At 38.6% G+C, this 72,089-nt stretch overlaps 2 protein-coding genes across 2 annotated transcripts; one reads left to right on the forward strand and one right to left on the reverse strand.

The window, feature by feature from the left end:
• Positions 1-2,995: 2,995 nt before the first annotated feature.
• On the forward strand, positions 2,996-55,250 carry AUG1 (HAUS augmin-like complex subunit). The gene is made up of 7 exons (XM_089795188.1): positions 2,996-3,790; positions 20,261-20,393; positions 20,475-20,609; positions 20,851-20,974; positions 21,521-21,658; positions 21,767-21,877; positions 54,841-55,250. The coding sequence occupies exons 1-6, from the start codon at positions 3,532-3,534 to the stop codon at positions 21,875-21,877; spliced, it is 900 nt and encodes a 299-aa protein (XP_089651314.1). The 5' UTR covers positions 2,996-3,531; the 3' UTR covers positions 54,841-55,250.
• On the reverse strand, positions 53,340-53,936 carry LOC149544558 (secreted RxLR effector protein 161-like). Its single transcript, XM_089795986.1, has one exon. The coding sequence runs from the start codon at positions 53,934-53,936 to the stop codon at positions 53,340-53,342; it is 597 nt and encodes a 198-aa protein (XP_089652112.1).
• Positions 55,251-72,089: the final 16,839 nt, after the last annotated feature.

Here is a 72,089-nt window from a genome sequence, read left to right on the forward strand (position 1 = left end):
ACATTTCCAGAATTATTTCAATTTCAAGGTTAATTCCTAAATTAGGGTTTGACCAAGGATAACCCCCCATCAACAAAACAAAACCATTTTTCTTGCAAGTTGTAGACCTTGGAAGGAAAAACAGAGTGCAAATTCAGATACCCTTTTCACAAATTTTTAGAGATTTGAAAAACTGGTTTAGGATCATAAATAGAAGGTCAGGGATGCAATGCAACCCTTACCTCTATCCATATCAACCCTAACCTTCCAAATCAACCCTGACCAAGAGCCAAAAGGTCTCTAGGTTTGAGAGACCTCATTATTTTAGGTTGGGAACTAGATTTGTTTGCTATTCAAGTTGCACAGAAGCCAGAAAACTAGATCCAATATACCACCTCACCTTTCAAGGTAAGTCATTTAATTGCTTTCTTCATTTCAACATATTCCATAGCTATAATCTTAATTGCATTTCATAGCTCTTTCTACATTAGGGTTTTAAGGATTATTGAATTCTTTCTCTAATTCTATAATCATTAGTCTTCATTTGCATTGGTGCTCCTTTATCATTTGGATTGTACTAGTCTTCCTAGATCTAATTACCTTAGAATTGGAAGTGAAAGGATCAATGGCCTTAAATTTTGTTTGAGGTATAAGTTCAAAACCCACCCCAAAATGTGAATTAATTAAGACCTTTTTAGATTGCTTCACATTTCACCTTATACAATATATATGCAAAGTATTTACCTCATATACAAAACAAGGTGTGTTAATATTATAGGTCACTCATAATAGTGTAGCCAACTTAAATTAGTATGCTTATTTTTACCCTCTATTATCCTTCTTACTTTACACCACTATCCAATATCCTTCAACCCCTAACACTCCCTTCCTTACTCCTCTCATCAAGTGGCTCATCTCTTATTACTAGAGGTGCCATTTACCCCCTAAAGGTTTTTTTTGTCTCTTATTTGAAACCATGGGTTTCTCCCTTTATATACATCCCCCCCCTTCCCTTGTTTTTTCCCATTGATGTCTTCAAACATTGTATGCCCACCCTCTGTTATACTCCACCCCTCATACTTGCCAAATGACTTAATGGGTGTCACTAAGGAGTGGGCTCACTTAGGTGGTGCTCCATTAGAAAAATGGTGATCCCCTGACAAGGGGTGGGAGGTAATTATATTGTAAGTTAATTTATTTAACAACTGAGTAGATATTTGGTATGTATAAGTTATTAATAATTGGATAACATCATAAATTATGAATTATTATTATTAAATATAAATATTAGCAAATATGTATATATGGGTGGTAATATTTATTAATTTTGGATTTTATTATCTTACATGTATTATTATTGTGCTTACTTAATGTCAACCCCTTTCTCCTACGATTACATATGACTTAGGATTGTTATAATTTTGTAACCTTAGGATGTTGCGATTATGATGACCATTTCAACTACTATGCCATTATATAATTGGTGAACCATTCTATGTTTATTGACTCAATATTGTTCAATGCTTACTTTAAATTGGGACTCTAATGTTTACAATAATGTATTAGGTTGGTATCAGTCACATATAGATAATAATATTTGATTATATCTTAATAGTATATCACACTATATTTATTTACTATTTAATTTTTGTATCATTTATAATTGCGAAGTCCCATTTGTGGAGGGGTCATGATAGTTGTTGAGAGTATTGAGTTTTCACTTAAAGTTTCTTTTTATCTAACCACAAAAATAACAACAACAACAACATCGGTTTGTGATTTGACTTCAAATCCTGTTATGCTCACCAATCACAACTTCCTTAGTTTTCTCATATAAATTATGCAAACAAATTCCATAGTCTACTATGTGTGCCCCCACTGTAAGTGTTGCAAATTAAAATGCCCGACTTTGACCATCCAACTACAATGTTACAAATTAATAGATTAAAAGTACCATATGAAAAAAGCAGTTTCCCCCTAAAGTGATTACAACTTTTAGTGTCTTTTGAAAGAAAGAAAGAAATTAGTTTTAGTGTCCATGAGGCTAAAGATATTCTATGGGACAGACTACTTCACACATTGATGTTTGCGTTCATGCCCTTTTCTTGTGTAACTTGATGACGAGTGCCCCCAACTACTCAACAATCCCCTTATTGAAAAAATCAATCTAAGAGTTCCTTGTTGACTTGAGTGTGCCACACTCAAAGATGAAATGCTTTTCTATATCCACTTTTTCTGAAAGTGAAAAAATACAATCTTTCTTCCCAAGAATCTTTTGGTTTTTTCCAATGCTCAATTTCACAACCAATTTGATGAGAGTTGGTCCTTAATTGAGTGATGAGAATTTTGGCTCTCCAAGAGATATTGACCCCAATGTTATATTTTTGATGATGGTTATGAGTGGGATTAAAGCTTGCAGTATAATACAATTTCTTGCTCGTTAAACCTTTATCCCAACAATGTTTGTGGAATTTATTCATAACAAAAGCCTTCATCTTTACTATTTTTGGGATACGAGTTCATAACAAAAGCCTTTTATCTCTTTATGCCATTTATTAAACCATTTGCTATTTTGACACATCTAAGTCTTCTTTCTTTCACATAAAACAATCTTAGACCATTTGCCCTCTTCCATTTGCTCAATTATTTTTAAATACCTTATAAGTCACACCATAGCAATTGCTTCAATAGACCACCTCACTCACATTTATAAACTCATTTGTAATCAAACATATTTAAATTTTTCAATTTCCTTTTATTATAAATTAGAAGTGCTGCTAACCTATAATTGACAACTATAGAAAACAACTAACAATACTAAATAAATACTTGCTGTAGGAATTATCTCCTACTTATCAATACTAAATAACTTATCAATACTAAATACTTGCTGTAGAAATTATCTCCTACTTATCAATACTAAATAAAATTCATAGTTTTCAAATTCCATAACTCTACCCCTAATCAGCATACATAACCGTTAGTACCATTCAATTCCATCACTCTACCCCTAATCAGCATACATTAACCGTTAGTACCATTCAAAATGGCCTACAGAGGCTCAAATCTAAGCTTATTTTGTCCATTGTTTGAGCGCTTTGTGACCATTACGTTTTCCCATGCGATCACTTGTCCACATCGTTTTGAAAATTCCAGCTGATCTTTTACGCATTTCGATGCGTAGAAACCTTGAAACAGAAGCATCCCGCGACGATCTAAGGCCTGCATTGAGGCGGGCTTGAAATACAGATTTGAGTAATCTTGTCGGATCTTCAGGGCTTTCGTTAAGGTTTATACCAGCTTAAAAGACCTCGCGAAAATGATTTGATACTTATGCTTCTAGCGAATAGGTCATCAATGGTGTTACATTAATTGGGTACTCAGTTTTCTGTCAATAAGAGCTGTAAGATCCCAGGATAAGATTTTATAAATGAATTATTGTTGTGGGTCTGGAACAGAAGTTGTGGGTTTAGAGCAGGCAAATTGGTGTTCTGTATCTCAGGAAAGCTGAAAGTCCCAGAGGGTTCCACTGAGGGTTCGAAGGTAACAAATATGGGGGACCTCATTACGGCGCTCGAATCCTCTGGAAACGAAGGAAAACTAAGCTTTGATACTGCTCATATTGCAGATGTTAAGGCCTGGCTTAATTCTGTGTTTGATGCTGCTGGTAGAGAAGTTCCAGAGTTTGAGTACACTCCTCGGACTGTGGCTCATCTTCACGCTGTCGCTACTGTCTCGCAGGCTCGCACTCAAGCTGCAGCAATTCTCGCTTCGGATCTGCGCCAGAAAGCTCAAGAATATCGTAGTCAAGGTAGGAGTGCACTAGGGATTACTATATTTTTTGCAGGGAAAGGGTGGGTATTTGTCATCCAAGGGTGAATTAGTAACCTGTTGAACATGACTGTAATTTATACGCGTTTGATAAAATGATGCCTACATTATTAATAAAGTTAAAGTTGGGAGCACCTTTCAGATTTAAAAAATGGCGTACTATCATATTGTAAGAAAGTATATGAAGAGTAAGATCTACAAAATGCCTTCCAATTATAGCCTCGTAATCCTCTGCCAAGGACACTCATAGCTCCTTTGACATGGCCACCACCATAGCTACAACGGTTCTTCCTACTTCATAAAGGACACGCATTGAGTTTCTGCTCCGGGCTGCCACCGCAAGCTTTGTCAGTGCCACACACCCACTAAAATACCAGTCCATAGCTCACATTCCAGGCCACTAGCCAGTCTGCTTCTTGAAGACATCCATTCTTATGTTCAGGTTGATTTCAGTGAGATGAAAAGTCTCCTATGTCTCTAATTTGGACCTTATTGGTTTAATAAGTAAGAGATATTATCACTGCAAGTCAAATTGTGATATTGATATCAGGATTCAACTGTATAGTTTTTGAGCCAAACACATTGACCCATGTTTCATGAGTAGTGGTTCACAAGAACCCATCTCTCATAATAATGAATGGAACACTTGACACTCATTGCATCTAGGCAATGTTCACAAGAATCCATCTCTCATAATAATGAATGGAACACTTGACACTCATTGCATCTAGGTAATGCACAAGGGTGAAGCATCAAGCCTTTCTGGGAGGTCTCCATCCCTGTATTGTTCCAATACAAGTCCACTTAGCATGGAGTTTTCTCCAAGGTTAAGCCCATTTAGCTTGCTACACTATTTACAAAATCTTCAAGTGAGTGTTGTGCCTTATGAACCATTCAACATAGAACCTCTTAGCTCATCAATTGATAAGTAAGAGATATTTTCCATGTTAAGTCAAACTGTTATAGTGCTATTAGTATTCAATCGTCTAATTTTTAAGTCAAATTCATTGACCCATGTTTCACGAGTTGTGGTTCAAAAGAACACATCCCTAATTAGAATTAATGGGACACTTAGCGCTCATTGTATATAGGTGTGATGCTTATAGAGGTGAAGCATTGACTTTCCTAGGAGCTCACCCATCCCAATACTGTTCCAACTCAAGTGTGCTTAACTATTGAGTTTCCTCCAAGGTTAAGCCCACTTAACTTGTTACCCCCTTTGCAAAACCTTCAGCAATGTTGTGCCTTATGAACCATTCATTATAGAGCCCCTTTAGCTAATCAATTGATAAGAAGGAGATAATTTCCGCTACAAGTCAAATTGTGATATTGCTATCAGAATTGAACTGTTATTCATGATGACACCGAGGATCATAATATCTTCTTCTCCAATTTTCTACTTTCCCATTTTCATATGAATTTTTCCTGAGCAACCAACCAGTTACCCAATTACCACTTCATCTCCTCTGAAATTCTTCCCCTTTGGAACTGAAATCTCAATGAAATGATAGTGGGACCTTGTTGATTAGAACAGGGCTCGCTGTCCATGATAACATTCAGTCCTTTCACACAGTCAACCTACCAAAGATAATGTTTCTATAGGGGCTTAAAAGTGGCCTGTGAATGAATAGATGAACTGCAGCAGGATGAAATCTCTTTTTTTATGCAGATATATGATAAGCATCTCTTGTCACGGGCCTTCCACCTAAATCTTGTAGATTTTTTTCTTTATTTAAACTCCCCATTTCCCAGCTCATAGGTTAACACCCATTCACACAGATATTCATTTTTAATAAGATCTAAATTCTTTTAGCTAAAGTCATCTTCCACCAAAAAGTTGATATGTTTCACCACTGCTGAATCATCCATCCCCTGTGGCCCAAACATGCTCCTGGTAATGAAGAGGCAGATAATGTTTCTACAGGGGCTTAAAAGTGACCTGAGAGTGAATAGATGAACTGCAGCAGGATAGAAATCTCCTTTTTATGTAGAAATATGATAGGCATCTTCTTGTCGTTTCCACATAAATCTTGTAGATTCCTTCCTTTATTTAAAGTCCTCATTGCACAGTTAGGCCAACGCTCATTCACACATATTCATTTACAATGAGATCTGAATTCTTTTAGATAAATTCATCTTCCACCAAAAAGCAAATTATTCATCCCTTGTGGCCCAAACATGCTCCTGATAATGAAGAAGGTGTTACCATTCTTAGAGCAGAAAACATTGCCCTATTTTTTGTCAGTTAAAGGCCCTCCAAAGGTTTATCTACCTCTTCTTTGGCTCATTATCCCTGCTTACAGCCTTCCTCTTCTGCTCTATAGACCCAACTTGAAGCAACACATATATGTCAAGGAAGAATTGGTAGCCTGGATAGTCCGAGATTAGAGACCAGACACTGGCATACATGTGGCCAACTTGCACATGCACATCCTCTTTACAATAATTAGACATTTCCCTTAAAAAAGTTTAATAGTTTTCAATTCTAAACATTTCAGGGCATGGGCACTATAACTATCTGGATCTATATCCAGTCAACTATAGTAGTGTTCCAGTTGTTGATTTTCCCCAGCTTTGAGTTGCTCTAGATCTACACAAACACATAAACTGTTCCAATTCTCAACCTTAGTGCTAAATAAGGAGCTAGGGGGACTTTCATTAGTTTATAGATCTGCTGGCTTGTTAGCTTCGCCATAGGAATTGTTTTCAATATTCCCTAATAAATTTTGGGAGATGGTTTCGGGCTTCTTTTGGTATGCTTTTGAGTCTCTAGCTTGGGAAGGAACTTTTCCTTATAGGTGTTGTTAATCGTCAGGTTCCCTTTGCTAGAAATTGCACCTAGAGAGAGAGAGAGAGAGAGAGAGAGAGAGAGAGAGAGAGATTTACAATATCTGGAAGTGACCATTAAAAATAGAAATAATCTAATATAGGTGATATTATTTTAATACCCTTCCTTAATGTTCAACTTATCACCGACACCAAGCTGCCCCCTAAATTTGACAAACTTCTGGAACTAGGGACTTGGTCAGAATATCAACAGTCTGGTCAGCTGTAGGAACAGACTGCAAATTCATGGACCCATCTTTAACCAATTGATGGATAAATTGACAATCATTGTCAATATGCTTAGTGTGCTCATGGAAAATTGGATTTTTGGCAAGTTTGAGAACCCCTTGATTGTCGCAAAAGAGGGGTGAAGGGCCTGCCTGAGACATATGGATGTTGCAAAGCATCCTATAATGCCAAACAACCTCACAACCTCCTTTGACTGTTCTCCAATATTCAGCTTTCGTTGTGGAAAGAGATACTTCTTGTTGCTTCTTATTGGTCCAAGTGATAGCACTGGTGGCCAAATTGAAGACATACTGGAAGTAGATTTTTTTTCATGAACATGGCCTCCCCAATCAATGAGCCTGTCATCTTTGGTTCGTCCATTGAGGATACCAAAATCAGGAGTGCCCTTGACATAACGCAAGATGCGCTTTGTTGTAACCCAATGATCCGAAGTGGGAGCTGTCATGAAGTGAGATATGTAATTACTACATAGCTGAGATTAGGTCTAGTGGCAGTGAGATATATCCAACAACTCACAAGTTGTCTAAATGTGGATTTGTTCTCAATAGGAGAACTAGAATTGGTTAATAATTTTAGACCAAACTCCATAGGTGTAGATGCAAATTTACAACCTTGCATTTTGAATTTGTCTAGTAGAGCTCGTGCATACTTAGGCTGAGATGAAATGCCATGTGGTTGTTGCCAAACCTTGACACCTAGGTAGTAGTAGAGAAGTCCAAGGTTGGTCATGTCAAAAGACTGATATAGATTCTATTTGATTCCCTAAATCAACGATTCAAAACTGCTAGTGATAAGTAAATCATCAAATTATATAACTAGATGATGATATCATTGCCAGTAGTCTTAACCCTAAAAAGTGAGGTACTTATCAAGTTTCATGTGCCATGCCCAAGAAGCCTGTTTGAAGCCATATAGTGCTTTCACTTGTTTGAGTACCTGGTGTTCTTTATTGGCAACCTTGTATCTAGGAGGTTGTGTCATGTACACATCTCCCTATAACTCACCTTCTCTTCACACTAGGCCGCTATGGCGAGGACTAATCTGATGGTGCTTATCTTTGTAGTGGGAGCAAAGGTCTCTTCGTAATCACTTCCTTCTTGCTAAGAAAAGTCTTTGACATCAAGATGAGCCTTGTACTTATCTTAAGTACCATCAACTTTGTATTTGACTTAGACTCATTTGCTAGCCGATGGGTTTTGCTTCTGTGTATGTTTGAGCTTCATACACATTGTGATTGTTAGTTGTGAGAGAAAAACTTGAGAAGTCAGAAGGTTTGCTATTCTTCCATGCAATTCTACTCTTGATGAGCTCATCATCATGGAGATTGCTAATTGTCTTAGCTCAACATTTAGGCTAGAGAGTAGAAGTGCTAACTTTAGAAGCAGGAGGTGTAATGGGATCATCATCATCAAACAAAAGATCAGATGAATCTTGAGCGAAATCAGGTGGTGTGGCAACATGTTTGGGTGAGTGTGTAGGAGAAAGAAGTGGTGGAGAGGCAGGAACAGGAACAACTGGAGCCCTCCCATCAAGTGGACCTAATGAGAGATATATGCCCAAGTCTTGAGAGATAGATCATCTGAAACCATAATTGGAGGAGAAAGCTGAAATCTCCCTCTTTCTTAGTCAAAGACCACATCACGAATGAAGATGAGATGACTAGTCTTGATGTCAAGCAAGTGGTAGGCTTTGTGATTATGATTATAGCTTGTTAGCACAAGTTTCCGGCTCTTGGCATGCAACTGTATCTATCATTAGGGATTCAGGCAAATGCAGTGGAGCCAAAAATATTTAGATGAGTGATTCTGGGCTTATAGCTTGACCAAGCTTCTTTTGAAGTCTTCTTCTTGACAACCATTGTAGGAGAGTGGTTGAGAAGATAGATGACAGTGTAGACAACTTTAGCCCAAAATTTCTTTGGAACACTTTTGTGCTTAAGCATGGACCTAGCCATTTCGTTGATTGTATGACATTGATGCTCAATGACACTATTTTGCTGACAAATGTAGGGTGTTGTTAATTGGCGCTCTATGCCATGTTGTTCACATAAATGAGAGAAGGCAGAGGACTAAAATTCTCCCCCATTGTCTGTTCCTAAGAGTAACAAAACATTGACTAGACTCTTTCTACAAAAGATTTGATTTTTTGAAACAAAGCAAATACCTTTGATTTTTGTCAAAGGAAATACACCCACATTTACGACTGGAATCATAAAAAAAATGTAAACAAATACCTAGACCTAGTAATAAGAGTAGCCATAGGTCCATAGATATTAGCATGGACTAGTTGTAACACCTTAGAAGCTCTCGAGGTTTTGCCATCTGAAAAAGGAGTGCGGTGTTGTTTCCCAGCCTGATATGCTTCGTAAACTCCAAGTTTTTGGGTTTAAATCTTTGGCAGTCCAATGCCAATTTCTTTTTGAAAAAGCTGAGAAAGATAGTACAAATTCAAGTGCCTATACTATTGATGCCAAAGTGTACTAATAGAGGAGCATTGGGCTACCATAGCAAGCTCTTGAGAGTCACTAGATTTAACAAGTCTTAAATGACGATCATCTTCAACACCTATGGCAACAGTGTACTGAGCTTCCTGATCAATGATGCTGCACTGATGCAAACTAAAGGTCATGTCTAGCTGAGGATAATGTCTTAGAATAAATGACTAAAAGAAGGTTGACATCTATTCCTGGAAGTACACATCAAGGAATATCATTTTCCTTCCCCTAAACTGAATTTGTATATTGCCTCTGCCTACCATAGTGTACTCTTCTCCTCCAAATAATAATCTAAGAATAGCTGGAAATCTGTGAACCAATCTCGATGATGAGTGAAGTGGTAGGAGTAAGCTAAACCAATATACCAAGTAGAGGATTTTACCTGTTCTGCAGGTTTTCCAGCCTTAGAGGTGTAAAAGGCAGATTCACCTAGCTCAGTGTGCTCTACAACATATGCTTGATGTAATGACCCTTACTATAAAGGCCAATGAAACCCTCAAATTGGACTTAGGAATTTTGTCAAACAGTTGGCATGTAACCGAATAAGGCTGCAATATTACTAATTGTTGTACAACGAAACCTCAATATATGATGCCAATAATGTATGAACAACAATTCCAGATTATAACACTACCAATCTAAGAGATAGATGACAATATGAAACTCAAATATGAAGTCCAATGCAATTCTGATTTTATGACAGCAAATAGAACTGATTACAATGAGAGATTGTCACAACTATGCACTTCTAATACATCAAGCTCTTGACAATGCAATGTTATGACATGAACAATAACCCAGTTCAGATTTGGAATGCAAATGACGAAACTTTTACAACAGTTATTAATGACTGGAAATAACTATTTATGCAATGACAGTGCTGACTGTTCTAATCCATAACATGCAATATTTTGGCAATCAAAACTTCAGTTTGTGCACCTGAAATAGCTCCAATTTTGCCGGATATGAATGCTGAATTAATGCCACACGAAGACCTCACAATCTACCCCAAACCGACTCACAAAATTGCAGCTGCTGCCCAACTGACAGGGCCGTACAGGTACGGCCTGGTACGGCTGCTAGATAAAAATATTGCAGCGTTTTTTGTCACTCCAAAAGCAATAAATCTGGGCGCCTAGGGTTGCTGAATAACCCCCTAAAATATGAAATTCATCCGTCAAGCCAATTAGGAGTTATGAGCAAAAACGTGGGTCCAAACCCTGGACTGGCAGTCTGAAAATAATGCACAACTGTGTCTTCAAACCCTGTTAATCAATCCACAAATGCTAGGGCACAACTGAAACCCTTATTCCAACCAAAGTAAACCCTTATAACTAAATCTCAATGAAGTCCAAATGAGATGGCTGAATTACCAACTCCTCAAATGCAACAATTCAGGTGATATTTCACACCCTCAAAGTCGCCAATCCAAGGGAGTGATTCGTTCCCAAAGATCAAATAATAATTTGCAGACCCAAGAGACTACAAATTTGCTCCACAATGGAAGAAGTAGAAGAAATCTCAAATCCAAGCATGTCCAAAATGAGAGGCCCAGCCCTCTATTTATTCACTTTTCTAAGAAGTTGCTAGAACTTCTAGAAACATCTTTTATAAAATCTCATTATAATGCACTTTTTCTAGAACTTCTAGAAACATCCTTTATAAAATCTCATTATAATGCACTTTTTATAATAAAGTAATTTTATAAAATAAAAAGTGCAACTCAACTTAAAATTATAACATGTAGGCCCCAATAACACATAATAATAAAATATAACCTCTTAACACTTCTTCAAGAGCAAGATATGACCATCTGATCTGCAGAATTGACTCTCTCTCCACACCATTTGCCTACGAGAGTCTGGAATAGGCAAAATCCATGATCAATGTCATGTCGAACTAAAGAGGGGACATTACAGTTCGCCCCTCCTGAAATTGCTTGGCCTCAAGCAATCTCAACGCCGGGTGCTGCAAAATAGCTTCCCCCTCCCAAGTAGCATCCTCAACAGGTAGATCTTTCCACTTAACCAAGTATTCTCTGATCACTCTTCTGCAAAGTTGCTTTTCTCTGCTCTCCAAGATGGATTCTGGCACTAAAATCAATTTTTCCTCATCGTCTAAAGGAGGTAATACTGCGGAAGGCACCACATTCTGACCCAACGCCTTCTTGAGGCGGGACACATGAAACACATTGTGCACCCTGCTGTCTGCCGGAAGCTCCAACTCATAAGCCACCTCACTAATTCGCCTGATAACCCTGAATGGTCCGTAATAGCGTGGCTTGAGTTTCTCTGCACCACTCTTCTTAAGAGTAGATTGCCTGTATGGCTGCAACATGAGGTAAACCATATCATCCACCTCAAAACTACGCTCAGTCCTCTTCTGGTCTGCATATTGCTTCTGCAGGTTCTGAGCTCTTGCAATATTATCTTTGAGAGTAGCAACTATATCCTTACTCTCCTGTAATAATTCTCCTGCACTGGGTACCCGGCTGTCGCCCAACAACAAATCCAAGAAACTAGGTGCTTCATAACCGTAAAGTGCCATGAAGGGTGTCATCTGTATAGTGATGTGATATGTAGTATTGTAACAATACTCGCAGAGATATATCCATCTGACCCAAGCTCGCTGCTGAGCTGCCACATAATTCCTTAAATACCCTTCCACCCATTTGTTCACAATCTCCGTCTGACCATCGGTTTGTGGGTGATAGCTAGTGCTGGGTGTAAGCTCCGTGCCACATAACCGGAATACCTCCTGCCAAAAATGACTCATGAAACGGCTATCCCTGTCACTCACAATGTTCCGAGGCAATCCGTGCAATTTGAAAACCTCCCGAAAGAAAACCTCTGCCACCTGAGCTGCTGAGTGGGTAGTGGTGATAGGAAAGAAATGAGCATATTTTGTTAATCTATCTACCACCACATAAATACAATCCCGTCCTTGTACCTTGGGCAAACCTGTGATAAAGTCCATGGAGATGCACTCCCACTTCCTGTCAGGGATCGAAAGTGGCTGTAGGAACCTTGCCGGATAGGTGTGTTCTTGTTTGTTTTGCTGGCAAACAAGACACTCTCGAACGTACTGCAAAACATCAGCTTTCAGCCCCTTCCAAGTGAACCGCTCACGAACTGACCTGTAAGTCTTGAAGTACCCGGGATGGCTTGCTGTCGGTGAGTCGTGAAATGCTCTCAAAATCAGTTGCTTAACCTTCGATCCTGGGACTAGGTAAATCCTGTTCTTGTAAATGATTAAATCATCTACAAGTGTGTATCTGGTATCAATCACTGTTCCCTCCACTATATCGGAGGCCCATGTATCCCTGGCATACTCTGCTATAATCAAGTGTCGCTAATCCTCTGATATCTGAACCATAAGAGTGAGGTGTGGCCTTCGAGAAAGAGCATCTGCAACAACATTCTGAGTTCCCTTGACATATGAGATGTCAAAATCATATGCCTGCAACTTACTAACCCACTTTTGCTGGCGATCATTCAGGTCCCGTTGTCCCAAGAAATGCCTCAAACTGTTATGATCAGTTTTAATACAAAACTTGCTACCCACAAGATATTGTCTGAATTTGGCCAATTCCTTATCATATATACTGAATGAACGCTCGGGGCCTCTGAGCTTCCTGCTCTCATAAGCTATGGGGTGCTTATTCTGCATAAGTACAACACCTACTCCCTCTCCAGATGCATCACATTGAAGCTCAAATGGCTTTGTGAAATCAGGTAATGCTAGAATTGGGCACGTAGTCATTATCTCCTTAAATCTCATAAAACAGTCCTGTGCCTTCTGAGTCCACACAAATTCCCCTTTTTTCAGTAGATCTGTCATGGGAGCTGCATGTCGTGAGTAGCCACTGACAAACTTGCGATAGAAACCACATAAACCAAGGAACCCCCTCAACTGTGTAAGGTTCTCTGGTGGAGGCCAATCAACAATAGCGCGAATCTTTTCAGGATCCATCCGCACTCCATCTGCACTAATAATGTGTCCCAAATATAACAGCTCGGTCATCCCTAAGTCACATTTGGACTCTTTTGCATGCAAGGACTCCTTCTGTAAAATGCTCAACACTGTCTCCAAATGCTCTAGATGCTCCTGCCATGATCGGCTATAGATCAAAATGTCATCAAAAAACACCAGCACGAATTTCCTCAACTGATGGTGGAAAACTCTGTTCATAGTGGACTGGAAAGTGGCAGGTGCATTGGTCAGGCCGAAAGGCATGACTACAAACTCAAAGTGCCCACAATGACATCTGAAAGCAGTTTTCTCAATATCCTGTTCACGGACTCTGATCTAGTGATATCCTGATCTCAAATCAATTTTCGTGAAATGACAAGCCCCATGCAATTCATCTATCAACTCATCAATGCGAGGAATTGGATACTTGGTCGGATGTGCCCCATAGCTAGCAACTCCTCGATGGTCCTTTCGATCTCATCCTTGAGTCGCTTTGGGTGTCGATATGGTGTGATCATGATAGGCTTAGCACCTTCCTCCAGCTCAATAACATGCTCAATGCCTCTGTCCGGTGGCCTGCTTGGTGGAATCTCACTGAATACCTTTTCGTACTTAATCCTCAATTTCTGAATATCAGGATGATATTCCGTCTTATGTTGCTCCTCCTGTGTAGGTGTCAAAGTACAAACTGCTGCCCACTCTATATCATTATGCCTAGTTAATCTCTCCAGCCGCCTAAATGAGATAGTCCTGATGTCTCCATTACGGATAGCCTTAAGCACATGAGTCCTACCATTCACTTCGAATTGTATCTCCATATCCTCTAGTCTCAGGGTAACCACCTTCAATGAATGTAGCCACTGCATTCCAAGTACTATATCCATGTCACCCATGTTGACCACATGATAGTCCGCCTTAAACTCATAGTTGTTCAGGCGCAAAGGTAGGTCTCGTACCATCCTGTTACAACGAAGAGTGTATCCATCAGCTACCTTGACTCTTAGTCCCACGAACTCCTCAGTAATGAGTCCACGCTTCTCTCCACGAATCGTGCATCAATGAAATTATGTGTGGCACCTGTGTCCAATAATGTAATAACCTTCTGCCCAGCCAAAACTCCCCGAAGTCTGAAAGATCCCTCTCTCTGGATACTAGACAGTCGTGCTTCCTATAAATGTAGCTCTGTTCCCTGCTGTTGCCCTGCATTGTCTATCTCCTGCTCTCCCTCTGCTTCATCAGGATCCTCATCATGATGTTCTGAACTATCTGAATCTGAGCCTTCGTAATAAGCCCACATTGCTCGATTGGTCTTCCCTTTTGGCCTCATAGGACAGTCATGGCCATACTCATACGGGCCTTGCAATAGAAGCATAGCTTCTTCCTACGCAAGTCATTAAGTGTCTCCTTGTCCAACCTCTTACTTTCCTCCTTAGGGAGCTGTGCCTCTCTATGAAAGGGTTTCCTGTCCCTATCTTTTCCTGAAGGGAAACTCTTTGCCTGGAATTTATTTTTAGAAGCTGAAGAGGAATCCATGTCACGAGCTTTCTTAATGGCTTCCTGCAAAGTGGGAGGGTTGAGAGCTTTAATCCACCCTCTCAACGGATCAACTAGCCCATCCATAAATAAAACCAATAGCCTCCGTTCAGATACATCTGTTACTAACATTGCAAGTTTCTGAAATTCTGAAATGTATGTTTCCAATATCCCCATTGTTTAAGCTGAGCTAACTCCTTGAAATGGAGTTCTGGATCCTTCTTATCAAAACGTTCAATCAGTCTCTCCGTAAACTCCACATATGAGGTAATGTGTGCATGACCCATAGTGATCATACCATGATGCCACCACTCGTGTGCTAACCCATCCAGGTGAATTGCTGCATACTTAATAGCTTCTTCCTTAGACATAGGGTTCAATTGAAAGTATGTGTCAAGTTTTTGAACCCAAGCTCTTGCTGTAGACTTCCCCGAGCCATCATAATATGGTAACTGAAGTTTCCCTACTTTCTTTCGTAGCTCATAGCTCTGAGTCCTGTCATGTCCACGGGGCATATGCTTCATCCGCACATCCATATACTCTCTAAAAGTGATTGCAGCTATAAAATTTGGACCTCCTGCTTCCCAATCTCTCCTCAACTGATCCTGTATGTCAGTGATCTGGGGTTCTGGTACTGGCTGCTCTGGAGCTCTAGGAAGGAACGTGGGAATCATAGGTCTCGAACTCACTGTCCTAGCTTGCTGGGGTGCATGACCGAAATTGTTCCCAATTTGTTCGCCTCCATTATGTATCCCATCCTGATTACTCCCATTCTGATTGTTACCATTCTGATTATTTCCTCCACCTATGTTAGCGTTCAACCCCATTTGACGAGCCATCATCTGCATCATAAGCTCCATTCTCTGATTCTGTTCCTGTGCTCTTTGTTCGGCTAATCGCTGTCCCTGTGCCAAGGTGTCTAATAACTGTAAAAACCTTTCCTCTCGCTGATTTGGACCGGCATTCCCACCTCTATCCATATTGTAGTCGTAGTCTTGATCAAAGAATACCTCCCCTGTGTTTGTATGACTGGATTCTATGTCCACCTGTACAGATGAGCTAGACTGTTCGCTCTGCAGGTCTGAAATCCTCTCTTGTCTTGCTTTGGTATTGCGGAAATTATAAAGCCTCTGTCGCATGCTCAAACATAAATGTTCTGATTTTAGTGTTTTGACATTTCGTCAAACACTTTCCCTTCTATCCAGCTGTTCCAAATTCCCTATAAGACCTCCACAGGATGGCAGGACTTATAGCTCTGATACCACTGTAAGTAACCGTTGCACCAAAAGCCCGGACTGTTAGTAAACGACACCTCCCCGCGTTAAGGGGGCAACCCCAGGATAGCCTCGCTAGTGAGGACCCCGGACACGTGGTAGCGACAAACCGCACGGACAGACCTACGTCACCTTCCGTTAGGGGCCCACTCTGGGGACATCACACTTGAGGTTGTGAACGTAATTTCTTGGCTTGAGCAGCTAAGCATTTCCGATCCTCTAACTTCATACGTCCAAACTTGTGGCACCAATTGAAGTCAACAATATTCTTCTTCAAGCCTTCTAATGACTAAGCAATTGGATTCTGTTGAGAAAATTGATAGTTGCTTGTATATTTAGTAGAGAAGGCTTGAGTGTTTGAAGATGAGCTGGTACCACTGATACATTGCAGTTTCCAATGATCTTGGTATGAAGCATTATACAAAGATTAAAAAATGAAACATCAAAATAAGTGGAAGCAATATTGAGAGTTTCAACAAAGTGCTCATCGGAAAATGGAAGACTCTTTTGGGTGATCACGACAACGACTTCTTCCTTTTTACCTCCAGTGGCTTTCAATTGATCACAAATATCCTTGAGATTATTGAGATAATCTTGTAGGGACACTTTCGATAATTGTTGACCCTTCATGATTGAGAAGAGCATGTTCTTCAGGAAGAATGCACAACTTTTATCCGGGGTTTCATGCAAACGTCTCATATGGCTTCAAATTTCTGTAGTTGTTTTACTGGAAGGAACTTGCGAGAGTTGATCACCAATGACATAAAGTTTGATTAGTATGACAACTTCTCAATTCTGTTCATCAAATTTATCCTGCTCTTTGCTTGCTTCCTCAGGACAATTAGTGGTGCCCAACACAATTTTGTCAAGACATCTGTACTCAAATCATCATCATACGTTGCTTTTAGGCATTGCAGTTCTTGCCATTGTATCTTTAACTGCATTCAACCAAAATGTTGGTCAAAGATGTTATTGCATGCTTTTCGAGGTGCAAAAAATGAGAAACCTAGATGGCTGCACAAATGTGAATGTGCTGATTATAGAGGTAGGTACAAGCACAAATTTTAATGTGAAGCTGCTAACACAAAATTAAAGGCACGAAAATCGACACCCAGAAAGATCCAAAGAGAACCCAGTTGAGATCTCAAAAATTCCATTAGGATTGTGTAAACAAAATAAGATTTCAATTGGCAAAAAAGTCAAGGCACCAAAAATGAGACACCTAGAAAAAATTGAAGGCAACCTAGTTGAAGTCTCAAAATACCCATCAAGAGTTTGGAATCTGATTAAGAATCCGGCAAAAAACTGAGGATTCTATAAAAAAATCCTAGTTGGTTGGCTTAAGAACTCAACAATGGCAGGAAAAAATAAAATCCTAAGGCATTTTATAGAAACCCTAAGGTGTTTTGAGAAAAAAGGGCCAAACGATGGCTGAAGTCAAAGTTTGAAGGTGGAAGCAATGCCTAAACAAAAGAAATATGACTGTAAATAAATCACATGAGAAAAAATGTGGCATAACATGCAAGAAATGACTGTTGAGTGCAGGCAAAATTACTTGAGAAAACCAATGGGAAGAAACAAATGACCAGGGATATGGTTGATCTTTATTGAAGCCTGCGCAAATGAGTAAAAACGAGGATGGAAAATGCGGCTAGTTGGAGGAAAAATGGTGGCTGAAGAAGAAAAACAACCATGAAAGACACCACAAAGTTGCAGAAAGGGCGCCAATAATGACGTGAAAAAACCTAGCCAGGTTTTGAGAAAACAGATTTCTGTAAAGAGCAACCAGAAGAACTTCAGAAAAAATTAAAAGATAACTTCAATTAAGAAATTATTAATTTTTTGAAAAAAAAAATCTAGCTCCAATACCTTATTACAAGAGGTAATTGGTAAATAATTGAATGATTATTTACTAAGAACAAATTGTCCTTATAGAGTTTACAAAGAGATATTTCTAATAGGAAACACAAAAATAATAGAAAGAATCTATTATGTAAGATATTTACAACATCTAGAAGTGACCATTAAAATAGAAATAATCTGACTTTGGGGATATTTTAATAGGGGAGATTGGGGGGGGGGAAGGGTAATGTCAACTGAGTTGCAATATGTCTATTATGCAATTACAAATTTTAGGCATGGTTTACATTTAGCGAGATCCGTGTTATGCAGGGTAAGAGAAATAGGAACTACATCAGATATTTAATATTTGTATCTATTTATTATTTAGTTATAATTTCTTATATTTGTAAAGACTATATTATGATTATTGTTATTATATAATCATTATTTAAATTTTGTAGATAGGCTAATAGCAGCTATGGGGCTGCGCCCTTTGTGTTCAACTATATATATTTAGTTTAAAGAGCTAGCACATCATATAGACTGTATTAAACCAGAGTTCAGTATTCAAAAGCAACAACTGAAGTATTAGTTCTAACTATATCCAGTCCTAGGACTGCTATCAGCTGTGCCTACCATATGTACTTGATCAATTAAAAAGAGGCTGTGCCTTTGGCCAGTTAATATATTACATTGCTTTGCTTTAAACACTTAGAGATAATAGATCAAAAAAAGAAAAGAAATGCTGGAGCAAACATTAAGACCCCCATGGGCCTATGATATTGTTGCTGCATTCAGCTTGATCACACTCAAAAGCACCCAGCAGGGGTTCAACTGCAGAAAGGATGTTGGCAGCATCTTCCGAGCTCGGAGCATTAGGTTTCTTTGTTTTGTTAACTTTAACATTTTCCTGTTCAACATTAATATTGTTATCTTTGATAAACTGATTCAGAATTTCTAGCTCTTTTGGATCCAGCATATCCTTGTATGTATTAAAATAGTGAGCAGACTGAATGTCAGCCTTGTAGATCATATATATATAAAAGTTATTACATTTTTAAACCGTTGCTTGAGTACATCAGTGGATGAGAGTATGCAAGCAACCCAACCAAAATAACCCTTTTCCCCAAATGCCATCCATTAGCAGATGGAGCACATATATTTGGAGCTCCCAGTGACAAAATTTAATTTAATAGGAAGAGAACAGGGCTTGTGAGTCAGTTTTGGAACAGAACAGAAACCCAGCAACGAATGTGCACATAACAGAAATGGTAACCTACTCATATTGTTGGAGCTCCCAGTGACAACATTTAGTTTAATAGGTAGAGAGCAGGGCTTGTGAGAGTCAGTTTCAGAACTGAGTGTTGGTTTTAAAATAATAATTATATTTATAATTTCAGGGAAAGTACAATGGAGCCATTGGCCTTAATAGTACTTTAGTGACTAGCCCTTCATTCTCTTCCCCTGATATGTCTGAAGTAACATTTTCTTATAATTATAAAGAATGAAGTCCAGGCTAACGTCTTAAAATAGGGAGGAAGAAAGCTCAAGCCTATGGTAGTCAATTAGGATAGGCTTATCATAACATATTAGGATGGTTTTTGAAGTCTTAAGTTTGGAACTTTTTAAAAGCCATTGTTGTACAAAGAAATGTTGCTGTTGTAAGGAGAGTTCCCACTGGATAATGAAGGTTCCAGTACTGTAGCTGATCATGCTCCTTGTATGGTTCAAGAACACCGTTTTGATAAAATTGAACTCTCTCAAATTGATTGAATCTTTAGTTTGCACCCTTCATATGAGACTACTTCCTTTAGAGGGGAAATGACTTCATTGCTATGAATAGACTGTATTATTTTCCTGATAATGAACTTTAGAATTATTGTAAGAAAAATAGCATTTGTCTTGTATATAGAGAAAGGTGTTTCATGATTAATATTATATTTTTGGAGCAAGGTTATATATTGAATAAGGTCTTCAAGCGTATTGCCAATTGAAGACTGATTCTTGAAGTGACAAACTCATGTCAAAGAAAATTTTATCTTTCAAAAGCATTCATATAAATTAAGTTCAATAAAGAAGACTTTTTTTCTCAAGATCAATGCAGGCATGCGTTTTAGAATGTAAAGATTCACCGTAAGAGATTATGCCTATAGATAATTGAATACAAAGCTATGTGAATAGATGCATAGATTTTGATAACCTGTCAAAGAAATTTAATGCTATTATGGCTGATTCAAGCATTATTGTTACCTGCTGACAGCTGCAAGATTAAGGGAGATTTTGGATAGTGCAGGATTGGCCCATGAAAACCTCTCTCCAAATGCTGTGACATCTGCCCAGATGCTTGCAAGTGTTTCAAACTTGTTGAACATCAAAGACACTGAAATGAGCAGGTAAGTGTTGTAGATACTTAATTATGCTCTAAACATTTTTCATGTTTTTCTTACTGTCAATTTCTGGGGAAAAAATTGTAGTTTTCTTGTTGCAATGGGAGACATCTCTTTGAGAAAAACTGATGTGGAAGAAAAGAGGGCCAAGGCACAAAAGGAATCAAGGACTCTTCTTGAGAATACTCGTAAGGCAATAGCCAGGCTGACTTACTTGAAGAGGTATTGACTATGTACCTCTGCTTTGATATATATTCCAGAAGCTGTATGAAAGCCTTAAAGAAATGCCATGAAAGTCTTGATTTGAATCCTCAAATAACTATATCATGTCACTTTTTTTTATATTGACAACAATAAGACCACCTTCAAATACACAAAGTTAGGATGTTTAGTTTTCTGCTCAGTTTTTCAGTGGCTGGAAAATGGAATTGATTTGGGGCTAACATATATACTTTTCTTTAAGAACACTAGCACAGTTGGAAGAAGAAATAGCTAGCCGTGAGGGTCCAATGATGCAGTGGCAAACAAATCTGAAGATAATGGTTTCCAAAGAGCGCCAATACTTACAGCAACTGTCAAACTACAAGGTAGGAAAAAGAATGACATTATTTTTCTTTTCCAAAATAATTTAATTGAATGATGTCAACTACAAGGTAGGAAAGATCATGACATTATTTCATTTTCTAAAACAATTTTATTGAATTAAAAGGTCACTACTATGCATAAGTGCAATTAAGGCATTTCTTACATATTGTGGGCAATAGCAAAAATGACATCTTAAGGTTCATCTTCTCTTAGTGAAAACCTGAATTTCCATAGTGAATAGTAGACGTCTTTGTTGCCTTTCCATTATTTTGTCTAATGTCAACTACAAGGTAGGAATTTTTTTGACATTATTTTTGTTTTCTAAAACAATATATCAAATTAAAAGGTCACTATATAAGTAAAATTAAGGCATTTCTTACATATTGTGGGAAATAGCAAAAAAGATATCTTAAGTTTCGTCTTCTTTAGTGAAAACCTGAATTTCCATAGTGAATAGTAGATGTCTGGCTTCTTTCCATTATTTTGTCTAAGCTGATATCAAGATATTTTTCATTAATTTGAAATGGATTTCTATGTTTCTTGAACAGGCATTGCTTAACCGAGTTGGATATACTCCAGAAATCAGTCATGGTGTGTTGATGGAAATGGTTGAACATCGGAATGAATTAGAGAGAAAGACCAAACCCATTCTGGATACCTTAAGAAGTTACCAAGATTTGCCACCTGTGAGACTCCTCTTCCTCCTTCCTATGTATCACATCTCTGATAATATCTTCAGCATGCACTACCATTGACCGTATTTAGAATGATTATATGTTGTTATTGTTGAACAGGACAAAGCACTTGCTGCTTTAGCCATTGAGGACAAGAGGAGGGAATATGCAGCAGCAGAGAAGTACCTTGAGGAGGCGTTGCATTCTGCTCTGAATACTCCAAATGAATGAGTGAGTGATTATAAGATTGGATGATGACTGGTTGATAGTTTCTAAATATGATTAATTCACGATTGTTTATGTACATGCTATATTCTCTTGCTCCATTCAAAGGATAGACTGCAAAAGTATTGTTCAAATCAATGTTACTGTGATTATTTTTTAATACTGTTCTACTCTAACGATATTTCAAATTTAATTTTTTACTATGTTCTAAGTTAATCATAATTTTCAATTCTGTTTTCATACAGGTTTTGTCATATATCTAGTTTAGAAGTCATTTCAAATAATAGAGGAATGTGAATACTCTTGTTTATATTCTTTTCAATTGAAATGTCAATTTATATGGGCTAAAGGATTTTTTGTCCACTTAGAAGGTCCAGCTGCACATGGGTTGGTATGGCTTGATTAGTGGTGGGTTATATGTTATTGAAATTCTGTTTGTCCAGTTCTACGTCAAGAGTTGGGGGAGTGAGGAGGGTTGTGGCTGACTATTGTGACTGCTTGTCACCCTACAGTTGACTTATATAGGTTACATGAACAATTGCACTGCAAAAAATTCAGTGAATGTCAAAGGGCAATTGATAGGATCACCAAGGGCATTCTTACAATTGAGAATGGTGGTTGTGCATTCAACAACAAGGGACTTGCAGCAAATGAGTGGTCACTCAATTCAAATTGTCATTAGCAATCTTGCAACATAAGCAAATTGGTGTTTATTGAATTGTCATTGGTGGTTGTAACACTTACTTTAGTTAAATAAGCCCGTGTGAGCCAAATCCATATAATCCCAGATAAGTAGATTATAAATAAATAAATTTTATAATTGGAGCAATGAATTAGGGAGTCATTATTAGGCTATTAGATAGTTTCTATTTACTTTCTTCCGTCTTTTTCTAATGGTCACTCTTTTTATAATGTTTCCATAGACTCCCGTTTGTTATGGAAACTTTCTTTTTTACTCTACAAGAATGTTTCTATTTCCTCTCTCTTGTTCATAATAGAAACATTCTCTTTGTATCTTGTATATATATATATATATATATATATATATCATTCATGATCTTTGTTTAATAATACATTCATTATTTTACCATAATGTGGTATCAGAACAAATTCCTGACCTCTTCAAAAATTTTTAGTTTCTTTTTTGAAATTATTAGTTCAATTTTTCAAAATATTTGTCCGAGCGTGTTCAAAATTTGCATCTTTTTTTCCCTTCAAACTCGATTAGGGATTCAACATCCAATTCTTTTTGCAATTTTCTTTGTGCAAAATCATAGGTCATTAAAATCACATTTTTTTCCTTAAGATTGTGGGCATCTTCCTCCTGTTGCACATGCGTCTCCAACTTCTGGTCGCATCTCTCTTGTTTCTTATCAATGGCTTAGGCTTTTTTTGGTCTTCTACAACCTTTTTATTCACCCACGATCTTTTTTTCTATAAAATGTGGGAGTTTCATTGCCATTTTTAGTGTTTTTCTGCTACATTTTTGCTCAAATGCAATGCTTCTATGACCTTTTTCACCATTTCTTCTTCATCTTCTGCATTCTTCAGCTAACATGACCCCCTGCATGGATTAAAATCTGCCTTTTTTCCGAATCCACCCTCTGTTCAAGAACTTTTCAATTTTCTTCAAGTTTTTTAGTCCATCTAAGATGTTTTTGAAAACCCTCGATTCCTGTGTTGGTTTAGCAAAGTTTTGCCTATTCCTGGTAGGGTTTTGCAGATCTCAACTGGGTTAGCCTTGCTTTTTTCTAGGTGCATCATTTTTTGTACCTCAATTTTCGAGTTAGCGGAATCAAAATCTGACAATAGATTCTATCTGGGTTTTTGAGCTCTTATTTGAGTATCTCTTTAGATTTTCTAGATCTTTTATCAACCTGCCTTGAAGTTTGTGCCATCTTAGTTTTTTCATGCATTTTCATTGAAAAATGTGTAATGGCATCTCTCACCAGCCTTATGCTAGAAGGTAGTTAGCGATTCAATTGAAAGAACTACAACACCAGGAAGTAGAGAATGATGACGATTTTGAGTACTGTCGCCTTGAGGCGCTTGTCGTGGGTACTAAGACTCGTCCTATCATAGTTAATGTTAATCAAGAGAAGTTTGATGAGTGTAAGCATGAAGCAATTATGCTTATTAAACTTTCAGTTACTAATGGTCAACTACCTCAAGTGTCATCTGACAAGGTAGTTGCAGAGATCTGGAAAACACTGAAGGATCTCCACGAGACATCAGATAAAAGTAGAGCTTTCTTTCTGAAGAATCAACTATTCTTTATTGTTATGGATGACCAAATGTCCTTACAAGATCATCTTCTAAAGATTTTAGGACATCAAAGATCAACTTGAGGCCATTGGCCATACAATGGAGGAAGAGGATATGGTGGTCATTACTCTGAAAAGTCTACCATCATCCTATGAATACTTTATTGAGACGCTTTTAACATTGCTGCAACTAATGTTGATCTTGAATTTCCAGAGTTGTGTACTAAACTTCTAAAGCAGGACCATTGAGAACAACAGTTTGATAGTAGTGCTCCTTCATCCTCCTTTGAACAAGCATTTTCAGCCCAATCCTTTCACAAGGATAGAGCCCCATCTCAGTCATCTGCCCAGTCTCATAATAGTTCCAAGAAGAAGCAAATCCGGTACAACTCTTGCCACAAACTTGATCATGTGATCCAAGAATGCAGGAGTTGCATTGCTTCTGACCAGCGGAAGTAGGGAGGGTCTCAATTGCAGGCCAACATTGCAAAACATGCAGACCTCTTTGATCAACCCATTTATTCTTTTTAAGGACATGCAAATTTCTGTTTTTTGAAGATAAGATTGACCATTAAGAGGGGGTATTAAGATATTAGATAGTTTCTATTTACTCTCTCTTTCGTCATTTTCTAACTGTCACTCTTTTTGTAATGTTTCCATAAACTCCTTTTGTTCGTAATGGGAACTTTCTTTTCCACTCTACAAGAATGTTTCTATTTCCTCTCTCCTGTTCATTATAGAAACATTCTCTTGTATCTTGTATATATAGATCATTCATGATCTTTGTTTAATAACACATTCATTATTTTACCATAATAGTCATGTGGAACAATCAATGCTTTATAATAAAATAATATTTGGTACCAACATAAGGAGTCATCACATTCCATAAAGGATTGGTCATTTTTGAGAATTTACAAGTTCAATTCCATGACATTGTGGGAGCTATTTGAGGAGAATAATGCTCGAATGAATAAACATTTTTTTATGGGGCTATGGGGCATTGAGTTTTGGGCGCCCAAGTGGGCACTCCTGCTGCTATACTATTACGAAGTAATTGGTAGATGCTTGATACTAACAGAGACCGAAAGGTCAATATATACAAAAGAATGAGATGATGTTTCCTTAGGAAATGATCGTAAAGAGTAGAAACATTCTATTCTAGAGAAAGCAAAAAACGAAAGAAAATTAAAGCTTAAGATATTTACAATAGATAACCATTAACTAATAATAGACGACTTATCTATTATTGTAATACCCTCCCTTAATAGTTAATCTATCCACAACACTAAGCTGTCCTTTGAATTTGACAAACTTATGAGGACCAAGAGGCTTGGTGAGAATTTCTGTAGTCTGATTTGTGGCAGGAACATACTGCAACTCTATAGTCCCGTCTTCAACCAGCTGTTGTATGTAATGACAGTGAACATCCACATGCTTGGTTCGTTAATGGAAGATTGGATTTCGTGCTAACTTGATAATGACTTTGTTATCAACAAACAGAGTAGTTGGTCCTGCTGGTGACATCTGCATATCCCCAAGCATCCGATGAAGCCAAACAACTTCACATCCTACCTTAATAGTCCCTTTGTATTCAGTCTTTGTAGAAGAGAGAGAAACTGCTTGTTGCTTCTTGCTGGTCCATGTGACTGCATCGGATCCCAAACTGAACACATACCCAGATGTTGACTTTTTATCATCAACAGAACCTGCCCAATTTGAATATGTGAACCCACTGAGTTTAGGATTGGAACTTCGAGAGTACAGAAGTCCATAATCTGAAATGCCCTTCACATAACGAAGCACACGCTTTGCTGCCATCTAACGATCAGCCTTAGGAGCTGTCATAAAGCGTGAAATATAGTTGACTGTGAAGCTGATATTAGGCCTAGTAGCAGAGAGGTCAATGAGGCTGCCTACTAGTTGCTTGTATGTATTATCATCAATGGAAGGAGAACCAGATTTTGCTGATAACTTGAGACCTTTCTCCATAGGTGTAGATGCAAGTTTGCAATCCTGCATTTGGAATTTGTCTAACAGGGCCTTGGCATATTTGGATTGAGAGATGAATATACCAAAAGACTGTTGCCAAACTTCAAACACCTAAGCAATAGTGCATGAGCCCAAGGTTAGTCATATCAAAAGACCGACATAAGTTCTGTTTGATTTCCTGAATCAAAGATGCCAAATTGCCAGTGATGATTAGATCATCCACATAGATAACTAGAAGGATGATGTCACTGTCAGTAGTCTTGATGTATAGATTTGAGTTTGAAGAACTCCTTTTGAAGCCTTGATCACTAGGTACTTATCAATCTTGATGTACCATGCCTAAGGGGCCTCCTTCAAACCATAGAGAGCTTTGACCAATCTGAGAACTTGATGGTCTTTACCAGCACAACCTTGAAATCAGGATGTTGCGTCATGTGGACCTCTTCATGGAGATCACCATTCAGGAAAGCACTCTTAATGTCCATCTGATGGACCTTCCAACCAAACTGTGCTGCCATGGCTAGGACTAATCTGATAGTGCTCATCTTTGAGGTAGGAGCAAAGGTCTCCTCATAATCAATGCCCTGACGCTGAGAAAAGCCCTTCGCCACTAAACGAGCTTTGTACTTATCCAAAGTACCATCTGATTTGTATTTGATTTTATAGACTCATTTGCAGCCAATGGGTTTCTTCCCTGGTGGAAGATCAGAAAGGACTCAAGTGTTATTTTTCAGTAGGCTCTGGTGTTAAGATGTCATGGCCTATTCCCACTCTAGAATTCCTTTAGCCTCGGAATATGTTTGAGGTTCAAACACACTGTGAATGTTGGCCATAAGAGCAAAGTTAACAGAATCTGTAGTTTTGCTCTTTTCTGAGCAGTTCTCCCATCAATGAGCTCATCATCACGAAGATCAGCAAGTGTCTTAGCCCACCACTTAGGCCGGATAGGAGAATGTCCAACAGTAGTACTAGGAGATGCTTGATCAACAGGATCCTCATTAGAAGAAGTTGGATCAAAGTTAGGTGAAGCCTCTACAAAGCGAGGTGATTCTGCAGGAGAAGTCGAAGGTGTCTATACAGGTATCACTGGAATAACTTTAGCTGCAAGAGCTATTGGAGCCCTCCCATCAGGTGGACCTAATGGAAGCCGAACTCCCAAATCATGAGCCATCATAGGCCTGCTCTACTGGATCAGGAACAGGAGAAACAAGCATGAATGGTCCTCGCTGCTCATCAAAGACTACATCGCGACTGTAGATGAGACGAGATGTCTCAACATCAATCAGGCGGTAGGCTTTGTGAAGATTGCTATATCCAGCAAGCATTAGTTTCTGACTCTTGGCATCGAACTTGGTGCATGAAGCATTAGGGATCCAAACAAAAGCAAGAGAACCAAAAACCTTCAAGTGACTGATTCTAGGCTTGTGACCTGACCAGGCCTCTTCCAGAGTTTTACCTTTGACCGCCACTGTGGGTGACCGGTTCAATAGATAAATTTCAACGTTAACTGCTTCTGCCCAAAATTGCTTCGAAACATGTCTGTGTTCAAGCATGGAACAAGCCATCTTGGTGATTGTCTTGTTCTGACATTCAACTACACTGTTTTGTTGTGGCGTGTGGGGTGTGGTTAACTGGCATTTGATGCCATGTGTATCCAAGAAGTTGGAGAAAGCATTAGAACAAAATTCCCCCCCATTGTCTGATCTAAAAGTAATAATGGATTTCCTAGACTCTTTTTCAACTAAGGGTTTAAACTTCTGAAATACAGTAAATGCATCTGATTTCTTTTTAAGGAAATACACCAAAATTTTTGTACTGAAATCATCTACAAACAACAGAAAATACTTTGACTCAAGAACAGAAGGAGTGGCCATAGGGCCACAAATATCGGCATGAACAAGCTGAAGTACCCGAGAAACTCGCCAAGAATCGTCACTGGTGAAAGGTGTGCGATGTTGCTTCCCAGCTTGGCATGCGTCACAAACTCCAAGGTGTTGGGTCTGAATCTCTGGCAAGCCAAGAACAAGCTCATCCTGAGCAAGCTGTGAGAGATAATGTACATTTAAGTGCTCATATCACTGATGCCAAAGTGTACTGACAAAAGATCGTCGAGCAGCTATAGCTAAGTCCTGAGAATCACCAGAATCAGTAAGTTTGAAAAGACTATGATCCTCAAGGCCTATTACAATAATAGACTTAGTCGCTTGATCAGTGATGGTGCATTGATGTGAACTGAAGTTGACTTCCAAGTGTGGAGAATGTTACAACAACTAACTGATTGAGAGTAGATTTAGTTCATCCTTGGAACGTAGTACACATCAAGGAATATGAGCTTCCTCCCAATGGATTGAATCTGAATGTTGCCTTTACTGACAACCATATACTCTTCTCTGCCACCAAAAATAATGGAGTCTGAATAAGGTTGGTAGTCAGTAAACCAGTCTTGGCGGTGAGTGAAATGTCGAGAGGCACCTTAATCAATGTACCAGGTAGATGACTTCACATGATCTGCAGGTCTTTTAGCCATGAAGGCGTAAAAGGCAGATTCCACCTGCTCAGTGTGCTCTGCATTCTTCACTTTGGGCTGTGAACCTGACCGCTTAGACTGTGCAGCTAAGCATTTTCGACATTCAACCTTCATGTGACTAAACTTGTGGCAGTAGTTGCATTGAATGTTCTTCTTTCTGGAACCATCTGAAGTTGGAGTAGAAGACTTCTGCTAAGATGGTTGCTGAAACTTGCCCTTATCCTTCTAAAAGGATTTTGTAGCAAAGGCTTGCTCTGTGGAGGTGGAACTGGAGCTGCTACTGAACTGTTGTTTCCACCGATCTTGCTGAAGTAGCAGTGTGCAGAGATTAGTGAACTTCAGATCAACACCAGTAGACGTGATGTTGAGAGTCTCGATAAAATGCTCATAGGATTTTGGTAAACTCTGAAGAGTGATAACCACAATATCCTCTTCCTCCATCTTGCGACCAATGGCAAGTAATTGATCACGAATTTCTTGAATCCAGTTCAGATAATTGATCACGAATTTCCTGAATCTAGTTCAGGTGTGCTTGGAGCGAGGTCCGCTCATCCAAGACAATAGAAAACAAAGTGTTTTTTAGAAAGGAGGCTTTGCTCTTGTTAGACGTCTCATGAAGACCTCTGAAATGTGTTCAGATTTTGGCAGCTGTCTTGCTGGATGGAATCTAAGAAAGTAGATAATCAGCCACAGAGAATTTGAGAAGCATCGTTGCCTCTCAATTATTTAGATCTCATGTATCTTAATTAGGACCCGGAGAAGTCGGACGCTTCATAACATCCAAAACAAGTTGATTGGTGTTCCGAAATTCAAAAATTGTGATGATGTGCTACTTTCAAGTTCCATAATTGTGACAATTGAATTTGGAATTATGGTCGAGTAGAATATTTGTCAGAGATACCATGGCACATTTTTTAGTGAAAAATTGTGAAAAATTGTGAAGTCATGTTTTTCAAAGCAAAAATATGGAAGACCCAAAAGAATCAGAGAGTGACCCAGAAGAGAGCTCAAAAAACTTAAAAGAAATCTTCTATCGTTTTCTGGATCCGCTGGTTCAAAAATTGAGGCACAAAAATCGAGACAAAACAGATGACAACCTAGTGGAGCTCTCGAAAAAACCACCAAGAATCTGAAAACAAATTTTTTTTCCGACCCCAAAAATTAGTGTTTCGTGCAAAACCCTAGCCGCAAAAAAATGGCAGATTTAGGCAAAAAAATTGCAAAATTTGAGCCAAAGAAATTGCGATTTGCAGAGATTTGAGGTTGCAACAGGAGCAAAAGGTTGTCCAGATGTCCAAACATTTTGTAGACACGATTTGCAAATCAAAATATACCAGACACGAGCTCCTTCAGACGTGAGTTTTAGACATGCGATTTGTAGAAAAAATCGCGAGCTTTCCCAAGGATATCAAACACGATTTTGCAGACCTGTAGATTATGAGCAGCAATTGAGATACAATCGCAATTTTCCCAAAAAATTAACAAAAAAAACCAATTGCGATTTGTAGATATTCGTTTTTGAAACCCTTGCCGAAACTAGGTATTAGGAAGCAGGTAAAACAAGGAAAAGACTAATTTCGAAAATAAAGATCCAAAAATTTCAGTAAGAAATTTTTATTTTCAAAAAAAATTCAACCATGCTCTCATACTATATTATGAAGTAATTGGTAAATACTTGCTTGATATTAATAGAGACCGAAAGGTCAATATATTCAAAAGAATGAGACGATGTTTCCTTAGGAAACGATCGTAAAGAACAGAAACATTCTATTCTAGAGAAAGCAAAAAACGAAAGCAAACTAAAGCTTAAGATATTTACAATAGATAACCATTAACTAATAATAGACAACTTATCTATTATTGTAATATATACAAGTGCTCAGTTGCTTTTTAAATTACTACCAGTTGTTAAGGAGTGAAGTCCACACACAATTGGGGGGGAGATCAATTGTGAGCAAATATAATTAAATCCAAACTTATAAAATTGATTACCAACAATTAGAAAAATGATGCATAACAATAAGAAACCATACACCATAACACAATGATATTGTTGACTAGGGAAACCCTTGATCAGATGGAAAACCCTGATGCGGATGTCATCCACAAGATAGTGTATTAATATATGAGTCCCTTGTGAAAGGATGTGACCCTATTAGGAGTGAAATACAACTCATTTAGTGTAACAGTGTTAAAGGAAAAATCTCTGTTAAGAGACCTTGAAGGTTCTAACCTTGTTAAAGGTTGATAAGAACAAGTAGACCCACTGTGCAAATGCTCTAATAAAAGTGAAAGATAGATCTTTTAGGATAACATATCCAATAAGCATGAATTGGCTGATTTGCTACTTGCCAAAACAGTTCCTTTGAAGTCCACTAATATACAAATAACTTCGTTGCTCTTCTCAGATAATCTAGCATTAAGGCTCACATCATTCCATCACACTTCATGTTGTTCATACATCCCAAACAAGGAAAACAACTTTACTTTAAACCCAACACAAATAATTAATTAGGTTGGCCTATTAGAGCTTCCCCAATGTACAATTAACTACATAAGACCATGCTAAGGCACAATTACAATCATTACATAAAGTGTCCCACATGTTACAATAGGAATATAACATTTGCCAATGATAATTCACTCTACACCAACACAATTGGCTACCAATAAAGTGTATTATAGGTTACACACCACCAACCTTTCCAGAATAAGCCAAATGACTCACAAATCTGAACATACGTGCACAAACAAGTCTTCTACCATATAGCATGCTCACTAGCATTAATTCTTGCTCGCCATTAAGATATAGCAAAAACTCTGGAACTACCTCTATCACATTTTCCTACATACCTGTCTATTGCTAGTCTTCTCAAAACAAACTATAAGTTATCCAGATTATCACATAAAGTACAATGAGCATAGACATGATGTCTATTCATATTCTCCTACACAAATGTAAGCTCGCATATCCAAATTTGTCAATCATTGTCTATGCTGAACTGATAAGTAGCTTGCAATAAACTGAATTTGAGTTTGTCATGAACCAAAGAATATATATTGACATCAATGACAAAACCTATCATCAATACATCTCTGCAACACTCCCAAATGCCAACAATATCTTCAATTTCTAATAATCTCCCCTTTTGGCATTGATGACAACATATGATGAAAAACCATCAATCCAAAAGTGATCATCAGAATTTCAATTTTCTGAATATCCTCAACATGTATAGTCTTCAAACTTCTTATGCATGCACCTTCCTAGATGAATGTTTTTTCATAGATTCTCTCCCCCTTTGACAACGACATAGGAGCCAATATTTCATATATCAATCTCATAAGCAATCTCTCCCTCTCAAGGAAGTTCTGTCATAAACAATTCTCTCCCCCTTTGATGATTAAATCTTCAAAGTACTTGTATTTGATCAAACCAATCTACAACAAAATAATGTCAAGTGCCAAAAAACACTGTTATATAAAAGTCATTCCATAAGAGCTCTAGGACTAGCTTTGCACCATGCGACCTCTCACCCTAAGGAGCAATGCCAAGCATCACGTCCAGGTTAAGGAACATGCTTTGAATATATTGGACTGATGCATCCTTGCATCGGTTTTTCTTCATAAGGAGGGGCCATCACCCCAAGCATGCCTTTGAGATATCCAAAGGTGTCTTTAGCCAAAGGTCTAGTAAAGATATCTACTACTTGCTCTTTTGTGCTCACATATTCCAATCGGATTTCCTTCTTAGTGACTTTCTTTCTCAGAAAGTGATATTTTATAGCAGTATGTTTAGTCTTTGAATGTAATACTGGATTTTTTGACATGTTAATTATGCTTGTATTATCACAATGAATGATGATAGGTTCAAAGAAAGTTATACCAATATCTTCTAGCGTTTGTTTCATCCACATCAACTTGTTATTTACTGCTGCTAGGTATTCTGATTCTGCAGTAGATTGTGACATACAATCTCACTTCTTCCTTAACCATGAAACTAATCTTCCTCCAAGGACAAATACACCCCCTCTAGCACTTTTCCCATCATCAACATTTTCTGCCCAATCTACATCAATATAAGCATATAATGTGAAATCATTTGATCTATTATACCATAAACCAGATTCCAAAGTTCCTTTCAAATATCTGAAAATTCTTTTTTATTCTTGTCAAGTGTGATTCTTTAGGTTCTGTTTGATATCTTGCCACGATACTGATTGTACTTGTTTATGTTAGGTCTAGTTTGAGTTAAGTATTATAAACCTCCAATCATAGATCTATACCTTGTTTGAATAGTGTTAGGGGATTCATCTGTAGTAGTCAATTTGCAACCTGTAACCACAAGTGTTCCAACTGGTTTGCAATTTTCAATACCAAACTTTAGTAGCAATTCTTTAAGATGCCTAGTTTGAGATATAAAGATGCCATCTTCAGTCTGAGTTATTTGCAAGTTATTTGCAATCCAAGAAAGTATTTCATCTCTCCTATCATAGATATTTCACATTAATCTTTTATTTTATTAGAAAATTTGTTAGTTATCTCGTCATTTCCTCCACAAAAGCTTCAATGATCAACAATCCATTTGAATTAATTCTTAGATACAAATTACTATCTGTACACCCCTTTTTGAATCCCAAATGAAAGAAGTGTTAATTTAACCTCGCATACCAAGCACTTGAGACATGCTTCAATCCACAAATGACTTTCGTTAGCTTACATACCATGTCTTCTTGCTTTGTTGATGGAAATCCATTTAGAAGCTCAATGTATACCTCTTTCTCTAATTCTTCATTCAAGAAAGTTGATTTAACATCCATTTGATGACCTTTGAATTTCTTAATAGCTGCATATGCTAAAAGTAGTGTAACAACTTCAAATCTAGTTGCAGGAACAAAGGTTTCTTCAAAATCAATACCCTCTTGTTGTGAGTAACCTCTACATACTAGTCTTGTTTTATTTCTTACCACTTCTCCTTGCTCATTTATCTTGTTTCTAAATACCTAGTTTGTTCCTATAACATTTTTGTGTCAAACCAATTCCCATGTGTTCTTTTTAATTGGTTCCAATTCTTCCTTCATATCATTATTCTATGATTCATTTTTGCATGCTTCATCAGTATTTTTAGGTTCAAATTGTGAAATTAAACATATTTCATTTCTCTTTCTTCCTTTTGTCTTTACTCCACTACTTGCATTTCCAATAATCTGTTCATCAGGATGATTTAAAGCAACATATCTTGATGTTCTTTGTTTTTCTCTAGGTTCGTCAATTTGAACATGAATTCCATTGTTAATCTTAAAGAATAGTTGCTGTTCGGCATTTTGATTTTGTAGTGTATTTGACTTGTGCTCGCTTGATTAGTATCCTCATTTGAATCATACTCAAAAGTTCTTTCTTGTACCTAAAATTTTTCATCAATTCTTACATTTGCGCTGTCAACAATTTACTTTAGCCTTAAGTTATAGCATCTGTAAGCCTTACGTTTTGTAGAATAACCAAGAAATATGCCTTCATCACTTCCAGGATCAAACTTTCCTATTTCATCTTCTCTCTTGATATAGCATTTGCTTTCAAACATTCAAAAGTGCCTTATTGTAGCTGTATGACCAAACCAAAGTTCAAAAGGTGTTTTACTTGTTCCTTGTCTTATCTGAACTCTATTCTGAAGAGCACACAATTATATTGAGAGGTGGGGTGAATTAGTATAATAACTAATTTGCCAACTTGAAACTTTAATCCAAACAATTAACTTTAAATGCTGAATTGAACAATTATGCACATGAACACAATGACACAAAGATTTACGTGGAAACCTGATGCAAGAGAAAACCACGACAATTTAATTGCCTTTATATAACTTTGAATCTTTTACAATATGTTTGTAGGCTCTGATCTACAAGAGGCCCCAACCTCATTATGCAAACACCTACCTGCTGGAGGCTACAACTCCCACAATTCGCAGTCTCCGACCCACTAGAAACACCTACTCCCACTTTTGATATTAAATCTAAACTTCCATTTTTTATATGGTTACTTGCCCATCTTGCAGATGGATATAAATTTCTTTTAACTTTGAATATATGCTTTCCTTTTTATGCCAGCCTTCAACTCTGCAAAAATATATATTCTTTTATATCCTTCTTACTTATTTAATATTTTGATATATATATATAGCTTTTATCTCACACTTATTCTTTTCAACCTGCTGACTTCTTTCCTCTAAAATAAAATAACTCTCATATATACCTGTTGACACAAAAGTCTATACCCTTGCCCAATGTGTTATCCTCGGGCGACCTTGTGTAACATGGAAACAATCTCAAAAGTGTGAGACTTTGCAATTAGAGATTGAATCTCTGGAGAAGGCCGACTTCCTCACAATCTGGATGCACCTAAGTCTGGGAAGGAAAAGGGGAGGAGGAAACTGAAATTAAAAATGCTGAAGGGGAAATGCGGTGATGCACCAAATAGATTGTTGATCTACTTCTTTCCAATAACTGCACTAAAATCCAATAGAATTCACAAGACATATCACTATTTGCATTTTTCCAATCTTAACACCATAGAAAAGCCAAGAAATAACATAACCATGTAAGGAATACACAGATTCACTAAACGGATTAGTTAATTATGATGGACATATACATAAGGTGCTGCAATTGTCAAAATACATCTAGGAAAATGAAGCATCCAGGGTTGCACAAATTTAATTGGCTGAGAATGGATGAGACATCAACTATTTCTATTGAATAGGAGGCAAAAGCATTTACAGGAGATAAATTTGCAAAAGATTAGAAAAAGCGAGATCCTGAGAACAACAAAACTTGCCTTTATAAGGTGCAGGCATAACCCAGCTACATCCTTGAGTTCAAACTCCATCAGCAATAGAGTTGAGGTTATAGAGTACAATAAATGAAAAATCAGAAAAAAATAGATTACCCTTACCACTTGATTCATGAAAGTGACACGAAGGGCCAAAGAAAGCATTCGGCGGCTGAAAGGACCATCATTCCTTGCAAAAATCCTTGAATAGGCATGGAGGGGCATCAACATCGACATTACAAAGCTCAAGGAGCCATTCTGCATTAAATGAGTAGTCTTGGTAACATGGCAAGGCCACAACAAATGAATTTGCGCCGCTGTAAAAAAATGCGGGATGGGATAACATGTAATGTTAACCCGTCGTGAAGATTACAGAGTTGATCCGCGTGGAATAAATTTGATTTGCCCACAAAAGGTGTGAACTGTCAATGTAGATCTTCATTTTGAAATAAATGGCCCAGATGCCTCTGAAAATATTCAAAGATGCTCCAAAATCTAACGACCATCGTATCTTTGCAAGAGCAAAGGGCAGCAACACGAAAATACGAGAACCATCTGATCAAAGGCAACTCAACATGATAAGAATTTGCCACGTGAAAGAAATTAGTTGGTTGGTACATTCCCAAATGCATGGTAGAGGAGACAGCGGAAGCAAAAAGGCAAGCCTTTCGAAATAGTGAATTTTGCTATTTTGGAAAGAGCAACAAAGTCATTCTCTGAAATAGCGAAAATGGTTAACGCAAAATGTTAGCCCCGACAAAAAATGCGTGTTAACCTCCAACTCGGCAAATGAAGGAAAACGAGTCAACTCGGTTAACGAAGGAAACAAACTAGCTTAGTCAATGAAGGAACCTAGCCAACTCGGTTGATGAAGAAACCAAGTTAACACGAAATGTTAACCCCAACCAAAAGTGTGTTAACCCACATCAAAGAATCTAGCCCATTAAAGATCTCTCTGATTGGTTATTGATGATGGGCTGAATGGGGGCAAAAATGGCTAACATCCTTGGTGACTTAAAGGGGATGCTTGCCTGCTAAGCATGGATCAGTGGCCTCAAGCAATCCATTGGGCATAGAGTCACTACCAAGAATTGATGCGTTATACCCCCTGCAACTTCACAAAAATCTGTAACCAGCAAAAAACAAAAGCTCCGATGAGCTCTGGAATGCTCGAGAAAGTTCTAAATGAGAAAACTGGGCTCGTGCACTTATTGGAAAGCAAGAAAACTATTCTAATATGTACCAAAAACCTTTAACCTCCTCTAAAAGCAAGGTTCAAGGTGAATCCCATTGACTGGGATTGGGAGAACTTCACCATTAGGCTTGGACAGTTGAAAAGCATTGGCCTCTTTCCAAGGCCACTCCACATAGCATCAAATTTGGAGTGCCTACCTAGCTTGGCTCTATCAGAATGCCACTTTGAGGAAAAGGTCTCCCTCCTTGAAGATTCTATCCGTAGCCTTCTTGTCAAAGCTCCTTTTGACCTGTTGCTGATGTGCCTCAAGTGTATGCATAGCTTGCTATCTTTTTTCCTCCAATTCCATTATTTCGGCCAGCCTGATTGTCATAGCATCATTCTCAACTAGCTCCAATTGATGAGCTAGTTTAAGAGAGGGGAACTCAAGTGAAATAGGAAGGCTTTCCATATACTAGCATGAAGGGTGAGTTCCCAGTTGCTCTCTTGGGTGTGATTCTGTTAGCCCAAAGGGCAGTCTTCAACTTAGCATGGCAACACCTTTGATTGTCTTCAATTGTCCTTTTTATTATTCTGATGAGGTCTTTGTTAGAGGATTATGCCAAGCCATTCCCTTGGGGATAATAATTTGAGGAAGTGCTCAAATATATTCCATGTTCTAGAGCCCAAGAGCATATATGATTTCTAAGAAAAGATTTGGCATTATCTTATATGATAGTTGAAGGAACACCAAATCTGGTTACCATCCCATCAAGGAACTCAACCACTGAAGCTTCTGTTGCATCTCTCAAAGCTACTGCTTTTGTCCACCTCGTGAAATAATCTGTGGTTGCCAAGATTCATTTGTGATCGGAACTAGAAGGTGGATTTATTGGACCAATGAAATCCAAACCCCATTGAGCAGAGGGTTGGTCTACTTGAATAGGATGAAGAGGGAGGGCAGCCAATCTTTGTTTTCCTGAGAAAATGTACATTTCTCACATTTCCTCACATGTTTGTGGCAGTCATTGAGAAGAGTTGGCCTACAATAACCAGCGCTCATTATCTTCATTGCTATAATCCTGTGTGAGAAATGACCACCAACAGGGCCATCGTGGAATTCTTTTAATAACCTGCTGATCTGATTGGTTTGGATACACCTCAATAGGACTCCATTAGAATCCTTTCTAAACAATACTCCATCCACCAAGACATAAGGAATAGATTGTAATCTAAATTGTCTTCTCTTGGCTTTGTCTAGGCCTTGGGGATATCTTCCTTCCATCAAGAAGGTAGTCATGTCATGCAACCAATCATCCTGATTTTCATTCTCTGCTGGTTGCTTATCCTTTATTAAGAGGGCAGATTCTTTGGGTCTCTCAAAAGATGAGACCATTTGCTCACACAATCCTTTGCCTCTCACAAGCTTGGTGATCTTAATATCAATGTCGTACTCCATGACTTTGGTAATTAATCCAACTCTCTTTTCATTGATATCCTTGCTCAAGAGGAATTCCTTTACACCTATATGTGGAACTAAGAGCTGGACCTTGTTATGGGATAGCAGATGTCTGAATTTTTGGAGAGCCCTTACAGTAGCAAGAACTTGCTTCTCTACATAGCTATATCTGCTCTCATAGTCCTTAAGCTCTTCACTAAAGAAAGCAATGGGCTGCTCCAAATTTTCTTCATTTAGTTGTGTTAGAACAATTGATATACTTGTCTCTCCTCCAAGAGAGTAAAGGATGAAATCTCTGTCAAATTTGGGTTTGACAAGAGTGGGAGCTGATGCAATCGATTTCTTAATCTCCTCAAAACTAGCCTTCCCTTTGTTTGTCTAGGTGAACATTATATTCTTCTTCAGCATGGCTGTGAGAGGCTTCACCATAGAAGCAAGATCAGGGATGAACTTGCTTACGAAAATGATCCCACCAAGAAAACTTTGCAATCCTTTTTTGTGGCTGGGAAGTGGGAGAGAGAGAATTGCTTCTATGCTCTCTGGAGCTATTGCTAGTCCATCTTGTGATATAATATGTCCTAGGAGCTTTCTTTGATCAGTGGCAAACACACACTTTTTTGGGTTCAGAGACACCATACTCTTTGTATCTAATGAACACTTGCCTCAAATGATCAAGTTGATTTGCTACATGTTTTGAAAAGACAATTATATCATCAAGATATACCAGCACAAAATTTTCCAGTGCACCCTTGAAGGCCATCTCCATTGCCTTTTGAAATGTGGCACTTGCATTGGTTAGTCCAAATGGCATTTTACAATAGGCATAGGTACCTCATTTGGTAGTGAAGGCTGTTCTATATCGGTCTTACTCTTGGACTAACACCTGATTATAGCCTGAAAAACCATCTGAGAAGGAAAACCTCTTTGAGCCACTAATCTTGGACAAAATTTGTTCCATAGAAGGAAGGGGATGGTGATCTTTAAGAGAAGCCTTATTAAGGTCCCTAAAATCTACACAACCTAATTTCTCCATTCTTCTTTCTAATAGGAACAAGATTAGCCACCCATGAGGAGTGTTTAATAGGGAAAATGATATTAGCCTCTATGAGCTTAGACAGTTCTTTTCTCATTAGAGATTCAATCTTAGTGTTAACCGGCCTTTGCTTTTGTCTAATAGGCTTGCATCATGATTTAAATCTATAGTATGCTGGAATAAACTTGGGTCAAAACCCTTTTAGTCTTCATATGGTCCAAGCAATAACATCATTGAATTCTTGACATAAATTAATGAAAACTTCTTGTTCAGCATCAGTGCATACCTTTTCCAAGTTGCGAGTCTTTCCATCAACAATGGTGACAGATGTGTAGTCATCCCTCCTTGTAGTCCAGTTTGAACCTTTGCTCCTTGCTTGATCATCAGAATTAAATATGCCCTCTAAAGTGACCAGACCTTTACGCAATTTTTTGGAATTAAGATTCATAATCTGATCCCATACTGGCTCTGCAGCTTAGACTGTTTTTTAGCAGAGAACTTTGCTTCATTTTGCAGGAAATTAACAATTTGCAAATCAGAGTCAAAAACTTGCCAATTTGTGCAATTATTTGGGACACTAGGCCTTACAACAAGTCTGATCTGTTGTTCCTTTGCATCAGCAACATGTTTTGGTATATCATAATGAGCACCAATTGCTGCAAGTCTATCAGCATGTTTGTTTTTATTCCTAGACACACTATGAATGTTGAATGCTTGGAATCCCTCAAGTAGATCCCAAACTCTGTTTATATGATTTGAGAAGGTTGTTCTTCGTGACATTCTGATTTCTAATCTGACTGACAACCAGCTTGCTGTCCCCAAATACTTTTAAGAGATTTATGCCTCTTCTTTGTGCAAGTTGGAGACCTTGGATTATGGCTTCATATTCTGCCACATTATTGGTGCAACTGAATTGGAGTCTATATGAAAAGTAGTATTTCTCCAAATTAGGTGAAACTAGCATTACACCAGCACCTGAACCATTTTTGTTTCTTGAGCCATCAAAGAACATACTCCACAATCTATTTGTACCTTCTTCTGTTTTCACGGGATTGGGAATAGGAGCACCCTCCTCAAATATACAATAAGTTCCAAGACCTGTCTCCACAACTTCCTACATTTGATCAAACTGATAAGCAGCGGCCCACTCATCCAAAAGATAATCAGGCACCTCTGCTAAGGAAGTAGCATGTTCATGAGTTATGCATTCCTCATCTTCTTCCCGGATTGTGCAATTCATGTTTTTGGGGCTGGGAGTATAAGTTTCTATATGATTAAGGGCTAAAGGCTCTGCTCTTAGGGAGGCTTTTGTCTCATATCTTGTCCTAAAGAATATATAGAACCAATCTAAGGCAATATAACCACCTATCTGTGCAGTGAAGTCCCTAGAAGGACAGATGGCAAAATATGGGTCAACTTCAACTATTGATATGTCTAGTGTGATAGTACAACCAGGACATGCATGCAATGCCATTTCCACATTTTTTAGGATTCTTACTGTCTTAACAGAGCTACCATCCAACTGAAGTGCATCCCTAATCATTGGCTCATATTTAATACCCAGGAGCTCAGCTATGCATTTAGGCATCACAGAACTACTAGCTCCAGAATCTATCATACAATTGTGAACTAGTTTGTCCTCTATAATCAAAGAGACATAAAAGGGAGGAGGTTTATTTTTCTTACTTATATCTCCTTCCTTCGTTGGCTGCACCAAACTTGTTGCATTATTCAAGGTGGCGGACTGATTTTCCACCCCAATGCTCTCTAACTCTTGCTGCAGTAGTTTCTTCTGTGATAGAATAGTAGCAACGTCCCACAAGGAGATATTAACAGTAGTCTTTTTCATATGATCTACTATATTGGGGGGGGGGCAGGTGGGGGACGGGCGGGCGCACCAACTGCTTTCACTGTGGTTTTGGGGGCAATAGGAGTTGCTGATTGAATTTGAGCAGTTTGAGATTTCGCAGATCTTTTGTTGCTTGTGTTTTGCTTTGGTTGGGAAGTAACCTCTGGTTGTGCGCTTGCAAATGGAACATGAGGAGCAGCGCCTGAAGTTGAGGCCTAACTTGATGGAGGGGATGTGGCATCCTCAACAGCTTTTCTTTTGCTTCTGGTATTCTGAGCTATAGCATCATGGTTGTCATGACAATGTTCCTTTGGTTGATGGTTCATAAAAGAGACAATCACCCTGCTGCTGTAGATGAGAAGCATCAGTAGATTGATGCGCATTATATTGCTGTCCAGTTGTTTGCTCTTGTGTAGTCAAGGCCTCAGATGGTTCTGCCTTATAGCACATACAAACAATATTGATGTGAATAATGGCAGGAAGGACAAAAATCTTGCTAATGAGCAAGGTTATTTTGAGGAACTAATTCCTTGTTAGGATTTGTGCTTGTATTTGCAGCAGAGGCATTACCCATAGGTTTATTTTGGTTGTGTGAAACATGACCTTGACACTGATTTGGTGGTCTATTATATGTGGGGCCTTGATAATGAGGCTGAAACCCCTAGCATTTTGAGCTTGTTGCCTCTCCAAGGTCACCACCTTGTTGCTCATCTTTTGCACTACTGAGAAGTTGTCATACATCTTCCTTTCCAGATTGGAACTTTGATCTTGCGACCTTTTTTCTATTTTGGAACCTTGATCCTGCAACCTTTGGTTACTTAAAATTAGGGCCTGCACCATGTCTTTTAACTCTCCTAACTCACTGGAGGATGTAGAGGCTATTGGAGCTATGGCAAGAGGTTGGCATGTAGATGTGGTAGGAATAGGGGCTAGTGTAGGCTGACAATTAGGCATGTCGGGAAGGAAAGGCATTGGAGGCATTGGAGCTAACATCCCACCTTGAATCAAGATATTTTTTTCTTTTATGGCAATTTCATATGCAACTGGTAAAGCATCCTCTCCCATGGAGTGTAAGGTGGTAGCAATATCACTATTAAAGGCTCAAGGTAATGCAAGAAAGCATTACTAAGGGAAGGTTTTACTGCAGCAGGTATTCTATTCCATGTTTTTTGGAATCTATAATTAAAATCTGTCATACATTCATGGGGTGCCCTTTTAATGGTAGTTAGCTGCTCTAGAAGTGATAGGTGATCACTTTTATCCTTGAAATGCTTGCATAATCTTTCTCCTAACTCATCCCAGTTAGTGATAGAATTATGTGGTAATCCCCTACCTATGCCATTGTAAGGCTTTTCCCTTCAGAGATGAAGCTAGAAGTCTAACAACAATATCATCCTCTGTAATACCATGTATATTGCAGATTTTTGAAATCTCTTGAATGTGCTCTATAGGAGAGATGAAAGTTTCGTCAGTAAAATCAGGTATACTTTTAAGAGCAGCTACTGGATATCATGTCTTTGAGCTAAAGAAAGAGGACTTCACCATTGAAGGTGGCAAAAACATGCATCCTAGGGAGGGCCATATGAAATTATGATCTATTCAGATGAAAAGATGGTATTCTAGGTTGTGATCTATCAACAAGAGGAGTAGAAAGAGAAATAACAGGTGTATGTGCTACTTCTGAACTCCTAACTAGTGATAGAGAGAGTCTACTTCTTTTTCTTCTAGGATTTGAAAATGAAAGTTCAGTATACTGAAGATTACCTCTAGAAGATGCCCTTGTGTGAGCCTTGGGCATGAATTACAACAGTTTTGGTCTGAAAACCAAGATGTAGAGATGGAGTCGCCAAGTGCTTGAATGTGAGCCTCTTGAAGGCTGAAATGGTAAGAGCAACACTATCTTTTCAGCATATGTAATGTCCCCTTTTTTAGCATTCATAGCATGATGTTGTCGTTAGCCTATTTCCCCACGGTCCCGTAGGCTAATTAGGACATTAAAGGGACTTAGAGGCCATTTGGCCTAGATAGTTTCAGTTGCAGGTCTTTCTGAGGGGTTTTGAGGCAACCTTGGGCATACTTACTATTTATAGTAAGTCATCTTGGGCATGGGTGGACATCCAGTGGCAGCGGTATGTCGATGGTAATTGTTTAAAATCGGCAAGAAGACCTGTTTATCATTGATAAAATTTGTTTTGCATTGATAAATCTATTTTATAAAGTTAAATTTAAATATTTAACTTTATTAATGCATAGACTATAGTTTGTGGGAAATATTTAAATTAAAAGAGTCCCCTTTATTTTATAACATTGGAGACATAAGTTACATAAAGGGAGTGATGTTTTATCCCACATTGAGAAAACGAAAGATTGAGCTCTTGCGAGAACACTATAAAAGAAAGGGAAGAGCTTCTTTTAAGCAGGCTTGGAAATATCAAAGAAATTGAGAAATTTTCTGGAGATTATGTCTCAATAGTTTGGAGGACGAAATCCCTTCAAGCTGGAAATCTTGACGCCATTGAAATATATGGTCTTGATATTCAACATAGCAGCAGTCCGAAAAAGAGGAACCGAAAAAGTAGGCTGAAAAAGTGGGTACGAAAAAAGCTGTCCGAAAAAAGTGAAACCGAAAAAGCAGGCTGGAAAAGTGGGTACGAAAAGGCAGTTCGAAAAAAGCAAAGTAGAAGGGGCAGCATAGAAGGAAATTATTTCAGCCATCTACAACCAGGTTCTTTTGTTGGTATTGTTTTTTAGGGTGTTATGAACTTTCAGCTGTAGTGTGCATTATACCAGCATTATCATTTTGTAATCCATGTAAATGCCAAAGTCTTGGCCATATTTCATGAGCATTCTATTTTTCATTGCAATTAAGAAGATAATAATTGCTGGTGTCATTTAAGAAATTTAATATCATTATTTATCAGCTAGTTAGTTTGCATACCAACTGTTTGTAAAAATTCTAGTTGGCTGTAGATTTCTCATGCTTAGATCATATATATACATTGAAAATTGTCAAGAATAAGTTGCACATTCATGTTAGGTCATTATGTAGTCCATTCTGAGTCTTCTAGCACAAGATTCTCATTGATGCAAATTGAAGAAAGAGTCATTTAAAGCAAGCTGAAATACTATATCAGTCATATGTCCCTTGCATGTGAATTGTTTGACAAAATTCTTTGAGCCTTCAATCAGCATTTTTGAGAGCAGATTTGACGAGGGTTATTACAGTGGTATCAGAGCTTGCTTGCAAAGTGTTTGACGAAATGTCAAACATCTGAAGTATAAAGATTTTTGGTGTTTGAAGAAGTTATAACCTATTGGGGTTATTACAGCATAGGAGTTGAAGTCCTTATTTCGACACCAACAAACCAGTCGATTTCATAGTAAGCTTGAATGTAGTCCCATCGGGCATGCCAAAAACTGTTGACATAAAAGTTTGCACCCCTGCCCAACGTGTTAACTCCGGGTGACGTTTTGTAATATGGAAACAATTTCAAAAGTGTGGGACTTTGCAATTAGAGATTGAATCTTTGGAGAAGGCCAGCTTCCTCACAATCTGGATGCACCTAAGTCTAGGAATGAAAATGGGAGGAGGAAACTAAAATTAAAAATGCTGAAGGGGAAATGTGGTGATGCACCAAATAGATTGTTGATCTACTTCTTTCCAATAACTACACTAAAATCCAATAGAATTCACAAGACATACCACTATCTGTATTCTTTCAATTTTAACACCAGAGAAAAGCCAAGAAATAACATAACAATGAAAGGAATACACATATTCACTTAACAGATTAGTTAATTATAATGAACCTATACATAAGGTGCTGCAATTGTCAAAATACATCTAGGAAAATGAGGCATCTAGGGTTGCACAAATTTAACCGACTGAGAATGGATGAGACAGCAACAATTTCTATTGAATAGGAGGCAAAAGCATTTACAAGAGATAAATCTGCAAAAGATTAGAAAAAGAGAGATCCGAAGAACAACAACAAAACTTGCCTTTATAAGGTGCAGGCATAACCCGGCTACATCCCTGAGTTTGAACTCCAATAGCAATAGAGTTGAGGTTACAGAGTGCAATAAATGAAAAATCGGAAAAAATCTGATTTCCGTTACCACTTGATTCATGAAAGTGACAGGAAGGGCCAAAGAAAGCATTCAGCGGCTGAAAGGACCATCATTCCTTGCAAAAATCCTTGAATAGGCATGGAGGGGAATCAACATCAGCGTTACAAAGCTCAAGGAGCCGTTCTGCATTAAATGAGTAGTCCTGGTAACGTGGCAAGGCCGCAACAAATGAATTCATGTTGCTGTCAAAAAACGTGGGATGGGATAACGCACAATGTTAACCCGCTGCAAGAATTACAGAGTTGAACTGTGTGGAATAAATTTGATTTGTCTAGAAAAGGTGTGAACTGTTGATGTAGATCTTCATTTTGAAATAAACAGCCTAGATGCTACAAAAATCCCCTCAACAAGTGGATAAAACCCAATTGTAGATCAAGATCCTCTTTAAACCAAATGAACAATTGAGATGCATCCAGAAATATTGAAAGATGCTCCAAAATCTAATAGCCATTGTATCTTTGCAAGAGCAAAGGGCAGCAACACGAAAATACGAGAACTGTTCGATAAAAAGTAACTCAACTCAACATGATAAGAACCCGCCACGTGGAAGAAATTGGTTGGTTGGCACATTCCCAAATGCACGGTAGAAGAGATAGTAGCAAATTTCGTGATTTCGCGGAAGCAAAAAGGTAAGCCTTTTGAAATATTGAATTTTGCTATTTTGGAAAGAGCAGCAAAGTCATTCTCCAAAATGGCGAAAATGGTTAATGCGAAATGTTAACCTTAGCAGAAAATGCTTGTTAACCTGCAACTTGGCAAATGAAGGAAAATGGGCCAACTCGTCAATGAAGGAAAGGAACTAGCTTGGTCAATGAAGGAAACGAATTAGTTCAGTCAATGAAGGAACCGAGCCAACTAGGCTCATGAAGAGACCAAGTTAACATGAAATGTTAACCCCAACCAAAAGTGTGTTAACCCACATCAACAAATTCAGCCCATTAAAGATCTCATCTCTCTGATTGGTTATTAATGATGGGCTGAATGGGGGGCAAAAATGGCCAGCAATACCTTTGTTTACCGTATTGGTAAAGAAATCAACGCATATAGACAATGGAACCGAATAGTAGAATTATATCTGCATATGCCAGACATACATTATGCTTCATAATATCAGTAATAGTAGATGATAATAATTTACAATGATCCCAGATGGGATATAAATACTATCCGCCGAACCTTCCTGGAGGAGTCCGTCGGCCACAAACATTATGTCTGCTACAAACTATTTACCCATCGGCTACAAAATACAAAACACTGACGACAATCATTCTGTCGGCTACAGAAACATCGCCGGAACCATCCAGTCGGCTGACACCATCCCCCCCAAAAAGAAAAGTCGTCTTCAGACGACAATTACAAAATATCTGAAACAAATTAACAAACAAAATACATTAACAGAGTGACTACAACAAAAAATCTTCTTCTGTCACATCACTTCCACATTCATCTCGTTACATTTGTAGCCTCTACTAACACAATACTGTCTCCTCAAGCTGACCTTGATAGCCACTCGTGCTATTCTCTCTATTTTCAATTCCTCAGTACCTTGAGCCAAGTGACGCTGCACTGCCTCCAACTGGATGATCAGCTCCTCCCGAGCTCTCTACGCATCCACCAAGATAGCCTCTCGGCCAACACCTACTCCCAGTGCCTCTGGTACACAGACAGTCCATGCCTGTAGCAACTTCAACTCTTCTCAACTGGTCAGACTCCCACGACTGATATCCGCTATGACTAGGGGTCCAGGGGGCAACGCCCTCGACGGGGTCTGGGGGCAGCGCCCCTGCGGGGTCCTGGGGCACTTCGCAACCCACACAGAAATGCACGGAACACACCATTTCTTTCATTTTCTACCGATTTTGCACTCTTTCTGGGAACCACGGATGCGTCCCCTTTCTTTTGGCATCATCTGTAACTCATTCTAAACAATTTGATTCTGTTTTTTTTTTTTTTTTTGTTTGTTTAGAAAACTCTGCACACCCATCTTCTACACAAACTAAACAATCTCTCCTCCGCAAATGAGAAACAAAATTCCAACAATCTTTCACTGAAACCACTCCTCCGGCAATGAGAAGCTCAACAATTCTTCCGGCAATGAAAATAGACAGATAGATCACGTTGCGGAAGACCTCCCGCGGGACAGTGCGCAGACATCTGCCGCGGGACAGTCCGCGGGCCTCTGCCGCGGGACAGTCCGTGGGAGCCACCCGCGGGAGCCACTTGCGGTCCGCGGACCTCTGCTGCGGGACATGTCCGTGGACACCTGCATCTGCCCGCGGGACTATTATATTACTAACTTCTTTTTTTTTTTTCTTTTTTTTCTTTTTCATTTTTTTTTTTTAAAAAAAAATATATATATATATATATATCTTTTCAAAAAATATACAAAGCACCTCAACATTGCCTCTGACCGTTGCCATTCAGCAACGACGAGGGAGTCCCCTTCTGTGACAACGACAGAGTCTTCCTGGCACCATATATTTTGAATTTGGATCCGTTGATTGCCGGAGGTACCTTCTGCCCGTCCAAAGTTGATAATCTGATTGCTCTATTGTCGCCAACCTTTCGAATTTGATATGGTCCAACCCATCTGGCCTTAAACTTTTCCACTTTGATTTCATTCCGACCGTTGTACGCCTTACGTCTGTTCTGTGCCACCTTCGTCGCCCATTGTGCTTGCGGTCGTTGCGCAACTGGATTATTTCCTTGCTGTTGGTGCCCTTCCACTAATTTTATGCTGCGGTGTAACCTTTTCTTTCCTCGCGGTCCATTCACTATGTACCGGACAGTGGGATCTTTCGTTTTTCTGTGTTTAGACTGTATGTTCTTCCCCTCAGCTTCAGCCATGGCAGCTTTTCCTTCTTCCGCTTCCCTGCATTCCTCCGGACATTCATTTTCCTGTGTTTTTTCACGTTCGTCGACTGTTAACATATTGCAACTCGAAAACAGTTCGTAGTCTTCTATTTGCCAGTGGAACGGCCATTCATCGAGTCCAGGTCGTCATCATTCGATCCTCTGTCAACTCTCAATACTCCTTCGTCTGGTTCCATTCTCCTCTTTGCTTCGTCGTCACTTTCGTCGTCACTTTCTGAATCTGACGTTGCTGCCTCCTCACCGACCATTTGTGTATGTAGGTCAATTGTGAATCTTTTGCCTCCGCGCTCTATTGATAGGGTATTTCGTTTTCAATCATGTTTTACTTTTGCTTGCACCAACCAATCCCGTCCCAAAATAGCATCATATCCTTTTCTTTTTAATGGAATGACCACAAAATCCAATAAAAATGGTTGCGTACCAATTGTTATCGGTTGCGCTTTCAAGATTCCCAACGGTTTGATTCCATGTTGATCTGCCGTGAGCAACTGAAATGCAGGTGGCCACAATGTCGGCTTTCCCAACTTCTTCCAAGTATCCTCCGGCAACACATTCACATCGGACCCTCCGTCGACAATTGTGTCTGCCAAAACATTTCCCAAAATCCCCATCTCGACGACCGCCGGGTGCCGTCCAGATGTGAGTGCCAGCAGCATTGGGTCTGTTGTCATCACTTCCCTACTATCCCTTCCTGTGTCCTCCGGTGCTTTCGAAAACGGTGTATGATTCAGAATGGCTGTCCGTAACTAGGGCATTGTGAGGAGGTCACTTATCTTGATCGGTATCTCCGTTTGTAAGATTTGTCGTACAATGTTGTGTTCTACGAAGTTCCTTGCCAAGGTGCCGGTGATGTCCTTCAACTGAGATGTCCCCGCCGATGATGCCTTTGCAATTTTCGCCTGCGCTTCCCCCAATTTCCTCTTTTTCTCCGCTTGCCTTCGTGTAATTGCCAGAACCTCCTCTACATCCGTGCCGATAGTGATCAAGTTTACTCCAGACTTTGGACACTTGGAATCTTCATGATCGCCGGGTCCGCACCATCTGCGTAATAATTTCAGTGTGTTTGCCGTTGTACAATCCCGCGCAAAATGACCCCACAAATTACACACTCAGCTGTGAACGATCGGCCGTCCGTTTGCATCATACTGAGTTCGACTTCGGCTCCCATTATTATTGTTATTGTTTGCATTGTTGTTATTTTGCCCTCTGTTATTATTCCTGTATCCTCCGGATGTAGCACCGGCGGTATTCGTGTTTCCGCTACTACCCGACGGGGAAGCCTCCTGTGTGAGAAACACCTGCAGAGATCCTTTTGTCTTCATGTTAAAGGGGCACTCCTTTGTCGAATGGCCCATGATCTGACAAATGTCACAGAATTGGTTCTTTGGACACGATCCTTTAGTATGCCCGTTTGTCTTACACTCTGTGCACCACAGCTCGCTACCTTTTGGCTCCTTTTGCATTTTTTTAACTCCATCATGCGAACCATATCCTTTTGTAGGGCACGAATCTTCTTGCTGCTGCCTTCATCGTCGCTACTATCATCTCCGTCAGGCTCGTCGTCATCCAAATCAGAGGAGCTAGTTTTCTTCTTCTTTATCTTCTGCTCACTTTCAAGGTCCAGTGTTCTGTTATACGCGTCCACATATGATGACGGTGGCACAATTTTCATTTTCCTCCGCAACTTCGAGCGTAGGCCGTCCACAAACCATCTTTTCTGCAATCCGTCTGCCGGCTTGCTTTCCATTTTGTTTATTAAGTCTTTTAATCTCCTGGCGTAGATGCGGACAGTTTCGTGCTTCCCCTGTTTGGTATTGAAAATTTCTGCTACGATTTCATTATCATCTTGCAAGAGTTTAAATTCCGCAAGGAACTCCTTTTTAATGTTATCCTAGGTATCCAGCTTTTGTGGATCCGTATCCGAAAACCAATCAATTGCCATGCGCTGTAGGGTTGCCGGAAATTGTCTCATCCAGTCGTCTTCATCAGTTATGCCATTTGCCCTCCAGATCGTTTCACATGTTTTGCAATGTTGAATGGGATCGGCCGTACCATTGCCATTGAACTTCGGCTCTTTCTCTTTTGGTCCCGCCATCACAATTGGTTTCTGTAAATAGGCGTTGCTCGGTCCTGCAACACTGGCGCTCTTCACTCCCACACCGGCGGTTTGCACTCCCACGCCGGCGGTCTGCACTCCCACATCGGCAGTCTGCACTCTCACACTGACATTCTGTACTCCTACACCGGCGAACTGGTCTCCCACACCGACGGTCTGCACTCCCACACCGGCGGATTGGTCTCCCACACCGGCGGTCTACACTCCCACACCGGCGGACTGCTCTCCCACACTGGCGGACTGCTCTCCCACACCGGGGGTCTCGACAGCTGCGAACCTTGGTGAAGAAGAAGGATCTTCTGAAGTTGTTTCTCGCGGAAGTCTATCTCGAACGAAGAGGTCACTCCACGCTCGTGCTCCCTCGGCACTGCGAGCTGTGCGAGTTGATGCTCTTCCGTCTGAATTTTCTTCCCTCGCGAACACAAATTCAAAAACTCCTCCCGTGCTTCTTCCACCAATTCCACCCGCTGTCGAGTCTCCTCCAACAATTCCTCCGTGCTTCGGTTTCCGTCTGCAATCTTCTGAAATCTTCGTCGGCGTTCGGCTTGCTGTGCCAGAATTAAATTCTCTTGCGCAGTACGGATTCCATCTTTTCCCTTCGCCTTATTTCGATCCTTGTTAAGCTGATTTGGCATTAATCTTCATTCCTCTCACCTTCCAGATTCATAAGGCAACGGCGCCAAATGTTTATCGTACTGGTAAAGAAATCAATGCATACAGACAATGGAACCGAATAGCAGAATTATATTCGCATATGCTTCATAATATCAGTAATAGTAGATGATAATAATTTACAATGATCGCAGACGGGATATAAATACTATCCGCCAAATCTTCTCGGAGGAGTCCGTTGGCCACAAACATTATGTTTGCTACAAATTATTTACCCGTCGGCTACAAAATACAAAACACCGACAACAATCATTCTGTCGGCTACAGAAACACCGCCGGGAGCATCTAGTCGGCTGACAACCTTCTCTTGCTAGAAGACACGACTCTTCAAAATTATATTAGTTTAGGACTTAAGTGTTGTGCTTGTCTTGTTATTTGAACAATACCTTATCGTAGCCCTCCATTAAGCTTTGATTTTTTCATCTCTATTATAATATGATATCTTTGTCTGTGCAGAATTCATTTGCTTGAGTCAAGGTAAATTATTTTTATCCCTCAAATCTGTCGGCACATGATTTGTTTGTACCTGCTGAGTGTTCTGTCTTTGGTAATCACTGCCAAAACAGTTTGACTCCTTCAGATGTTTATACGTAGTTTTCTGAATAATTCCTGATGTCATATCTTCATTAGCAGATTATATATTAAACTGCTCAACCTTTTGAATGTACTCATCCTTGTATTCAAACTTTCAACACCGACTGATCTTACTGTGAACTCCAACGCATTAAACTTGGCTCATTGATAAATTCACAATGATCCCCACCTTTTTTCTATATATATAATACTTCTTTTGTTGTAGTCACAGCATATTGAATTCATGTATGCATCAACCGGTTTTATTTCACAATAACTTGGCAAGCTTCATGCGCACGATATAGTGTATTCTCTACAACAATTTATCAACTTTCCAAACCGATGGCATCTCTGTATATTTGGCACTGAGGCTCTTTGATGTCTCCTTTGTTGTTCTAATTTTTCGATCATTCACCATGCTTGTATACTAGTCGCCCTTGTATGTTCTGCTCCTTTCCTGTAGTTGTTATAATAAATCTTCGGTGGCTGTATGATAGATGTTGACCAAACTTCTTGATGCAGTAATCTTTGTTTTCAGAATCATTGCTATTCATTGCTGGCTAATAGCAAGTTTGTCAGGCTCCTTTTCATGACATTAATCCATGTCTTTCCTTTCCGTTGGATCTCTGAAACTTGGACGACATCATGTTATGTTTAGCTGTTCATTACCCACTGTGATATGACTCCACTATATACTTCCAAACCGATGGCATCTCTGTATATTTTGCATTGAGTGTCTTTGATGTCTCCTTTGTTGTTCTCATTTTTTGATCATTCACCATGGTTGTATACTAGCCACCTTTGTCTGAATAGCTCCTTTCCTGTAGTTGTATTTAATAATTCTTCGGTGGCTGTATGATATATGTTGACCAAACTTCTTGATGCAGTAATATTTGTTTTCAGAATCATTGCTATTCATTGTTGGCTTATGGCAAGTTTGTCGGGCTCCTTTTCATGACATTAATCCATGTCTTTCCTTTCCGTTGGATCTCTGAAACTTGGACGACATCATGTTATGTTTAGCTGTTCATTACCCACTGCGATATGACTCCACTATATACTTCCAGCAACCCATGTATTGATAGAAAATACTTATATTTGTTGCATTCTTAACAGGACCAACACTTTATTCTTAATTTCGTTGCCAAAGAACTGGCTGCTTATAATATTTAATGTCTATTATTGACTTCCATAGAAAAAAATGTTAGTTAGTATTCTATTCTTTGTTTATACAAGTGATTACTTCACGAATAGATATGAACATTGTTAGGCATATAGTGCTGATTATGTCTTATCATTTTCTTCTAATTTCTTTCTGTATGCTGATTTGGAAGTGACTCAGATTGATAAGCTCTCTCTTTGTCTCATTACTAACTTTCTTATTGTTATCCTATTTTCTTCGCTGCTACTTAGTTCCATACTTGCTGCTTGATCATTACTGCTGCTCTATATATCTCTGTTCATATATCTTAGTGCTTTTGTCATCAATGATAATACTTCCAACAATCTTATTGTCCTTTGACATCAATGACAAATTTCCATCAATCTCCCCCTTTGTTATTGATGGCAACATCTCAATGGCAAGGCTCCCCCTTTGTCATCAATGGCAAAGGGTCATCAGGGCTAGAGACTAGCTCCCCCTGAACTTGTGCTTCTCATGAAATTTTTAGTGGATAGATGAGAGTGATGCTACTCCCAATTTCTCCCTTAGGTACTCAAAAGTTTCCTTTGGAAGGGGTGTTGTGAGGATATCAGCAATTTGCTCCTTTGGGTTGATGTATTCCAACTTGACTTGTTTCTCAAGTACTTGTTCCCTTAGAAAGTGGTATTTGATTGAAATATGCTTCATTTTAGAGTGCATGGCTGGATTCTTTGATATGCTGATTGCACTTGTGTTGTCACAAAAGATGGGAATAGGATAGTGAAATTCAACCTTCACATCTCTTAAAGTTTGCTTCATCCAAAGCGCTTGTGTACAACTAGCTGATGTACTCAGCTTCTGCGGTAGATAAAGTGACTGATCCTTGCTTCTTGCTTAACCATGATACTAGACTGTTACCAAGGAAGAACACACCTCTGCTTGTACTTCTTCTGTCATCAATATTGCCTCTCAAATCTGCATCTGTATAAGCTGTGAGAGAAAAATCTTTTCCTCTTCGATGCCATAAATCAAGATCCATAGTACCTTTTAGGTACTTAAATATTCTTCTAATTGTTACAACATGAGTTTCTTTTGGCATTGCTTGAAACCCGGCCACAACTGTAACAGCTTGCAAGATATCAGGCCTTGTAGCTGTTAGATATAATAAACTTCCAATCATGGATCTATATTGGGATTGATTTACACTTGGGGAATCATCGTCTTTACTAAGCTTGCATCTGGTAATCATAGGGGTGCCAATAGCAGTACAATCTTCCATTCTGAAACTCTTTGGCATTTCTTTGATATATTTTCCTTGAGCAACGGATATTCCTTTATTTGTTTGCACTACTTGCAATCCAAGAAAGAAGGATAATTCTCCAAGCATGGACATCTCAAATTCTTGTTGCATGTTCATGGAAAATTCTTTACACATTTTATGACTTGTCCAAATACAACTACTACAAAAGTTTGTCATTTTCGGATTTGATGTATAGATGATTATCTGCCACTCCTCTTTTGAAACCTTGATTTTGAAGATAATTATCCAATCTAGAATACCAAGCTCTTGGAGCCTGTTTGAGCCCGTAAAGAGCTTTTCTTAATCTACACACTTGATACTTTTTTTCTGAAAATGTAAATCCTTAAGGAAATTCGACATATACTTCCTCTTCTAAGTCTCCATTTAGCAAAGCTGATTCTACATCCATTTGGTAAACTTTAAATGCTTTATGACTTGCAAATGCTAGGAACATCTGAATTGCTTCCAATCTTCAAATGTCAGTCAATCCAGGAAAGATGCACTTAATAAACTAGTGAAGTTGCCTTCATCTTACACATGGCCGTGACTATTAAAAAAGTATTTTTCTGGAATATATATATATACCAATCCTCTTGTTTGTAGTGCTAGGTTTATATGATTTACACTGTTACTTCTGATTATGTACTAAAGGTTTCGTTAGTTTAATAGTTTGTGGCTTGGTTAGTTCTAAATTTTAGTTATCGACAGGTATTTCATAGTTAGTTAAAAGTGATTGTAAATACGTAGTTTTGTAAGCCCATATTTGACAGTGTCAATTCAACTTGAAAATGGATTTATTCATATTGAGTTCCTTTATTATTTGCAAATGTAACTTTTTATAATATGGGTCAATGAGTTTGGCTCAAAAATTACACATTTGAGTCTTTATAGCAATATAAAAATATGAATTTGACCTCAGATCCTGTAGTCTTATCCAAGTAGCTAATGAAAATTGGAGGGTGAAATTTGTGTATTGTGCATTTTTTTGTTGAAATCTCTATTTAAGGTTTTTGGTGTTCAAATCTCGTGTATTGTGCAGTATACTGCTAAAGGCAATGTTGAAAGGAGAATGTAGCTTTGCCTGCGTCTAGATGTTAGAAAATTGCTGAAAGGGTGTTTCAAACCTGATGAAAGGTATGAAATACTTTATTGAGGAAAAATTGTGTTGGGTGTGGAGGCTGATGAAAGGGGCCCGAATACTTTCTGAAACATTCTGAAAGGTTCTCAAAAGAAGATCTCTTTGATGCTGAGTAATTGAAATTTGTTTTCAAATCTTTTAAAAGGCATTGATTGGCATTGGGCAGTTGCTTAAAAAGGCATGGGAAGTGTATTAAAACTGGCATTGCAAAATCTGCATAGGGAATGACCGTTTGTCTACGTTGTTGGTATAGAATGGAAGAATTATTGCTATATATAAAATTTTCATAAACTTTTCATCTTTGGTGGAAATGGTGTGGAAAGTGGTTTAAATGTACATGTATTTAAATTCTGTGCAGACTTTTCTTTACATCTATTTAGCATTTTGCTTCTGATGGTTAGGTGGTAATTGTCATAGCATTTAGAGGTAATTTGATTGAACCCAGTTCAAATCCAATGTGCAAGGACAGATCATTTGTAATGGGTGCATCATCAATTGGAATTGGACATCCCATCTCTTGTAAATGGGCTAAACTCTTTCATAGTTAGTGATTGTGCTTTTGCAACATTCAAGACCATGGCATGTTCCTTTTTTGGTGGAAAGATGGTCAGGAGCGCGATAGCATTGTCAATAGGTTAAAGAAATTGATTTGTAAATGACAAATGAAGTGTAAAAGTACTTCAATTTATTCATAATAATAAATGCAACTTATGTTTTTATTTTATTTTATAAGTTACAAAAATGCTGGTAGGATTTGGGTTCACAATAATTAAAATTGTTTCGTAGACACTAAAAAAATAAGAGACGCAATGGTCTAAGTTCCTGTGTAAGATATATATATATATATATATATATATATATATATATATATAGTGTGTGTGTGTGTGTGAGAGAGAGAGAGAGAGAGAGAGAGAGAGAGAGAGAGAGAGTATGCACACATCAAGATGGACAAGAAAATGGTCAAACAATTTTTTGATCAGTTTTTCAAGTATTTGTATTAATAGAAATAAAAAGTTGACATATGCATTGAGCCAACTTGTGGCCAAAGAGCATCTGCCATACATAGCCTATCATCACTACCCATCTACAGATTTACAACATGAAGAATACAAAAAAAAAACCAAGTATCCCACAAAAAACAAGAAGGCAAAGACCATGACTGCAACCAAGGATCACTTGAACCAACCTGTAGCTTCCTTGTGGGAGAAATTGGGGATTTCGTTGTCACCACCCAAGCAAGAGGAAGACACACCACCTTGTTCGGCCACACCAACAAGGACACCCTCCTAGGCCACTAATAGGGCTACATCAACACTCAACGCCACTCTATTGTGACCTGATGCAAAACCACCACCACCCTTTGCCACTTCTTGTTGCTGTTTCACAAGATACCATTGTCGAATCAATGGGTGAACACCTTCACCAATAAGCTTTGAGGACTTTACAAGAGTTACCTTCCACTTTCGTTGGAACTCTCCAATCCCCAATGCTCGTGTTTGTGCATGAGATCGCAAGTAAAACAACAACTTCCACCTGCCCAATTGAACAATTAGCAAATGAACCTTCATCGAACCTTCTAAAGAACAAATTAGTAGAGGTTGGAGCTCACCCAATCCACCACCAATGAGGTGCCATGGGCATTGGTGCATTTGCAACCCAATCCCAATTTAAGCCTTGTTCACAACATCCTCCAAACCCTCTACCCATTTTTGTCTCAAAGCACTCTCTCGTTGTACCCAAAACTTCCACCTTGGAGTACGCCATCATTTAAGCTAATGTCAAAAACAAGGATGAAATATCTAGGTTTGACAGAGGCCTCCAATTGTGCTTCAAATTCTCCTCCCTGGAAATCAGCTTCACTACCTCCCAGAAATCTTCGTCATCAATCTTTAAAACTTTGCACAAATGTTTAGCAGCGATCATCCCTTTGAATGAAGGAATTTGTCTTGATGTTTGCAGCGAGAAGTTGGCCTCCATGATAGAATTTCCTAAGCTCTGGAACCTTCCCAAATTAGTTCTTGTGCCATAAATGGCAAAATGGAGATAAGATAATCATTTTAAAGACTCCAATGAAGCCTCCATAAGAAACAAATTCCAATAAACAGCTCATCATTACTTGAACTCGCTTGTGAGCTAAACACATGCCTATTTCACATTTCAGCACACCCTTCTTGCCAAAATTCGCTTCCATTAATTATGAAAGGTGTACTTGTGAGCATTAAAATAATTGCAAATTAAAGTCCGATGGATTGAATGTCTTGAAATCTTCAAAAAGTTCAAATTTGTCACTCAAAGAACCTTTAACTCCCACATTCGACAATTTTTCCGCTAATGAATTTGCCTCCTTCAGGACATGAGAAATCCTATATTCCTTATAATGTCCCCATCTTTTTTGCAACTCAGTGGAGTTCTTAGCCTTTACGTTCTCCAAAAGCTAAGTGGAGAAATAAAAAATTGATTAAATTAATTTCTTATTAAGTCATTAAATAAATTAAAATTAAAAAGTGACTTTATATTTAATTAATTTAATTTTCTAGATGCACAATTAATTATTGTATTGCAAGGAGAAGCTTGTAGACAGTGTATTAATTATTGGAAAAGGGGAAGCCTCTAGTAATTTAATTTTCTAGAAGCACAATTAATTATTATATGGAGGAGTTCCTAGAGAGTGCATTAATTATTGGAAGGGGAAAGCTTCTAGTAAATGCAATTAATTAATATTTTATTTCCTTCTAAAAGGGTGAACGTAAATATAAATAGAGGTGGGAGCTTCATTGTTTAGCATCAGATTATTGTGAATGTCATTTGATATGAACTTGGATGTGTGAGTTATAGATCTGTTCTTGGCATTAGAGGATATTTATCCTCCCTTGTGGCAGTCTAGATGTCATTCCCTTGGGGTTTGGCCTTTGGAATTCATTGTTATGTATTTGATTTTATTAGTTTGAGAACTAATATTATTTCAGCAGTTGGTTTAGTTCTTGGGCATTTCCAGGGTGCCCATTACATTGGTATTAGAGCCTCTATTATAGTGGTATAAGAGCTATAAGTCCTGCCATCCAATTCATTGCTATCAACTCATTAATAGGTAGCTTGGATGCATTTCCAGCTATAGGTAGATTGGGTGTAATTAGATGCCCATTGCAGTGGTATCAGAGCTATAAGTCCTGCCATCCTGTGGAGGTCTTATAGGGAATTTGAAACAATATTTATGTTTGAGCATGCGACAAGGGTTTTTATAATTTTTGCAATACCAGAGCCCATTACAGTGGTATCATAGCGCGGTTTTTTGCCATCGTGTGGGGTAGGAAATTTATATTATTTTCAGATTTGCTGTTACATTTGGAGTGACCAACATTTTAGCATTTTTCAGCCATGGACAAACATAGGAGGACTGACAGTTCTAGAAGTCAGTGGAGTAATGACGAAGTTAGCTCGAAGATGAATGCTTTGTAGGAGAGTATGGAGAAACCTAATCTTTATCAACAGAGATTGATAGAGAGCTTGTTGGATCCAGAGACAATTGAAAGGACAACAAGGTATATGGCTTCTGCTTTTAGAAGGTCAACATCGAGGTTGCAGGGAAGGAAGCTTGAGTTTTCCCTGACAAGAGTCCTTGATGCAAATGTACCGACATTTAGTACAACACTTGCTAGTCCTATCTGCAGTGTTGACGATGGATTTATTTCATAGGGACATGCGGTTGTGTCAATGGCATCAGAGGATAACGACACCAAGCTTCAGCAGGAGGTAGTTGCTACCTCAAGTGGGATCAGGACACGTATAGAGCCACCGAACTATGACGTTGGTGATGTGGGTGTTTCAACATAGTCAGGTAGATGTGGGTTTATGCTCTAGTATTATTGATTCACAATCTAGCATTGATTCGTGTGCAAAGTTAGGAGTCCACATACGAGGCTTTATTAAGGGATGACAGTGGGATTTGGAGAATGTGAGGATACTATCATATCAGCAACCATTTTTGTATCAGTTGAACCATATAGCGAGGAGTTAAGCAGTATGTATGTAGTTGGCGATGTGTGTTCTAATGATTACGCACATATTGATGATTATGAGTTTTCATCAAGTACAGATTAGTTCAATTTTCTGTTGCGACAGTTAGTGTTGTTCCTATGTCCATATATTCTGATGTGGCTACACCTATTGTTGATATAGTTGGCATGAGTGCATATGGTTCGCCGCTAGCTACATCTTTTATAATGCATGTTGGTGATGATTAGGATTCTAGTCCAATATATATTATGTGGGTGGATATAGGGAAGAAGAAGTTTCATAGATCTTCTACGAAGTTGCCTTCTAGTAACATTTTGACTCCTACATCATCAACACAAGTTTTGGGTGCTAGGCTGCAGTACATGTGGTTGTAAAGTTTGAATCTAACAGATGTGCTTCTTCAAGTACCATGTGTCAATCTCACCTTAAGCAATTCCATTAACTATTAATTGTGAATCCCCCTCAAGATGGATCTTGTGGGACCCTAGCTTGAGGCCAAGCAATGTTGCTTCAACTGCATCAAGACATTCAACCTAGTTGGTTCAATCTGCAACTCTCTTTGGCATCAATGCCATGATATTACCATCCTCACTCCTTGCCACAACTCCAACACTCGAAGGACTTGGATTCCCTTTTGACGCACCATTAAAGTTGATCTTAATCCATTTCGAATAAGGTAGACGCCATTTTATCTTGTCAGCACTTAGTGGAAGAGGATTATCCCTCAAAACCCCATTAATGGGTCGGAATTTCACCATGGACCAACATCGTTGCATCTGAACATCCTTTTGATTTAAAGGAATCTTACTTGGATTGATCCTCCAGGCTGCATTGGATACTAATTTAGAAACAACTCATTACAATCTAACTAGGAACTTGTGCAAATCTTTTGCCTTACATTGGAAAACTCTCCTCTTCTTCTCCTTCCAAATCTCCCACAAAGTCATAGAGGGAATGATATGCTAGATAGCTGCAAAGGTAGAAGACTGATTTTGGATAGGTCAAGATACAATCAGTCCTTCAATTTGGCTGGGATTGGTCCCAACCAATATAATCTCTACAGGATGAAATGCCAAACTTTATGAGAAAACTTGCATTCCATGAAAAGATGATCCATTGTCTCCTTCAGCTTATTGCATAGGGTGCACCTAAATGGGTCGGCAAATCCTATCCTCATCAACATATCCCTAGTAAGGATTTGGGCATTACCAACCAACCAAGCACACACCATGCTAGCATAAACTCCATTCCGAATCTACTGACCTATGATATGTTTCCAACAAAGTATAACCAATTTTAACATAGTAAGTACCACTCTTCGATCCACACCACCTAAGCACATCCTAGTCCCTTGATCCAGTCACAACCTTGTTGTCCAAAATCCTTCTCAGCACTGTTTGATTTACTGGACGAAGGTCCAATGAAGCCCGATCCTTCCAATTCAAAGGCTTGCCATACATAGTGGACCCCTAATCCACAAAGTCACCAACCTTAAGCCCCCATGATTTGTTAGTCACTCTAATGATTATTTGGAGAATGTCCTCATTTTCTAAAATACAATGTCTATCCCAAGAGTCACTCTAGAAATTTTCCTTGAGGTCATTCCCAATTTTCCATGTGATATGATATGTGATCAAACATCTATAAGTGATTGAAAAATTCCACAAGGCTGAGCTCCTTGAGGGATTGGCAATTGTTAGAATCCTCTCATCCTCCATGTTGTGCAGATACTTCACTCTCGACACTTTTACACATCTTTGATCTGCCTATGAGAACATCTACCAAATTAATTTGGCTTCCATTGTGGTATTGAGAAGCTTCTAGTCTCTCAATCTTGCCCTACCTCCAACCTTCCGTTGATAGATTCTTCCCAAGCCATGAGTGGGAACTTGTCTTGATCATAGTTACCATTCCAAAGAAATATGTGCAGCCTCTGTTAAATGACCTTGATTACCTTCCCTAGGATCTTGAGACATGACATTGAAAATATAAGCATTGCCAAAATAATAGTTTTAAGCATTAACAAGCGTTCGACCAAGGTAAGCCAAAGACCCTTCTAGCCTTCCATTCGAGGACAACATCCATCAATTAACTCCTTCAGATGTTCATTTTTTCCAACACCTTCAAAATGTGGCATTCCTAGACACTTACTAGGTAACTTACCAATTTGGACACCAAAAATTCTTGCTATTGCTTGTTGAGATCCAATTTTTGTTTTTAAGAGGAAAGCGTCTGATTTACCCTAATTCACACATTGACTAGACTCTTTGTTGTATGAATCCAAGCCTTTTTTCATTGTTTAGCCTTCTGCAATTTTAGCCGTACTAAGAAAATAATTATCGCCAACAAACTGAGAGTGTGTAGTAGCCTCGATGTCCCTTTCTATGCAAATACCTTTCCATTGCCCATTGACCCTCTTCATGGATATAGATATTCCTAACGCCTCAACAAATAAAATGAAAATAAATGGGGAAATTGGGCTCCCCTGTCAAATGCCACTCAAAGTTTTAAAGAAACTTTGTGGGCTGCCATTTACTAAAACCAATGCTCAATATCTTGAAATCATGCCACCAATCCATCTGTTCCAACCCTCATCAAATCCAAAATTTTCCATTACTTGCAACAAAAAGCCACTGTCCACCTTGTCATACATCTTCCAAATATTCGCTTTAGTCATCATGTACCTATTTTTGCTGGTTTAGGCTAAATGAATTGCTTTGTGGGTCACAATGATACCATCTACAATGTTCCTATTGGGAGTGAAGCTACTTTGCTCGGGCGAAATTAGCTTGTTTGGAATGAGTTTCAATCTATTTACTGCCACCTTTGAAATAATCTTATATACCTAATTACAAAGTGAAATTGGTAAGAACTCATCAAATGAAGAGGGCTTCTTATGCTTGGGGATGAAGGCTACAAGAGTATTATTGAAGTCTTTGAAAATGAAACCAAATTTTCTAGACTCCACTACTCCAAGAAGCTCCTACTTTAGCAAATTCCAAAACTTTTGGTAGAAAAAACCCTGAAAGCTATCCAACCCAATGCCTTGTCACCCTCTAAGCCGAAAACTACAACCTTTGATTCTTTAATTGACACTGGTTCTAACAACATCCTATTATTCGTTGCTAAAGCCAAATTCGGAAAAACTTCCAAGATTTCCTCCCGATTGAGGTTTCTATCAATTGAATCCGAGGTCCATGGCCTATTGAAAAATTCAACAACCTTTTGATTAATGATCTCAGGTTCTTCTATTGCAAATCCATCTTTTAAGGAGATTGACAAGAGCCTATTAACGCTTCTTCGTGTTTTAATTAAATAGTGAAAAAATTGTGTTGCGGTCCCCCACCTTGAACCAAATCTCCTGAGACTTCTATTTCCAACAAACTTCTCTCCTTTGCAAAATCTCCCCATATTGACAAAGCAAGTCCTTCGTAGCATAACAACCTCATCCATCCCTTTAGCTAGACTTTGTTGTTCAAGGCCTCTAGGTCACTTTCTAGAGAATGCTTTTACTTGCAAATATCCCCAAAATGCTTCTTGTTCCAAACTTTGAGAATCTGCTTAATGTATTTCAATTTTTCAAAAAATAATTAGGCCAAGTTTCCTTCAATCTTTGGAGTAGACCACCACCAATCATACAACATTTCCATAAAGCCTTTCTTTCTTAACCACATCTGTTTGAATTTGAAAGGACATCTAGCTAAGACACCATCCTTTTGAATAATTAGTGAAATTGGATAATGATCAATCCCAATATCCCCAAAATGCTTGTCTAAAAAAGGAGAAGCGAAGTGTTCTAGTTTCCAGCCAAGAAAAGGTCATGTTTCTCTACAATATTTGAAAAACCACTTCTCCTATTGGCCCTGGTGTAAGATTCACCCTTGGCCATGACCTCCCATAAACCATTTCGTGCAGAAAACTCTTGAAAGTCCATTTGCACCCGATTTACCACTCCTTCCCCCCCTCTTCTCAGTAGGGGAAAGAGTCACATTAAAATCTCCTTCCACAATGATTGAATCCTGAGTGTAACTGCTGATCATCCTTGATATCTCATCTCAGACCAATTTGTTCTCATTTGATTTCACAGGACCATAAATATTCACTAAAAAACCCACAAAGTTAACAATCAAAGAGCTAACTATAATGAACTTCCAAAATCTTGCTTCAGCAATTGGCTCCACCTTTATCGTCATTGTGTTCCAAAGAATACCTAAGATCATAGACACACAACAAGCACCAACAAAATAACCAGACCATTGCTGACCCACACCAAAAAGCATAGCTGCATTTTCCACATCTTGAAAGTCCATTTGTACTCGATTTACCACTCCTTTCCCCCCTCTTCTTAGCAGGGGGAAGAGCCGAGTTAAAATCTCTAGCAACAATGATTGAATCTTGAGTGTGATCACTAATGATCCTTAGTAATATCATCTCCAGCCAATTTCTCCTCATTTGATTTCACCAAACCATCCACATTCACTAGAAAGCCCACAAAATTAACCGTCAAAGAGCTAAATTTGACCAACTGCTAAAATCTTGCTTTAGGAATCAACTCCACCTTTATTGTCATTGGGTTCCAAAGAAACCTAAGCTCCTAGATGCATGCACCACAAGCATCAACAAAAGAAACTAGATCATTGCTGATATACACCAAAAACCACAGTTGCATTTTCCACATCCTCTTTCGCTTGATCAAAACCTCTTTTCACCACACACATCTTTTTAGGGGCATTGCAACCCATCACATTCTAGGTAAGGAACTCCATGGCCGCTCGAGAGAGAGAGAGAATATTTCTTCGGGAGAAACAAAATATTTTTTAAAATTAAATATAATATAATTAAATTAATTTAAAATTTAAACTTAAAATTGTAGGACAACCAAAATAGTTGAAAATAAAAGTTTAGCTTTAATATTCAATAATATGACTAAAACCAAACTTAATTTTTACCTCCTATATTTTATGTATTTTTCTTAAATAGTTTAAATATTTTAGCCAATAGGCTATATTTGGGAACTTTGTTCCCGTAAAATTACCTTTTTGGCCATAAAATTGTTAGCCTTTGATCGGTAAATTGTGAGCCCTTATCGTTAATAATTTTCTGACTGATTTTGATTTCATTCTACTTTAATTATTATTTTTTCTATTTATTAATTTAATTAGCTATCATCTACACTATTAACTATTTTTTTCTTATTTATTTAACTTAAAAATTATAACTATAAAATAATAAGATATGTCTTACATTATTTAAATATTTCTATTTATTTAACTTAATTAGCTATTATCTCCAGTGTTGACTCTTATTTTTAAATTTATTTATTTAACTTAATTAGTTATTATTAGTTGTTTATTTTTTTAAATTAATATTATTTTATTTTAAGTAAAAATTATTTATAATTTAATTTATTTAAATGAGATTTTATATTATGTTTAATTTTTAATTTATATCTAATCTTAACTTTCTCTTTTTTCCTATTTATTTAGAAACTGAATAAGTTGTTATCTCCATTTTTAACTCGTGCTTTTCGTACTTTTATTTAACTTTTGATTTTTAAAATTGATTGAAGTTTCAATTTTTAAACTACGTTAATTTATTTTTAAAATTAATTTAGCTAATAGGATATTTGTGGGAGGAGTTGTTTTTTTTAATATATTTTAATATCTTACACTAATTTTTCATAATAAAATTTTTGATTGAGATTTTTTAAAATTATTATTTTATTTATATTTAAGCAAACAGACTTTAAGATAGTTTAGTTTTTAGTTTTTATAATTTTTTTTTTGATCGATAAATGATCGAAGCCTAGATTAATTATTATTATTTGTTTGAATTAATTATTATTATATGTTAAGCGAAGGTAGATTTGAACCCAAGACCTGCCACATGAGAGGCTCGCAAGTTACCATTGCATTGTAGGCTTTTGCATTATTTTAGTTTATTTTTTATAGTTCACTTTATATGTGCTATTTTTTTAGATGATAATTTATAAGTATATGATAAATTAAATTATTATTTTTAAATTATTTAGTTTATTAAAATAATTAAATTTTATTTTACTTAAATTAAAAAATATTTTTAATTTAATTTATGCACATTAAATTATTATTTTAAAAAATATTAGTAAAAACCTATTGGCTAGTCGTTGCAAGCACAAAAGCTTGGAACTACCCCTGCCCGCCACCCGGCGCCCCCCCCCGTGTGTGTGTGTGTGTCTATATATATATATATATATATTTCAGCATCCATTTCTACCTCTTTCTCTTTATCTTTCCCTCTATGTTTTTCTATACATCTCCTATCTTTACGTCTTGATCTATCTCTATCTATTTTTCTCGCATCTTGTCACTCTATATTCATCTCTATCTCCCTCCATATCTAGCCACATCTCCCACTCTTTATCCATCTATCACCCTCTTCCTATACCTTTAATTCTCTAGATAAAATAAGAGAAGATAAATTTATTAATGTCCAACAGGAGACCAACAAGTGTCTAAGTGACTGGAAACAGTACAAAGGGCAAACGCCAGCAAGGGGAGCACCAAACGATGTCCAGAGAAAGAACATGAAAGCAAAAACAACAAAAAAATCAAGAAAAGGAATAACAACTAAGAACTCCTCACATGCGAGAAGTAGTCCATAATGGAAAGGTAGGCATTAGAGCAATCAGGTACTTTGGAAGGTCGCCTCTAAGGTCTGCTAGAGGGATGCCATTGAGTGTGATCTCTGTGGGGTTTGATAGATCTAGTGTGAACCGAGATAGTGCAGGGAGGCCACTTCAATCCTTGGGCAAGGACCGTAGGATTGAAGAAAGAGGTGATGAGCTCCGTAGGGGTCGATGTCGAGCAAAGTTGAGACTGTATAGTGTGCTCACGAAGCTGCATGGTCTCCTGAAGGTAGAGTACAAGATAGTGCTGGTCAATATATCTAAAGAATGAGGGAAGAGATCGACACTCTCTGAACAAATAGTAGAATCTCCCTCAGATCTCATAGTAAATGAGACAATGAAAAATAAAGTGAGACTCAGTCTCAACATCCCCAAGGTGACAAAGCCAACAAATCCTGTCCTCCCTGCCGATTTGGTGATCAGTTTGAATACATAGTCAGTGAGATCCCACTCTAAAAGATCCCAAGGAGATGTGAAGAGCATGAGTCCAATGACAAGTGAGGTACAAGGGGCATAAGATGATCCCATCCTGGATATCAAGGAAGTGCTCCACATAGAAGGCCATACGTGGATGAAGCCCACTAGGGGGATTCCTCCAGGTCGTGATAACATACTGACTATAGATGTCAAGTCGAACATGCTCATTCAACTCCCGTTGAGATGGAAGAAGATGGGCTGGAGCGTCTAGAGAAAATTGAAACGGGGGAAGACAATCCAAACTAATACAAATCAAGCCCAAGAGGACAGAGACTTGGGTGTACTAGCAACGAGACCTGTGGCCAGAGTTTGAACCTACAACCTCCATAGAGGAATAGTAAGTCAAGTAGGAATATTTGTGACGACCATCGGAGGAATCAAAAAAGCTCTGGAGTTGGTGAAGAAGCCAAACTAAATCAAAGATGGTCCCCAATTTGAAAGGGTGAGCACCAAACTCTGCCAGAACGATGTTGTGCGGTATGCACCAATGACATCTAATAATGTGCCGAAGGAAAAGAGTTTGGATTCTCTCAATAGAGGCCCAGTTGAATTCCAAGAGGGAGGGGCCCAAAATAGTAGAGCCATACAAGACAATTGGCTTGACCAGGGAGTTAAGAAGGGACATCTTAGTCGTGGTGTTGAAAGCACTGTCACTCAAGAATAGCGAGGGAGTCGAGCCCCTTGTTTATTCTAGGCTGGATGGTTGGTCTCAGGCTGAACCAAGGTTCAAAAAACTTAACCCCCGAGTAAGTATATGATGATGCAATCTTGATCTCAGTACTCTAAAAATAAAAATGGAGGTGTGATGTCCTCAAACAATTGAAGACCATGACCCAAGTCTTGCCCAGAGTTACAACTAGCTCATGTGAGTCGTAGAAAGAGGCCAAGCTATCAAGGAGCCGCTGAAGACCATTGGGGGAAGATGCTAGGAGAATCACATCATCAACAAATAGGAGAACACAGATCAACACCTAATGTAAGTAACAACCATCGCCAGGGAGCAAGAAATCATGGAGAAATGCCTCAAGCTCGTCAATGTAGATGCCAACAAAACAACAATAAACTTTCGCCGAGCGGTGGCAAGCCTCCTCAATGATGGGCCATAAGGTCAAAATGTGATTTATGGTTTGAAAATTTGTACGAAACCCAACCAACCTCTAGCTCGACAATGTCATTGATCTAGCTCTATGGACAAGATACTGTTCAACATAGTTGCATAGAGTTTGGTGAAGGTATGCCCAACCATGATGGTCCTGTAGTTCCCAGTGTCAGAAGGTGGCCTAGATTTATGGATCAGTTAGATAATATGTTGTGACTAAGAGTTGGGAAAGCCAACAGAAACCACTCGATTAAAGAGCACTATAAGAAAGGGACCCAGTGTAATGCCCCGCCCAGAGATCCTTGGAAACAAGGATTCAAATCAAGCCAAGATATTTTTTTTTTAACAAGTATGAATGCACATGACAACATCATACAGGGATCACAACGATCGCAACGGAAGACTTCAACACAATCCCGACAACCAACGAATCTTCGAACGCCACTACCAAACTGACACACACAAACAAAGCCAACAACGAAAACAACAAGATGAGGGCACAAGAAATGACCACTCATCAACAAAACACCAAGCTGGGGTAAAATGCAGAATCCCGAAATTTGGCTAAGTCTGAAATCATTAAGCCCTGAAAATTGGCTAAGTCTGGATTTCTGAAGCCCTGAAATTTCCTAGAATCCATAACTTATCTCTGAGAGGTCTGAAACCTATCTCAAACGATTTGTCGCATATATTAAAATATATCTTAAGATACTTAAACGATATATTTTAAACTCCAAGAGACTAAAACAGAAACACGAAAACTCGATTTCAAGAGAAATCGACAGAATTCAAAATGCAACAGCATAGGGTCGAAGAACGCCCAAAAGGGTATCCAAAACCACTCTCAAAAAGATTCGATCACGAAGAAAAGTGCCCGCTGATGGCACACGCAGTTTTTTCACAAAAATCGTGCGACACTTTTTACTAAGGGAGGGCGACACTTCTCCCTTATTGAGTGCGACACTTCTCAAGAAGGCGTGCGATACTGGAAAAGTATCACGCGACATTTCTCATAAAGCCGTGCGACACTCTTCCAGTGTCGTACAAAACTTCTTCAGTAATGCGTGCAACACTTTACAGTCTCGTGCGAAATTCTTTCTATGGGCGTGCGATACTTTATCAGTGTCGCACAATGCTGAACAAATGTCGCCCATAGAAAATAAAAACACTTCCAGAACTCAAAAACGGGGAAAGACCAACCAAAGAACCTCCACACCGGGGAGTACCGGATCCACGTGAATCGAGGAATGAACACTCGAGTGCAAGAACAACACAGAATGAAGAACATTTATCCATCTAAACCATGAAAGCAAAGCACATACTGAAATAAACATCGCAAAGAACAAAAGCAACATCGCAATGAACAGAAATACATCTCAGGAACAAAACAACCAAACTAAGTACGTGGTTCCTCCCAACCGTCAATAGCATCATAAGACCATCGTGGGTCCTAGCCATCCCCCGCGCGTAACATCCCAAGCCACCGACCAAATCGTCGGTACTGTCGTAATAGGGACGTCACTACTAAAACATGCAACAATAACAACATAAGAAAATCTAACATGCTAGTGATAACGCATAAGATAATCCTACAGTAGATAACATCACCTATCACATGCTAAACAACAGTAAGCAACAGATATGCTAATACAACAATTCACAGCATCTCATCATATGCTAAACATCATAATAAGTGAATGTGTCAAATAAAATAACATCATCTAAACATGATATACAAGCATCCCAAAGAAAGCATAAATCACAAGAAGCATACTCCGGAACCCGAAGTACCAAGTGAAGACATCCAGCAACGGTCGCACTAGGACAAAAGATCGTCTCTGTACACCGATTCCTAGCAGTGGTGAAGATAGCTACGCCTCCCAACCACGTGGCACCCGTAGGTCCACACCCGCCGTGCTGATGGAGATAATAATCCAACCACAAACACACATAAAGCACAACATCCAAGGCTAACACTCACGCCAGACAGTATGATGGCTGAACCAAGAACCTAAGACAATGCAAGGAGTACAGGTCTTGGTCAGACACTCAAAAGGCTGCTATGTAGGGACTGACATCATGGAGAGTCGCTTGGCATCGACAAGCCCAAGCTAGTATAGGCAGCTACTCTTCTCAACAGAAGGCGCACAACCTAGGGCAGCTACTCTTCACGACGAAAGGCGCACAACCCAAGGCAGCTACTCTTCTCAATAGAAGGCACACAACCTAGGACAACAACTCTTCACGACGAAAGGCGCACAACCCACACATTTTAATTATCTTGTATTTATTACCATCCAAAGTTTTAATTTAATTATCACTTATATAAAACTTCCTCTGCCAACCGGGAAGTAGTCACCAGGTTACAGGATAGAAGCCCCCTCCATATGCTATCCTACCCTACCCATGCTCATCCTACGACAAGTGCCCATGGGCATGCATAGTCCCATCCCAAGCCCAATGATCATAACTTCCGACAAATCCACGAAAGATCGGGCCTCTCAAGTCACCCAACAAATGTACGTGTACGCACTCGTGTGTGGCGCACCACCATCACGAAGATCATAACACAAGGACAGGAATGAGAACACAATGCAAAACAAAACACCCAACTGAAAGCAACTCAAGAGGACGGATTCTACACGAATTCCAAAGCCAATCAAATCATACATCATGAAATCACTCAATCGGCCTCAATCCGAGAGTATGGATTCTACACAAATCCCAATGATGTAACAAGACCAAAAGTCATGAACTTACTCAACCGGCCTCAATCCGAGAGTATGGATTCTACACGAATCCCAATGTCCATGAAACAAGGCACAGGTCCAACAAAAATCATAACCAGTGTAAAATCACTCAACTGAACACAATGTCGGGAGTACGGATGCGACACGCATCCCGATGCAACATAAAAGTGCAAAAGTGGTATGATTGATATCCAAACAGATCATCAAGGTCCACGACCCACATTGTGCCAAGAAAACTCGAGAAAAGAGGGCAGCACGCAAAACGAGGTAAAAACCTCAAAAATTGAAAAACTTCAAAATTAAAACCCATTTGGCCTTTGGGTTCAAAAACCCCAAAAATCCAAAAATAAATGGAATTGGACACCGTATGCAAAAACGGCCAGCATAACAGTGTAAAATTCCAAACCCTCGTCCCAAAAAACAGAGAAATGTACATACCCCCCAACCAGGTAGAACTAACATACAGAAACGGAGGGGAACACTAGTTCTCAGCCTCCAAACAAACGGCTACCAAAAATAGAAGCAGAAACAGAGCAGAAACAATAAAACGGGAAAGCCCTACCTCACAGCTAAAAGGGCAAAACGGGAATCTGAAACATAAAATAAATATCCCGTAGAAGTAGCTGAAAATCGCGGCAATCTAAGGTTTCCCCGAGCTGGATCCAACGAGCCCAACCTCGCAACGATCCCACGCTCGTAGCTCCCACAACGAACAATACAGTAAATCCTCATGAAGAGGATTTTGGGTTTTACTCTCCAACTTTCCAATTTGAAAGTGAGAAGTGAGGAATTAAATTCCTTTTTGGATACTTATTCACTTTTCGGGTGAATAATCGATTAGGGCAAATAACCAACCAATCCAGCTAAACCCCGAATCGACCCAAACGAAAACAGGCTATTCTTATAAGTAGGAATTCATCTATGGCAAAGCTGCCAGAAATTAAAATAAATCAATTAAAAAGCCCGAAAACCCAAAAACACATAAATCTCCTAAACTACTTTCCCGACAAAGCGAAACTCTAAATGCACAGACACACTTACTGGTCTAATTACATAATGCAAATGAGTTCGGATTTAATAATCACCGAAAGGTTTAAATTAAACATTTAATTAAGGATACGTCGACCATACAAGGGTGACATTGGTAAAATATGAACGACTGAATCACTAACTCCATGTGCCACTGCCAGGGATATAAATCCTGCACACTAAACAGCACGATCAAGTGCAATTGCATATAATAACATAGTCGAAGCAATAAATGCATTAAATCACCTAATTTAACCATTTATTTAATTATATTAAAATAATCTATTTACATCACTCACGTTCGCATAATGCATAACAACACAGGAATGAAGTAAATAACCATAGCATTAAATCCATCACATAACAAAATCAGAGGTATGTCCAAATACCAGATAACTAGATAACATCGTAAAACACACTGTCATCTCAAAATGGCATCATCATGCAATATGATTAACTGAACAGCATAGTAGTATAAAATCTATGATACTAGAATCAAAGAGTAACATTTGACCCTCAGGTCCTCTCAAATGTAAACATCACATGAGTAACAAATATCTCTTTAATCAGAAATATAACAAGGTAAATGCTTGCAACAAATAGCCAAATAATCCAACAAGAACAATCCATTCTAATTACTTAAGCATTAATAATGATTGATTACTTTGCATTAAAAAGGCATTTAAAACACATAAGCAAACACAGTCATAAACATGACTAACCATTGCTACAGGAACCCAGTCCAGTGTAGCATGGTAATAGTACACAGTGCAATCTCTGCACACATCTCAAGGTAATCATAGAACAACCTCATGATACCACATCGATCCTGGTAACCACTGGTACAAACGTCAGTGAACCAAAAATCAGATCGAAAACTCAAAGATCAGTCAAAAGCATAATCAACGCAACTGATAAAGAAACATAAATCCAAACACCTCAACGGTGTAGACCACTCAGGGTCACAATCATGATCCATCACAACAAAAGATCAGCAAGGTTGCATCCATCAGGACGACTTACAAAAGGCAAATGGGAGAGGCACTACATCATCCCCCCCAAAGACTAGGCTTACTCCTGGAAGCCTGCAATCCAAGAATAGAAACCAAACACA

This window comes from Cupressus sempervirens, chromosome 8 (assembly GCF_028749045.1).
Source record: "Cupressus sempervirens isolate cs-2001-9-10 chromosome 8, ASM2874904v1, whole genome shotgun sequence".
Classification (NCBI taxonomy): Eukaryota; Viridiplantae; Streptophyta; class Pinopsida; order Cupressales; family Cupressaceae; genus Cupressus; species Cupressus sempervirens.

Excerpts from the sequence above, each read along its gene's own strand:
- AUG1 (XM_089795188.1), top strand. The coding sequence starts at position 3,532 with ATGGGGGACCTCATTACGGCGCTCGAATCCTCTGGAAACGAAGGAAAA. Across the intron at positions 3,791-20,260 it reads TCAAGAATATCGTAGTCAAG|CTGCAAGATTAAGGGAGATT; the intron begins GTAGGAGTGCAC and ends ACCTGCTGACAG. Across the intron at positions 20,610-20,850 it reads AGGCTGACTTACTTGAAGAG|AACACTAGCACAGTTGGAAG; the intron begins GTATTGACTATG and ends CTTTTCTTTAAG.
- LOC149544558 (XM_089795986.1), bottom strand. The coding sequence starts at position 53,936 with ATGTGTAAAGAATTTTCCATGAACATGCAACAAGAATTTGAGATGTCC.